Below are 61,680 nucleotides of genomic sequence, written 5' to 3'. Positions count from 1 at the left end.
AGACTTATGGCATACGCATGTGATGAGCTACATGGGCACTTTACCTAATAAGCGAGAGAGAGAGAGAGATTGGACGAGGGATAGTATGCATGCAGCAGCAGCAGCAGCTCTGCTTTAACCAACTTGAAGCACTAATATATATATGGAGTATTTGATGAGGACATCAGCGATGACCCTCTTGACCCTTCCTTCTCCTCAAAGAACACAAAACTAGAACAAGATGGCCTGCCGAAAACTTGTTAAGTGGACATCGATAGAAACCCCACTTAAAGTGTAATGTATTTGATGTGATTTCTCTATTAAATTGCCATGTTTGAATGTTCTGTATGCTTCGTGGGATTGTAATAAAGTTAATTTCCCTCCTTTTGTTGAAGAGCTGTAGGCTCTTCATCTTCCAATGAGTTTGGCTTGTCTGTTTTAGCTAAAGTCTTAGGCTCTTCGCCATTACTGGAAACTCTTATCCTGATTTCTCATTAACCAAACATTCATGCCGTTATTTAGACACTATATATATATATCCAAGTGGGCAAGTTAAGGAGACTTGAGGTAGCAGTTTAGAGGTCTCAACTCAAGGGATGGGATTTAGCTAGACGGAGGACTATCTTGTAAGACTCTTGAAGTCTCTGGATTAGAATAATAATAATAAATAAAATCGAAACCCAGCCCAAGTCCAAAACTCCTTTGGTGAAAGTAAGCACTACAGGGCACTTATAATTTTTCTTTCATTTCTTAATTTACATAAAGAAAATATGATTGTTTCTTAGATAAAATCCACATCAAGAAAATATGATTGTTTCTAAGATATTGTTACCAATTAAATCTTCTTTTCTTGGAAGAACTAAGAACAACATCTAGGATTTAAATTGTGAAAAAGATGGTAACTACCTTAGGATTAAACAAATACATGTTTTACACAGTGCTACGAGAGTCAACATGAGAATTCGTCCAGCACAATCATTGGATCTTAAATAAGATGGATTGAATTTTCAAGTTTTGATTTTTTTTAAAAAAAATTCTTTAAAATAATGTTATTTTAATTTTAAAAAATTAGGTTTTTTTATTGATCTAACTCAGGTTAGATTCCAAGTTGGCGGGTCACCGAATTGATCCACTAAATTAAGTCTTATAACCCTATTCTACAAACATATAATCCAAATAAGAATTGGATCAAAAGAAATTAAATAAAATATTAGGGTTTTAAGAAAATCCAAACAAACTAATAGGTTTAAATCGAGAAAGAAGATTAAGGTTTTAAGATAAAAATCTAAAAATCCTTAAGATTTTTTTTTTTGAAAATATAAGAAAACTAAGGAAGAATAAATGTAATGGTAAAGTATAAAACTTGAAAGGAAACATATGTGTATTTAATTAGATGAAAAGTTGAAATGAAGATTATACATATATTAAAAGCAAATGGTGTTTTCATGTAGAAATGACATAATTAGAAATTTTACCAATTTGTTTTACTACAGTGGTTGTAAAATTATAATTTTTTATTTTTTTGTTACGTTAAAAATTAGTTTGAGATCTCATATGTTTTTATTACGCATATGATTTTTATTATATTTTATTATATATAAGCATCATTTTTTTTATTCACAGTTATAATTTTTACTTGATGTTAAAAAAACACGTCAATAATTAACACCTACACATTAATTATTTTGCATTAAAAAAAATTATTCAACCTGCAGTGAACCGAGTTGAATAGACGTGTTAGCACTTTGTTTTTTGCACTTATTAGCATAAATGATTCTTAATATATTTAATTAAATGCACACATGGACCTTTTGATTTATAATTAGATTAAAAAAAAACACATTTGAAAAGCTTGTATATTTCTTCTTTTTTTGCGAGAAATAATTATTCGACTCCCGGCATAGCGCGAGTCAAATAACTAGTTCTTCTTCTCTATTATAAAAAAATATTAAAATCAATGATCAAATAAAATTTAAAGAATAAGCAAATAAAATTCCTATAATATACTCCATTGCTTTGAACCAAAAATATATTTCAAAACTTACCTTAAAGTTTGAACTTTAACTAAAAACACATTTCAAGACTTACATTAAAGTTTGAATGTATTTATCACCGATTGTTTTTTTTTTATCTAAAACATTTAATATAATGAATGGAAACTTGAATTTTTTAACTCACATAAACTGACAACTTATACTCCATTACTTGAACTAAAAACACATTTCAAAACTTTCGTTAAAATTTAAAATTTATAGCAGACCTTATTCATGAAATAAGAATTTTTCAGAGGGAGATCATAAAGTAAAAATGTCTTGTCTTGGAGATTAGGGTTTATACGTACATGAACCTATTGTAAATCCTAGAGTCCGTTCTTTCTTTCAAATTATCATGCACTACTTTCAAATTATCATGCACTACTTTAATCGTGGTTGTGGGTTGGTGAGTGTAGGGATTTTTATATTTACAAATTAATCGGCTATTATGCAGTATTAATTAATTAAGCTGATGAGTCATGCCTAGGTGCCCACTCTAACTTTAACCTGACTGACTGCAATTCAATTCTGTTAATCCAACACCGAGTATTTGCAGCACACCGAAGTCTCACATCAGCTCCTACATCCCCTCTTCTGACTGTCAACCTCTGTAGGACTATTGTATTATATAATCTCAGCTCTTATCGATCAATCCAAATCCCACACCTTCAAGCATTGCGCTTAGCAATATTATTTGTAGAGCCTAGACCAATCCCTGTAATTATGTCAGCCGCAACAGACCGAGCTCGAGCTGTGTGGCTCCGATGCCTAGCCTCGGCGTTCAGGACTGCCCTGGCATGTACTATAGTGGGTTGCACCACCCTCTATGGTCCAGCTTCTATCCGACACCATATAGCCTTCCCTGCATTCTCTTATGTGACTGTAATACTCATAGTCACTGATGCAACCTTAGGTGACGCTCTTCATGGTTGCTGGCTAGCACTCTATGCCACGGTCCAGAGCGTGGGGCCGGCTCTGCTGAGCCTTTGGCTGATTGGTCCAGCTATGCTTACTAGTGGCACCATATCTTTAGCAGTGGCTCTGGGTGCATTCGTGGTGGTTTTTCCTGAGGGGACTCATTTAGTTGCAAAGCGAATTGCATTGGGTCAGATTGTTATCGTGTACGTTATAGCTTTTATCAATGGTGTGCATACCGAGGCTATTATGCATACTTTGCATGTAGCCGCTAGTACTGCTATTGGAGTCTTAGCTTGTGTTCTTGCCTTGCTGTTACCGTATCCAAGACTGGCTTGTTGGGAGGTAACTGATAATTCTCCTTGCATAAACATGCATTATAATCATATTTTAAAAAAAAAAATTGTGATGAGTGGAAGATAAATATTATTAATCCTGTAAAAATCACTTTGCAGCTGAAACTGAATTGTGAAAGGCTAGCTGAAAATGTTTCTGCGAGGCTGAACCTCTATGTAAAAGCTTTCTGTGCGGAAGACAGCGCTTTGGCGTTGACATCTATCTCTCAAGCCAAGCCATTGGCTGTTGCTGGAGCCAAACTTCTTCAGAGTATTAAACGCTACCAAGTAAGCAACTTTGTAACATTACACAACACCATCGATTATGTATGGTGTCTACCAGTACTAGTGGCGGGCTAGCTTTCAATTACAGTATTGTTGAATTGCTTATAATTAACCTCCAATGCATGCACCATTTCTTTTGCGGATTGTGTACAGGAAAGCGTCAAATGGGAGAGACTTCCATTGAGATTTTTGAGAAACTTGTACTTGAATCCGGGAGAGAGATTGCAAGAGCTCGAGATACCATTAAGAGGGATGGAAATGGCTTTAACCAGCTGTACCACCTCATTACCTGTAAGAATTCTCGATGGAGAGACCAAACATGGTCTAGTTCAACTAGTGGAGAATGTTAGCCTTATCCAAAAACAGATCAAGAATTGTTTGCCTAGAGATTCTTTAACTGTTCCAGAATCAAATGCTGATAATATTGTCGAGTCCCACCAAACACCTCAGACAATCTCAACAAGGCACCAAGATTTGCCTTCTTTTTTCTTCTTATTTTGCATGAAACTCCTCCACTGCAAATCACTGGGGAAACCAATTACCCCCACGCAACAAAAAGGATCGAGCACTCCATCTAAGCAAACTGGGTTCTTCAAGAGCACGTGGATGAGCAACTGGTCTACAAGTGTAAGCAGCAAAAGGCTTATGCCAGCATTCAAATGCTCTCTCTCCTTGGGTCTCGCTGTCCTGTTTGGTTTGATATATAGCAAGAAAGATGGTTATTGGTCAGGCCTCCCTGTAGCGATTAGCTTAGCTGCTGCAAGGGAGGCAACATTCAAAGTTGCTAATGTTAAAGCACAGGGGACAGTATTAGGGACTGTATATGGAGTATTTGGCTGCTTTGTGTTCGAAAGGTACTTGTCAATAAGGTTCATCTCTCTCCTTCCTTGGTTCGTTATTACCAGTTTTCTGAGGCATAGCAAGACGTATGGCCAAGCAGGTGGAATTTCTGCGGTGATTGGAGCTGTGCTAGTACTGGGCAGGAAAAATTTTGGCCCACCAAGCGAATTTGCTATAGCAAGAATTGTGGAAACCTTTATTGGATTATCTTGCTCAATCATGGTAGACCTTCTCTTGCAACCCACCAGAGCTTCTTCTCTAGCCAAAGCACAACTTTCTAAATGTTTCGAGACATTGTCTGCTTGCATTGGCTCAATAAGCCTAGCAGCCAACAACAAAACCAGCTTGCTAGAGAACCAGAGGAGACTAAAATTGGATGTTAGTGAACTAGGGAAGTTCATTGGAGAAGCTGAGGTGGAGCCCAACTTCTGGTTTTTGCCTTTTCCTAGTCCTTGCTATTTTAAGCTCTTGGGGTCTTTGTCAAGGCTGGTGGATCTCTTGCTTTTTAGTGCTGATGCAGTGGGACTCCTTGAACATGAATCACAAAAATTTGGAGCTTCGTGGAAGGAGTACGTAACTAAGCTAGATGGTGACCTTGAAATTTTCAAGGAAATGTCTGGTTCCTTGGTTAAATGTTTTGAGGATGTCACGATGTTGTTATCCTTAGAATTTCTTGAAAAGGAACTTGAAAACAAAAACATCTCTCATGATCTTGAAATGGGAAAATCTTCAAACAGGAACATTTTTAAAGTTTCCGGTTCAAATGAAGACAAGATAGATAGCGTCACCAGTTCTTATCTCCAACATTCAAAGGAAATGGTAGACAAGTTTCACGCAGCTGATGAAGGGGAAAGAGAACTGAAGAGCCAGGTGGTCTTGTGCTTCAGTGCTCTAGGTTTTTGCATGAGCAATTTAATAAAAGAGACCAAAGAGATTGAGAAGGGAATCATTGAAATTCTTCAATGGGAAAACCCTTCAAAACACATAAATTTGTACGAAATCTCATGTAAAATCCGTGCTCTATACAATTGAACAACATTGTACCAATTTACAATTTTAATGCAAAAGCCCCATGTTTTTTTCGGGTATAATATTTTCAAAATTTAAATCTTTAATTTCGTTTTGGTTCGAGCATCAATTCATAAATTGAATAAGTTGTTAACCTAGCACTATTTAAATTCTGCGAACAAAAACTAACGTAGCTTAGCAGGACAGGAGTATTTAAAAAGGGAAAAAATAATTATTTTTTTAACAGGAATGTCCGAGTTACTTTGTATATATCTCGATTAATTCTATGAGTTTTAAAATTAATAATCATAGAACTCAAACTTGAACTGATTAGATCATTGAAAAAAAAAAAAAATTGTGCAGTGGTTTCAATGTTGTTATGGAGGAGCTATCATTTTTTTGGGTGGGAGGAAGGCGACGTGAATCTGGAGGCTCAAATTATTTTATTTATTTGGGATATTATCTTTGGAGGAAGAAGTTTTAAAGTTTCGGACTCTTATTATTGTAGTATTATTATAAAAACCAGTCTCTTGTTTCTCAGCATTTGTAAATCACAAGGCTAGCTGGGAGAAAAAGAGTAAAATATTGGGGCTTCTAGGTTATCTTTCTCTCATCTGACCTCTCGGTTAACAGTGAATTAAAAATATAGTTGTAATTATTTTTTTAAAAATAATATTTTTTATTTTTTATAAATTATTTAGATATTAGTATATCAAACTAATCTAAAAATCTCAAAAAATATTAATTTAAAACAAAAAAAATAAAAAAAATTTTAATTTTTTTCAAAAGTATTTTTAAAACGCAAAAACAAACAAAATAATAAAATATAAATTAGCTGATAAACCACCCTGACTTTATAAATAAAAAAACAAATTACAAAGTAAAATTCTTACTTATTCACATATTAAAAAATAAAATTAATAAGAAAAGCAAATTAATGTGTACTATTATAATATATAGTACAATGTACATTGGTGAACTGTGATTTTGATATTGCGTGAAGGTTAAAAATGATGTTGCGTGGAGGTCTACAAAACAAATTAGTTTTGATATTACTTTCTTTTAAAAATGATGTTGCGTGGAGGTCTACAAAGACGAGCTGGTGGAACCACGATGATTGGTGGAGGGTTACGGATCCCCAAAGTTTTGAAAAACATTTTCAGTCCTAGAACTTTAAGAGTTTGCGTTTATATCCTTCTACTTTACATGAAAATCAATTATTTTCTTATTCATCTATTTCTGGCTCCGCCCATGACAAAGACAATATAGATTCTATTAGGTCATTGAGATCTTGCAATAATGTATAGCTCTTATGGGTCCAAAAATCCCTTTCCCAGGTGATGATCTTTAAAGGGATAGAATCTCGGCATCATCCTAGCAGCTAGCCAGGTTGATTTTCAGACGAGATTTGAATATCTAGTCGTTCATCTTGTTTTAAAACAAAATACCAGGAAGATGGCTCCTTTGATCTGCAGAACTCTTGAAGTTGTCCTATTTTGATGTTTTTGCCTACGGTGGCTGTTCTTATATGCCAAAATTTTCCTCCACCATCCAACCCCCCCTGGATGAAGTCCGGTGGTGGGTCTTCTCCATCGGGTACCCCACCTGACTTGACCTAATTTATTTTTCATATTTTTTTAAAAAATTTCTCTTCCACGTTTTTTTTAATGCCTCAGAGTGATCATATCCCAAAAAAATTATACAAAGAATCTCACATGTTCAATAATTTTATATTTAAGTCATGTATATTTAAAATATTAATAGAAGATGTGATTTAAAAATATAAATCACATCATCAAACATCATTAGTGATATAATCTAATTAGTAAATTGTTAATGATTAGTTAGATATATCATTCAAGATCTCTTTTATATTTAAAAATCATGTATAAGATGTTAAATTATGTGCTTATTAATTATTTGTTAAATTTATTTATATTATGTACTTTAAAAAGAATACATCAACGTCTACCTAACTTATAGTACATGATAAATAGATATTATACGATGTTAAAGGACATTAGCATATTAATTAATTTTACACATTTTCGTTTAATAACAATTAATTATCATTATTATCACATGCTCGTAATAGTATATTAAACTTCAATTATAAAATAAAGATATAAACTTAAATTGATTTTTTATAGGATTTGAGTGATGTTAGATACTCAATAAATTGGTAAAATTGCCTAACCCAATCCACTTTAACCTTGATTTGAGTTGTTGAGTAGCTAGAAAATTAGTGAAATCTCCATATCCCCGTCGGTCTATAAACAAAAACAGTACAACATTTGCATGTATAAGATATGTTTTAATTTTTCTCAACATCTCTTTGTATTTAAAATCAAAATTATCATTGTTTAACTGGATAAAAGATTTAAAGTCTGATTAATATTATGGCAGCAATTATTTTTTATTTAAAAATTTATTGAAATAATGTTTTTTATTTTAAAAATTTTATTTTTAACATCAGTATATCAAAATAATATAAAAATATAAAAAATAATTAATTTAAAGCAAATAAAAAAAATTCAAATATTTTTAAAAATATTTTAAAATATAAAAAAAACAATACTTTTATTGGTAAAGTTTCAAAGTAAACAGGGCAACTGTGATTTATTAGATGGCCAACACGGAATAAAAGGAAATCATAAAACAACTTTTATCTCCCATCAGCAAAACATGTGGATGATAGGTAACAAGAGTTGAAACTAAAAGATTGATTTTTTTTTACTTTATTTATTGATTTTTTTGTATTTAATTTAATTCTTATATTATATAGTTATTAAGATTTATAGTTGATAATTTATTTTAATTTGTTTAAATTCATAAAACCTACATACTGAGTTCTGAAGCCAGGATGAAGATATTTCCATTCATGCTTTGTTCACCAACCAAGACTTCAATGAATAACTTCTCATGGCTAGTCAAATCATTTAATTAGATTTATTGGATCTCAGTTGGCAGACAAACTGAAGGGAAATTAGGAAAATGAGGTGACCCAGCATGCAGGTTCCCTTTTTCTAATTTCTGGCTCAGTATGAATTAGTTCTTGACAAATAATAATTGGTGTCCGATTTGATTTACATGTCTGGGACCTCGTACTCAGGCTATATAGTTGCTGATAACTACTTTACTGGATGTAAAGACAACCTCAGGAAACGGAATGGACATCCATGATTTGAGCTTATTCGTCATGGTATATTCTTGTCTTTCGGTTTTCAGTTCTTAATATTTGACACCAATCTTTTCCTTCCTTACTAATACATGATGCAACGCAGTTGTGTATAGCTCCTGTGGATTAAGTTATGGTTCCTCTTGGGTCCAAAATCCCTTTGCTAGGTAATTGCATTGCCTGCCCTAGTCTCTCGCTGTTTTAGTTCTTGTTTATTTTTGTTTTTTAAAGGTGTATTTGAAAAAATTTAATTTTTTTTATTTTTTTCTTTACTTCAAATTAATATCTCTTTAGTGTTTTCAGATCATTTTGATACACTCATATTTAAAAAAATTATTTTGATGTATTTCAGAGTGAAAAATACTTTAAAAAGTAACCACAAGTATACTCTCAAACATATTAATCTATAGGAAAATGAATTTCTTAGCAAGCCCTGATCCTATTGCCACTAGCTTGGTGCTTATTAGCGTCGTGAGGAGGAATAAGTAACATTATGAGCCATGATTTTTTATATTAAAAAATCATTTCAAACTAGTAAGCGATAACTTAAGCTGTTAAATGAAGTTTCAAGATATGATTTATATTTTTTTTAACATATTTTCTCAAGTGAAAGCCCTTTATGCTTGAAAGTTACATAAACTCACACTACCTTATGCTTAATTTTTATCAAATAAATAGGGATAATAAGATTTAAACTCATAACTACTTGATCATCAAGATTTTAATATCATGTCAAATAATTATCTCAACTCAATAACTTAAACTATTAAGTAAAATTTTAAAATATAATTTATTTTATTCTTTAATATTACAGCTTCATCAATTCAGATGTTATAAATGTGCTTGTACATATTCATACAGGGAAATGTGGGACATTTTAACTCGGAAAAATGTGATATCTTGCAGGCAATAAAAACAAGTGTGATGGGCTTATATCTTGGATTTGTACTATTATTTTTAGAACGGTCAGTGAATGGATTCACTCATTTATGATACCAGAGAGCAGGATTTTGCTTACATCTACTTCAGAGGTGTATATATATATATATATATATATATATATATATATGGCGATCCTCTTGTGCATCCTCAAACTGAGAGCTCCTGGGCCAATTTTAATCCAATTGGTATGTTCAGTCATTGTTCCAAACCAATTTACTTGCATTTTCACTGTTCTAATAAGCTAGTAGTTTCCTTAAACTTGCTCCAGCTTGTTCATGACGCTTGTTGGCTTGCTCTGCCGCAGTCCAATTCGTACGAGATCTCTAAAGTATTGTTTCACTGTAACATGATAAAGGGTTTCTCTATAAACAGCCAGATGTGAAAGATTGTTGGCCATTTCTAAAAATTAAATCAATTAGATTTTGTAATGAAGCAAGGAGATTTCTCGGTGCACCTTCCATTTGAATCCAATCCTAAAAATACCACCGACACTTAGTCCCTTGTTGTTTTAGATAAAATAAGTGCAAAAAAACAAAATATGGTAACGCCATCAAATTAAATCACTGCATAATCTACCACCAAATCTAAATAATTAATGATAAAGAGATATTCAAGTAAAGTTGACAACTGTCATTTCCATTGATCATCGACGACACTTTCTTTCATACTAGCTTTTATATATCTTATCCATGCTAATAAACAAACAACAGCTATTTCATTTTTATTCTACATTTTTATTTTATAAAATTAGATAATTGATTCAATTATCTAATGGAAACCTTCGAATACATGTTAACTGTAAGATTTTTTTATTATTATTAACGTGGGTATTCAGGTTAGCTTGCGTGTACCTTGACTAATCCCACGGGCCCTGAAATTAACAACCATATAAGTCTCTAGTGGTCCTGAAATTTGTGGGACTCGAACTAGTGATCTTTAACGAGTAAATTCAAGACCTGACTAGTTGAGTTACACCCCTCATAGTTTGTTTTTATTATTATTATTATTAGAAGGTATAAGTTCAAAATGAAAACTTTTTTTTATTTTTATTATTATTATTGTTAAAATTTTAAGTTTACTGTGCTAATTTAAAAAAAAAACAGATAATTGTGTTCCCTCCTGCCCTTCTCCGACCATTTTTCGCCTAGAGTAAAGTCTTGTTTTGATTTGCTTATGCAAAAATGGCAAGTGTAAAACACGCCCTCTCCAACCAACCACAAACAACGCCACTACTACAGCACATGCCTTTTCCTTTAAGAAATAAAATAAATCTAAAGTTCTGATCCACATTCGCCCCACTATATACCGTTAATTACAATTGTGTCCTTAAATAATAACTAGTCATTATCTTCTTACAAATTATATGTTAACCCTTATATTCTTAAATCAGTCCATAACTTACTACTTTAGTGCCAAATTTTGCTTATTCAGTAACATTATTGCCTTCTCGTAAACTATAGCAAGAGGAGAAAAAGTTGTGGATCTAAATGACTTAGCTAACAAACTAAGAGGACCAATTTTGATATGTAACTCTCTTTATCCTTCTAATATTATCATTATCGTAACTTAGTGACGGTCTCGGTAAGACCGAAACAATGACACAGCCAATATTTATATTTCTATTTTAAAAAAACACAAACAAAAAGAAAAAACTGCTCCGGTGTACATTATTGAATTGGATTCTCGACAACAGGAGGAAGAAGCTTCTTCTTTAATTTTAAACCATTAGAATTTGTTTGGTCGTTTGCTTGGATCGGAATTTATTCATCAGGCTTGGGAGGGAGGGAGGGACGGTCGGCGATTTTTGGATCAAATCAAATGAAATGGCTGAAGATTGTTAAAATAGTGTAATTATATAAAGAAATGGAAAAGACAAGTTCACCCACGCCCGGAACTGGTAGCTCAGCTTATCTGAACGCTCTCACTGTTGAAATCGAGAAAAAGCTGCAAAGGGTTCGTTCCTTTTCTCTTCCTTTCAATTTCCTTTCCTTTTTCTTGGGATTCTTTTGTTCACTGAAAGGATTAAGGAAATTGTATGTATTCTGATTTTCAAGTGTTCCAAAATCAAGAATTGATATATATATATATATATATATATATATATTTTTTGCTAAAAATTACGTGATGTTTTTAATGACAAGGGCAGGCACTAGCTTCTCCAACTCAGAGACGTAACTTGTTACAAGAGTTGTTTGCTGACAATGCTTTGGAAGTTGATGATCGCGCTCGAGGTCTGTTATAATTGCATGATGATATCAATCTGTGTTAATGGTCTATTGTTATTTCTCATTGTTGGCTTTTATACTGTTCACATCTTGATTTTTTCTTGCATTGAACATAGGTATAATTTTCAGCAGGGAAGAAGATGCAATTTCTCCTGTGGAAGATGATGCTGATGGCCAACTGTGCTTTTTCAACTTGCTCGCTGATTATTATGTTAGGGTACCTGAGAGTGGAAAACAAATCCTTCATCTGATTCTCCAACTCTGGAGCCAGTCATTTGCATCACATATTTTCTTTCTTTTGTTCCATAAATGGGTATGCAGCTTGGCTCTGTTCCAGTAATTTTTTTCTCTCTTTTCTATCCATGAAGAATCACATATGTTACTGATCTTTAATATAGCAATACAGTTCTCGCATTGGTCTTTTGAGAACTCGATATAAACCCGTATTTTCCTTGCCTGATTGCATGTTGTATGGCAGCAAGGGAGCCCTGTCAAGATTGCTTCTTTGCTGCTGTATTCGTTTCAGAATTAGAAAGTCGAATTGACCTGCTGTTTGCCATTCCTTTTGTAATGCAACTTATTTGAACTCTCCACTGATAAAACAGTATAGGCTGCAAGCGAGCTAGTAGCTCAGCTGGCAATAGTCAAGTGGTAAGGAGTCAACTAGAGGGAGAGGACATTCCTAGTTCGAACTCTACCACTTGCATTTCTCAACCCACATGTAAGTGTGTAATTGATTGGAGACCTCGAGTTGGCAGGCTCTCTCCCGTGATTTGGCTCTTGGGAGTGGCTGTCCACCCATGGGTCGCGTCCATGATATCGAAAAAAAACAAAAAGAAAAAACAGTTTAGGTTCTGGTGGGTTGTAAGATTGACTGTTCCAAACTGGTCAAAAATATATTATAGAATCGTTTGCATTGGCAAGGGTGGAAATGAAAATGGTTGAACTTGTTTTTTTAGCTCTATAGGAAAAAGAAAAAGAAAATGCTAGTTTCTCAATCTATGCTAGTTTTCTTTACATTTCCAAAAGTTTTGTTCTTAAGGTGCATGACTGCTATTATTAACCAGAATTCACATAAATTATGGATTTAAGAGATACCAATACAGTCTTGTATCCCAGAGTAGACCCTATTTTCACATTTGACCTGTCTTAAATCTCCAGCAGCGATTCCTAACATGTGCAAACTATGGTTTTGTGGCTTCTAAGGTTATATTAGGCCTTGTTTTCATCACTTTTTGTGTTGTAGTTCAAAATAGAAGTTATTAAATTCAAGTTTGGGCTTAAATGAAATACCACTTTATTTTCACTTGTTTTGGGAAGCTGTTGCTATTAAGAAAAAAATGAGTGGTTTTAAATTTGAGTCATAACTTAGTTATGTTTATTTCCTGATTCACAACTTTCGTTGCATTCGGTTTCCTGAATCTATGTGAATACTGGTTCTGGTTTATGTGCGCCAATATGATTCAGATGCAGGTGTAGTTAAAGGTTATCAAATGGGTTGCTTTGCATGAATACAATTTGAAAGTTTATTTTTTTGTTTTTTATGTTAACCATCCAAATTTATTTGAAACATTAAAATCTATTGGCAAAGTATAATGCTATATTCCATCAGTTGTGGCCATATAATGCTGTGTTGCACTTGTATGTTTTCTGCAGCTTTTTGAAGCCCAGCTGGATAATACTGAAGTACTTCTACGTTTCTCATCTGCTCTTGTTCAAGGTGCTACAAATGTTTTCTGGTATGAATATCAGTGAGCTCAGATTGGTAGTCATTTAGTGCTGCTAAATACTAATGAGTGTTGGAAAGTTTGTGGATCATGCTGATCAATACACAAAACTATTAAAGAAAATGAGTTTCATTCTTCATTGTGCTTTTTCTTTCTTAATATGGACTGGGAAATATTGTTAATTGTGATGGACACTCTCAAGATTCAAAATTCTATTTGCTCCATATGTTATTTCCTTTTTGTTTTCTTTCCAGATGGATTTGGGTTGATCTATGAAATCAATTCAATGCAGGGAAACAGTATTTTGACTAGTGGATCATAACTAGTTAAAATTCAAAGTGCTTAGAGCCTGTGGCTTGTACCATTCTGTGAAGGGGATTTTTTTTTCAATAAAGAAACGAGGATAAGGTTTGTCATTATTCATTGAGGAAAAGCTAAAGAAAAAAGAAATGAAGAAAAAAAAAGGAACTTTGATATTCATTTAACTTCTGGCGTTTCTATCAACCTCTGTAGCTGTTTCATTGTGCTATGATTGATTCCTGAGACCCTGCTGTTATTATAACCTTTGCTCCATGGGAGTTTAATCAATTTCAAAGTGTCTTATTGCTGCATTAACAGAGAGCATCCTTGCTTCTTCCTTTTTTACCTCTCCAACCAAATTTCTGGATCCCTTGCATCTGAAATTTGGTGCTGCCACTGAAAATCCATTTTTTCAAAGGGAGTCATAGCAAACCGAAGTATGGAAGTACTTTAATATCATTAGTTTCAATTGAACTTTTACATGTTAGAGTGCTGTCAATAAAAGTTGCACGTCCAGTTGATTACTGTACAAACATGCCATTCGGTAGAATCATAAACTAGGATTTAACAAACATTATATTTTCCCTTTCCATGTTTTTGGTTTGAAGATATATCACTGCTCTATTCTACCATTCCATCCATGCAACAATGACTTGAACCTTTGTGGTAAAACTTTGCAGGATTGACATCCAAACAAACACAAGGCGCTTCCAGTCCCTATTTCAGGCAAGTGTCCTTCCAACAATGTAATTTAACCCCTTCAACTGGATATACATGGGTAAAATCTTGGTCTCTGTATAATTATTCTATTCTTCCTCCTTACTTTACTTTTTCACTTGTTGATTTCAGTATCTCCTTGATGAAGTTGCCTTGGCGCCTATGCAGTTGAATAAAATTCCGGTGCAGGTCTGGCATTGATGCACCCTTTTTGATCTTACATGCCAATTGTTTTTATGTATGCTTGCCTTCAATTGTACTTCCAGAAAAATATGGTGTGGACTTCAAAATTTCCTTGAACGCATTTGCGTTTGAAAATAATGTCATCTTTCATTAAATCAGGCCCAGCGAGAACTGTTTCTTTTGCTCTCAAGGTTCACCCTCTTTTACAACTCAGGCAAGCTTTCTAACTTGTATAGATTCAATATTGAACAACAAACGGGTTATCATTTTATAATATGATCTATGCAGTTGACAAGCACGAGAGCTTCTTAAAACAGTTTCCTGTTTTTCTAAATGCTTTCTTGGTTGGTGGCCCAGCAGACTTCTTTGTTATTGAAGTTGCAGACCAGGTATATTCTGTGTATTCAATCTTAGGGCATTTATTTTCTGAAGAGTTGGTTATTTTTTACCTGTAGAGAATTCATTTGTGTATTCATACGGTTTCCAAATTCTTTTGCCTGCCAGCTTCAAAAGTTAAAGGTGGAACCAGTTCTATTGCATTACCTTTCACACATTAAAGTTCTCCAAGGTGATATTATCCGTCAGTTTCCAAAATCAAAGTGTCTAACATTGAATTGACCTGATATAAACAATTGCAGGTTATTCTGAATAGGGTAATGTAATTAATTTCTGCAGGCTTGGAATTGAGAATGACCACAAGTACAAGATTGAAGGCATGTTTGTATAGCTTCACTTCGCCTGGCGGTCCAATGTATCCCACAAGAGCTGTCCGTCATGCCGCCTGGGATTCTTTGGATTTGCTTTTCCCTGTGAGTGCTTTTATCCCTGGTTGTTAGTGTCATCGACACGGTTCCTAATCAAATTTCATCAAGTAAATGTCATGAAAGTGCATATTTTGGTATCAACTTTAGGATCAATAAGCCATACTCTTTAAGCAATGCTAGAGCTGTAGTAAATGATACACTGCTTAAGATGATTAGGTGCATTCTTTAACGATCATGCCTGGATAATATTTAGATTTAGAAAAGGAACTTGAGTTGATCCATGATTCCCCATTCCTAGGACATGCCTTTCATGTCGTTGGCAATAACATTAATTGCCTGCCACAGGTCGGGCAGTATCCTCGACATCTCATAAGCTTCTTTTTTCGACTCCTGTATCCATGGTGCTGGCCCTCTTCATGTTGGAGTTTCATAATATCTTGCATTAAGGCGGTATTCTATTCTCTGTTGGGGCTGTTGTTTTCTAGCTGGGATAAGCTGAGAGAGCCAAAGAACTACTGAACGGTGATGACAAAATATCCAGTATCTTGGCTCCCCTGAAGCCTGAACTTGCAATTTCAGCTTGAGATGTATAACATTCCATGTTATTTTGTGTTGTATAAGTGCTATTCTTTTGCCTTAGCTACCCTCTCATTGTAGCCTATGAGGGTATTGTCCATATCTTCTTACCCGTTTGAAAAAAAAACATTTATATTATAATTGGATGCATAAATAAATTGGATTCTTTGACATTATTCTTTTTGGTCATATTTATTTGAAGTGCACGTGTCAAATCTCTCCCTCGAACACCCAAATTTATTTTGAAAGCGCATTTACCTGCGGTAAGCACACGTGCAAAATGTTTTTTTTATATATATTAATTTAATATTTTTTTCATGTGAAATGGATTGTCAAGATAAATAAATAATAAAAAAAGTGATCAAACAACCTTTGCGAGGGTTATGGAAAGAACAGTGAAAAAAATCTTCATCGAAACGCAATGTTAAAAACCTTTGCGAGGGTTATGGGAAGAACAGTGAAAAAAATTTCTATCCTATCGAAAAATAAAGAAATAAGTCAAGATAATAACTATTTTATTTATATAAAAAAATTAACACCTAATATTCATATTTATGATTATCTAATTATAAAGTTTTTATTTTATTTAAATTAAAAATTATCGTGAAGAAATTATAATTATTAACTTAAGAAAATAAATATTTTTATATTATATTTCTAATAAAAAAAAAGTAAATTTATAACACTAATTAAATATGCTTGCATATAAAAGAAGAATATCATATTATTCATTGTTTTGATTTTTTTTTTTTAATTTGAGAAACAATGACAAGCATCTAAAAGAAAATCGTATCGAACTTCAAAAATATAGTTTTCATACTTAGTATGAATTTAGAAAATATGAGAAATATTGTCTTCAAATAAAGTTTTTTAAAAAAAAAATTGTTTTTCTTTCCAAAAAATTGGAATACTGCTATATTCTCAACAGCACCAAACTAACTCCACGAAATGACATACAATTTTTGGTTACGAATATAGTGAACTTAGCAAGAGCAGTGGTCTGGATGCAATTGCAGCTTTCAAATTGCAATTCAAGAGGTGTTAGATTTACCCTCTCGTGCCCAAGACGATTTGCGCAAGCATAATGACTATCAAGGGTTAACCAGCTGCATTCCGACGCAAAAGCAGGAGCTTCGAAGAATGCAGAAGGCAGTGCAAAGCTCTCACTCGTCAGTGTAGTTTAACCAGCACCCAGAGTCATTCCAGCTGCAAACCATATTCCAAGCTCTATATCCACCTGCGTTTTCAACATCATCGGGTTGAATGAAGCAGAGATGCAAGTTGCAGTCACTATTATGAGCTGCATCAGCAGTCATGAAACAATCAGGGAACTGATATTTCACCGGACAGAATAGATGCAGCTTATTCGAGAACCTAACCATTAAAAAACCAACATTAACAAGGGGGCAGCACGAACAGTTAAAAACAATCCATGGCGATGGAAGAAATAGGAAGAAATCTACCTCCATATCTCCCTGATTTTACGATGAAGAGGGAACCAACAGACATCACAGCACGGCGAAGCTCATGACAAAGTTTGATTCTCTGCCCTTTGTAGACAGTTTTCTGTCAAAGAAAATAGTTCTTCCCACCCCAACCTATAAAATCACGAAGCTAACCAAACAAAAAGCAAGAGTGCATTACATAGAGATAGCTCCCCATCAACCCACATCAAAGAACAATACACAATAAAAGCCCAAACCTCCACAATAAAGATTCTAATAGTTTTCTCTAACAAATATTTACAAAATCACTAATACAACTTGGCCGAGACATGGAAAATAGTTCCATTGCTGCATGAAAGATGTAGGGCCTACCACCAAGACACCAGAAATGACTTCAATTTATCTGCATTGATTCTGAATGATACTTCTCTAAATCTGCATCAAGATCTTCAGCGGATACCTTTTCACCACACCCCCTTCCACGTCCACGGCCCCTTCCAAGTCCACGGCCACCGCTGCCGCCGCCACGCAGTTGTACCAATGCACCACCCCTACTTCGTACACTGCAGAATAATCAAATGGAAACCCATGAATGCACAAGAACAATAACAATTCTAGTACAGTTCGCTGAGCGAGGACATATACCAGCATATCTTGGTACCCAATAATAGTTGCATTTATAATATGTTTAGGTCTTTTTTCCTTTGTTTAAAAGAAAAATATGTTCGGATGATAAATGAAATTGCATTCCACTCGCATACAGATGTAGATGTAAGAATCTTACAATTCATCATATGAATCTCAAAAATCAACTATGAACTCAATCACACACAAAACAGAATGAATTGCTGGGTGAACTGGATATGGATATGGATATGGACATTAATTGTGTGATTCAGGCACAATTTGTTTTGAAACTCTGAATTACATGACTCAACCAAATTGAAAAACAAATACTCACAAAGAGATGATTAAAAGAGGATCTGCATGATGCAGGACATATTTGGCTGTCCTACAAGTGTATAAGGTGGTTATGAGTGTGGAAAATTGGAGATTTTAGGGTTTCGATCAAAGCAAAGGATTTGAGGTTTGTAAATTGAAATATGGATGAATGTGCAAGGCTGCTAGAAGTTTTAAAAACAGGCAGTTATATAATGTAACTGTCTGCTATTTGATGAATTTGGACAACCTCCTTTCAATTTTCAGCCACTACAGAGGATGCAACAACGATTCATATAAAAATCAGCCCTAACATCATTATATAACAGTAACAGCTGTTATGGCTGTTATTTTGAAGATTCAACCCATTATTTTTTTTTTAAAAAAAAAGGTTCTTGATAGTTTTGGTTGACTTCCTTTTGTTCTTATTTCCAAGATTCCACACAAAAGAAGCAATTCCAACTTCTAGTAATGTAGTAGTAGTACACTGAGACTCATGCTCAGTTATCTTCTTTTTTTCCTTCTTTCTCTCTCTAGTTACTCAACTCTCTTTCAACCTTCTTCACACAGTTATTTTTTATTATCTCACCAAATCAAATACAAAGTTAATTATTTGCTGGGGAAGATACATCCTTACTTGTAACAAATTGAGGTCATTCTGATATTTTGACATAGTACAGCAGGCACCACCAAATCCAAGACCTCAAAGGCAGAAAAAGCATCTACCATACACGAATGTCAGTCAGACTAACTTTTAAGTTCTAACCAACCGATGTACAGCGAAGCCCACTACTACCAAAATCATGCACAACAACAGAAGATTTCAAGATCACATGCATAAGCAAAAATGAAAAGGCCCTTAGATGCTAAAACTTAATTGAGCAGCAGATAATCATCCTTATGAAATTCTGCATATAATGTACTGTGATTGGCCAACAAAGTTCAAGACTTTCCTATAACAAGAGAAATAAATGATGGAACAAAAATTCTGAAAACAATTTGGCAGCAACGAGACACAATGGCACAAAATTAGCAACCAATGACAGTATCAAAACACAACTTCTCAACATATTTTGCCAGAAGACGACAACCAAGATCATAGGAATAATGAACAACACAACTGACAACAGGCAAACAATAAAGAGAAATGTTACAGTAGCCAAGTAACACAGAGAAGAATAGGAGGGGAGGCTTACCGTCCAGAAAGTCCATTAGAATTTCCAAAAGCGGCATTAGCATGATGGGGTGCAAAATTTGTTCCCGCGATCTCTATCTTCATAGGTTTCTCATCAAGCTGAACCTTGTTGTACCTCTTAACAGCAACCACAGCTTCAGCTGGTCGTATAAAGACAACTTCTGCCGTTCCCTAAGAAAAAAAAGCCATTCTGAACTACAGCAGGACACAAAGAATCCATCAGAAGTACGTAGGGTATGCCAAGCATGAGTTAGATACCTTCGATCTGCCGCTCCGGTCGTAATGGATTGAATACCTTTTCAGTTCACCCACTTCGGAATAAAATCCCTGCACATAGTTTATTCATCTATCAATGGATGGGGAAGCGGCGAGCAGGACCGGTTCCGGAAGGGCGGTCTCGTCCACGGCCCCGGGAAATACAGAATCCGGATTTTTTTGCTATTTTTTATGATGTCATCAAGGGACATGTCCAAAGTGCTTGACATTTTATTTTTCTTTTAACTTAAAATCAGAAAAATAAGATGGAGAAAGCAAGAGAGGAAGAAATTGATTTACGAGGAGGAGGAGGAGTGTTCCCTCGAAGTAAGAGAGTGTGCTTCAGAGAATGCCCAAAATGTTTGAAGTGTTGGAGGAAATTGGCGCGTACTTCCACGCTCTCTTTTCATATCTCTATCCTGGCTGTTATTTTTTAAAACATTAGATAATTATGTATTCTGAAAAAGCCTTAGCATAAAGGTGTCGTGGTGTAGTTGGTTATCACGTCAGTCTAACACACTGAAGGTCTCCGGTTCGAGTCCGGGCGACGCCATTTTTATAACCTTTTTGCTGCTGTGGGATTCTCTTTAGCATCTTCTATGGAATTTTGTTTGCCTCACCTAAAAATTTGAATCTTACTTCTCTAGGTGTTTTTTTAAAACAATTTCTATTTTTTTTCTATTAATTCCTAAAATTTTTTAAAAATATATACATGATAATAATATTAAAAAAAATTATTAAAGATAAATTTGAAAACTAAAAGATAGATGCAAGTTAAAATATACCATATGGTATGACTAAGAGTTTTAATTTTTTTTATTTAATTATATAACAATAAAAATATTATATGAATAGTAATAATTTAAATTTAACTGAAACAAAATAACTTGCTAGTAAATTCCTCATTTTCTTATTAATCTTTTTTTATTTTATGTTTTTTATTTAATAAAATTCATAAGCAATCAAAACAAATATAAAAAATAAAACTGAATGATTTGAAATAATAATAAAAAAAGTATCTTTATGGTGAATAAGAGTAATTTTTTTCGGTTCGGTTCGGTTTTTATCAAAAAAAATAACCAAACCGAAATTTTTTTTAAAAAAAAACCGAAACCAGTTCAAACCGACCGGTTTCGGTTCGGTTCAGTTTTTAGGACAAAAACCGGTTTTTCCGGTTTGGTTCGGTTTTGGCTCGGTTTTTTCGGTTTGGTTTTTTCAGTTTTAGGCTTATAAAACCAAACCGGTTGGTTTTTTTAAAATTTTAATCAGTTTTTTTTCACGGTTCGGTTTTTTCGGTTATTTTTTTTTTCCAGTTTTCTCGGTTTTTCGGTTTTTTTGTTCACCCCTAAATGAAAACACATCTATCTTACTAACGGGCTTTATTTTTTTTGGCAATTTTTTATTAAAATATTTATTATTTATACAACATATCATATATAAGAAAAGGTCAACAGAGATATCACAACCAAACCAGAAATTCTGCATTCCTGTCCAGAGCCTGCTAATATTAGCTAGATAATTGTCATCAATGCCATTTCCTTCTCTAAGAAAATGAACAAAGGAGACTGATCTAAAACCTTTACACGTAGAAAAGATAGCATTGAACTCATGGTGCCGTTCATGCATGGTGATCATAGATAGTGGTAAAATATAATTAATCACATATAACTCTGTGGTGTGTGTGTATATATATATATTTATAATTAAGTTCTATGAAAATACATAGAGAAATACAACTTTTATGAAGATTGCAATACACGCATGGAGATTGGATCCTGGCTCCTTACTCCATTTTATTCTTTTATTCTAGGTACAGTCCACAGTTCCACAGCATTCCTTAACAATATCACAAGAATATATCGCAGTTTTTTGGATCTTAACCAATTGCAGGGACTAGATAAACAATGCCATCTTTATCAACCCAAACCCAAACCCTATCGCACCGAAAATCCTCGATGATTGATGATCCTTCTGGCACAATTATAGCTTCAACCAGAGAGTTTTCTCTCTCGATCGTTTCGACAGCGCACTTCCCGTCTACTCCAAGAAGCTCCGGCCATGAACTCTTACCTGCATGTACACAGGTTATATGTAAGTTAAAACAAACTATGGACATGACGTTTTCAATTACTGCTTAATTTCAAAGAGAAAGAATATCCATTACCTTGACAGATAGATGCCATTTCTTCTCCTTTTCACCTTATAGGATTGTTTCCAGCTAGCTTGTTCTGATTTAGTTTTTTTGAGATTGAGGTGGGCATATTTATGGCGTAGCATTCATAATTGGTGGCCACTGGTTGGTGATCATTGACTTTTACTCTAGCAGCCAGCCAATAAACTAATAATTAAGTTCGCAAGTTGATTGCTTTAGCAGAGATAAGGATAAAAAGGATGCATGCATGTTTTCGTATGAACATCTAGCTGTTGCCCACCCTTACACTAATATATTTTATGTTTGAAAGATTTTGTGCTCCGTGTATATCCAAAACCTTACGCGTAAATTCTCGATAAGGAATTATACGGTTACCTTGTATCCAGTAGCGGAGGTAGGACTATTTGTGAGGGGCGGCTAAATGCTATGAAGTTAATTTTATTTTATAATATAGTTATTATTTTAATTTTGTTGGTATTTGTACTTATCAAATATAAATATATAAAGTATATAAAAATATTAGCTAAAGCGAAGCATTATTTATGTTTGATAAATTTTGAAATAAAGTAAAAAATAATAAAGAATGATTCTTACATATTTATTTTAATTATGCTCGTCGTTCTTTCATAAAATAGAAATCATTGATTATCTTATCAATTGTAAATCTTTCACCAGTTTTTTTTCTATATAAACAATGAAATAATTTGCAAGAAAATCATCCTCCATCCGATTGTGAAGTCTTGTTTTAACAATTTTCATCGCTAAAAAAGCTCATTTAGTAGTTGTTATCGAAACATGAAGAGTCAAAATAAACCGAATCAGCCTATCAATGAGTGGATCAATTATTGATTTTTTTTTGTTTCAACCAATCCTTGACATAAATCAGCAATCGATGACATATTCTTTAACTTTGAATGATTGGGTACATCAAACTCATAATGCTGCCATTGAAATCTCAAATGATTTTTTTCTTTGTCAGAAAAATTTTCAGGATAAAACTTGTCAACAAGTAAGCATATATCTTCAACATTGAATAATTTATAGCTATTTTTAGGATCTAAAGTTGTGCTCAACTTAAGAAGCTCGATCGCCTGCTCATTGAATATATTATTTAGCTCTTGCAATTGTTAATCAATGATAGTTGTAAATATATCAACTCGGTAGTGATGTTCAACTGTTACTGATTTTTTTTACAACGAGATCGTCCCATACTAGAATAACAAGCATCCATATCAGAAAATTCAATGTATTGATGCTTACAAAATGATGTCACTTCTTCTAAAAGAGTTTTCCAACCATCATCTCTTAACTTATAAATTAAAGTCTTTATGGTAGTCACCAAATGCATAGCATTTAAAATGTGTTGAAATTTTGTTGCAGGGCTTGGAAAATCAAATGACATGAGAAACTTAAATGAAGAGGCCGCATCACCACGTTGAGAATAAGTAGTTCCATTTAAAGCAATGTTTTCAAGAACCAAGCAAGTTGCCTCATACATTTTTATCAAACTGCAAATTGCTTTAAAGTGCAAACTCCATCTGCTATCTCCAGTTTTGCTCGTTGCAAACCTCCTACTTGATTAACTCCTTTACCCATTTCAATCTCACCAATATTAACTAAATGTTCAATTGTAGCTACTTGAAAAACCCGTAATTCATCATTACGCTTGCAAGAAGCACTAACAATGTTAATAATAAAAATCAAATTCTGAAAGAAAGTGTGAACATCAGATATTTCTCTAGCTGCAGCAATAAGAGCCAATTATAATTGATGAGCTAAGCAATGTATATAATATGCATAAGGGCAATCATTAATGAATAAAGCTTGCAAACCATTCCATTCTCCACGCATATTACTAGCACCATCATACCTTTGGCCCCTAATATTTTGAACATCAAGATTGTGATGATATAAAACAAAGAAAATCTCTTACTTAAAAGTTAAAGCAGTTGTATCTTTGACATGAACTATATCCAAAAATCATTCTCATATAAATCCACTTCTATCAACAAACCTAATAACAAGAATCATTTGCTCTCTTCTAGATTCATCTCAAGCTTCATTAACAATTAAACAAAATCTTGCATCACCAATCTCATGACGAATTGAAGACTGAACATTTCTAGCAAAGACATGCAAAATTTCTTTTTGAATTTGATGTGAGGGGTATTTAGCATTTTGTGGAGCATTACCCAAAACAAGAGCACCTACTTGTTTATTGTATGATGCTAAAAGTTCCACCATTTCAAGAAATTTCTTCAATTTTTTTATTTTGGATGTTTATCATGCCCTCTAAAAGCACATGCTTCAAATGTCGAACAATATCTATTAAAGCTTTAATACGCAATCGATTATTTAGAATTTTTTGAGTAGTTTGCCTCTTAACTACCTTCTCAAAATTACATGACTGATCTTTTAAATTTTTCAAGCACCTGATAACAAATTTATGAGCTGAATTTAGACATTTTCTCATATAAGTCAAAAAAACACATTGTTCCTCATCATTAACTTTCTTCCAACAAATGAATCCTTTAACAATAAATGTGTTTGATCTTGGTTTTCCAGATGGCTTACTTAGAAATAGATAAAAATGGAAACCAAATATAGTATTTTTCTCTAAATATTCAAGCCATGGATAACTTTTGAACCAATGAGACTAAAATCGACGAGGATGTTTTTCATCAATCAGCGAATATTCAGACATCAAAGGTTGATATGGCCTCAAATTAATGTATGCCCTTCGAATTTCATTTTATTGATTAATCAGGTATTTCTAAATTTGAGGACGATTGCTTGGATCTCTAATTAAATGAGCAATATCGATTCTAGTAGGAGGTTGCTCACTAATCAATACAGGATCTACGTAAACTGAAGTACATTGGGGCTGCCCAACCATAACTTCAACATTAAACATTAGAGTTAGTTCACTAGGTTGTGAGTTATCAATATTTTTCTTATGTTTCTCAAAAAAAGAATCAATTCTTTTTATTTTGTTCATGGTTCAACCTAAAATCAAAACATCATAGTTTCCTGTTTTAAAAATGAAGACAAATGACGATGTGTTAAAGCAAAAATTAGAACCAAAAATAAATTTTTACATGTAAACCACACTGACATATAAAAGCAAAATTAACATATTAAAAAAAATTGATATATAAAAGCAAATCTGACATAAAAAAATAGGATTATTGGTTCCTAAAGAAGAAAACTTACACAAAATCAAAGCGGGGTATATGCTTTTCAAAGAACTCAATCTAGCTAGAAAGATTGTGTCTAATTATCTATTGGACCTGGTGATAATGAGGTACAAGTGAGAAAAAAAATTGGTAATTTTGGTGGCTTTGTTAAAAAACAAAACATAAAAAAAAAAATCCAAGCATAATCGAAATAAACCCATAAAATATATCCAATTAATTAGAAAAAAAAACATTCACTATAACAAAAATTCAAAAAAAATTGGTAAAACTAGAAGATTTTGGGGAAAAAAGCAAAAAAAGCAGAATTATGAAAAAACCTCATCAAATTCTTAATAAACATCCCAAAACAAACAAAAATAGATTTTAAGTTTGGGTTATCAATTACCTTGTTTTGATGAAAGATGAATTAATTGGTGGCTCTGCTTCAGCCTTTCAGCTTCACCATTTGTATTCTTATTTTTATTTTTTACCTTTTGTGTTAGGGCTCCAAAGAGAGAGAAGACGACAAAGGTAATTGAATTGAAAAGGTTGTTGATGTTTTCTCTTTCCATGCGGAGAGCATAAAATAAAAATTTTTAAAGTAAAAGGAAAGCAAATGTATGTTAATTCTTGTATATAAGAAAATAGTAATTTATTATTAGAATGACCTATCTATTTAAAATAAAAAATATTCCACCTTCCCACACTTAAGCACTAAGTATTAAAAAATTTTGAAATATTTTGCAGGCGCCCAGCCCTTGCTTGCCACCCCTGCTTATATGTACATATACTTACCTTGTATAAAATTATAATCCTGTGTATTGTATATTATGCTTGCTATTATATTCAACTTTACATATATAAATACAAGAGGAGGGTTGCTATCTATTGTTACAGCCTCCTATTATATTCAAAAACCTTAACTTGGTATCAATGATCCATTGTAACAATATCTTTTATGGACCCAAATCAATCTATGTTCTTTCCTTCTTCTATCATGCCTGATACACGTTTTTCTATTGCTCATATTTCAAATAAAGAAATCATAGTTAAACTATCATTAAAAAAATAAAATTATTAAGCCAATAAATATATTTAATCATTATGGATAAAAAAAATGGTAAATTTAACAGCTATTTTAAATTTCTAACATTATGATAAAATAAAATATATGTTTAAGTAATTGATTTTTTATGGTAGTGTTTAGTTACTGTCTTGAGATAAAAAAAAAAAAGGATGGAAATAATAAAAAGAATAAATATATTTGGTTGAAGAAACAGAGACTTCAAAATAAATAAGTTTTTGATATAATTTTGAAGTGAATCTTAATACTTTCAAAATGGGAGATACATAGAGGACATTTCTTTAGACACAATATTTATTATTTTTTATTCTAAAAATATACTTGTAAAAAACTCTCAATTCCAAAATTATTCAACTAATACATGTAAGAATAAAAATAATTATTATCACAGTTTAAAAACCCAACTTGGGGGTCGATCCGAGGCAAATCCCGGGTCACTGGTCGAGCCTCGGGTCACTGGTCGGGTTGACTAGAGTCGGTGTAAGAATCAAAGTGGTTATTCTCATAATTTTAAAATCGAATTAGATGTTGACTTGGGGCAAGGCTTGGGTCAAGAGTGAGGTTGATAGTTGACTCAAGTCAATGTAAGGACAAAAATAGTTATTATCATAGTCTTAAAACCCGACTCAGAGGTCAACCTAGGTTAAGGTCTTGGTCACGTGTCTGAATGGTCAACTCGGGTTAACATAAAATAAAAGTGGTTATTATCGTAGTTTTAAAACTTGATTCGGAGGTCAAATCGGGGCAAGGCTCGAGTCAATGATCAATAAGGTCAGCCCTGGTTTATCGGGGTCAATGTAAGGATAAAAATTATAATTATCATAATTTTAAAACCTAACTTGGAGGTCGACTAGGGCAATACCCAAGTCACGGGTCAGGAGGGTCAACACGAGTTAACCTGAGTCAACCTAAGAATAAATATGATTATTATTGTAGTTTTAAAACCCGACCAAGAAATCGACCTGAGATAACGTTCAAGTCATAAAACAAGATGGTCAACCTGGTTGCCCTCAATGTTTTTTCAAAAAATATCAAAGCAACCTTATCATGACCAGTTTTGTTTTTCAAACAAATCAACGGGTTTTTAATTTATGTTTTATCTCGGGTTGATCTGTGTTTTTTTATCGGGTCAGGTCGAGTCAATCTTTTATCTATTGTTTCTTAAACTCGGATCAGTTCAGGTCCTAAGTCAACCTGTCAAGTGACTCCTAGTTTTTATAACTAGAGTTATTATAATATTATTAATTTCAACACTCAATATTAACTAAAATAAAAAAATAAATTAATTATTTTTAAAATTATATAAGTTTGACAACAACAATACATATTAAAATTAAAATATTTTATTTTATTTTATTATGTCTTATTTACCATAACCAAATATAATTCAAAAACAATCATTTTATTTTATACATCATTACCACAAAATACAATTCCATCTTCATCGCATTTTCCTATCTTACCTTCCAAAATAGTAATCAAACATTCTACTATATCAACTTATGCTGAAACAATTCTGAGCGATGAGGTAAAATTACTTTCTGTTTACATTAACTATATTTAAAAAATTCAGTGCATAGTAAGGGATGAGATATTATACTGTTTTCAAGAAAAGGTGTCATAATAATTTATAATAAAATAAATACATAAAAAGGGCCCAACCGGGTTCGAACCGGTGACCTATTGATCTGCAGTCAATTGCTCTACCACTGAGCTATGGACCCCTGTGCTTATCATTTAAGATAAATACAAATATATATATGTTATTACGACGTCAACAGTCATAGACTCATGCGAGTGTGACGTCGTTTACGCTAAAGGAAAATGGAAGACAGCATAAAGAAGCGCGTGTTTTTTTAAATTTTAAAAATAATATATATTTTTTAAAATTATTTTAATATGATGATATAAAAAATAATTTTTAAAAAATAAAAAAAAAAATTATTTTAAAATATTTCTATATAAAAAACACTTTAAATTATTACTGTTATTACAATCTCAAACACACCTATAATTTTAATTTTAATTATAGGGTCACCAACATCAAGCTGAAATAAGCCTAGCCATTAAAACAAAAGCTAAAAGAATTTTGTCTTTCAGTGTGCACACACTCAAATTTCACTTTGAATTTTCACAATGAAATTATCATTTTATCTTAACAATTTAAGCCTTGATTTCAAGGGTAATATAGTATTTTTCACAGGACATATTTGTTATTACAAGATTGAATGGGGGTAGAGAAGTCTTTTAACCTTTTATTTGTACAGTGTAATGTCTAGCATACCCTTAAAAGTTGAATTTCCTTAATTGTTAGGGTAAGGGCGTATTCGATTTTTTCTTCCTTAACTGTTAGGCCGACCATCGTCTCTTCTGAAGGATAACATTGAGGTGCATTTACTAGGACAGCACGTGTAATCCATATCAAGGTCGTTAGGTGATAGTTATATTTTTCTCTCCCTCTTCCCTTTGTAAAACATGTCAATCCAGCCATAATTAAGAGTAATCTTTTATTTTTTTTATTTTAATTATGATCTTCATTTTTTTAATTATTTTTTATTTGTTTTGAATTTTTTTTTTCAATTTCATCCTTTAAAATTTTATTCTATTTGGTATTTCCATTAAATTTAGTTTTTATTATTTTAATTGTTATTTAAAATATATATATATATATATATATATATATATATATATATATATAAATGTTTTTAACTTCATCCCTGATCATTTGATTTTTATATGAGATTTGACTTTTATTTTTTTAGTTGCTGTATTTTTTGTTCTTTTCTTGAAATTGATTTTATTTTTGTAATTTTATTCTTGAATATTTGATTTATTTAGAATTAAGCGTCATTTTTTTTTCAGTGATCCAGGTCTTATGACCCAGGTCACATATATGAAATTTTAACCCAGATTAATATCGAACTTTTTTTATATATTTTATTTTTTGATTTTATCATTCAACATTGAGTTTATTAAAAATTAAATTTTTTCTTTCTTTCTATGACGATATCTTGTCCTTGTGTTCCGGGCACACATTTGTCATGCTAGCTCGGACTGAATTAGTTTTTACATCATTTTATTATTTTCTTGTTTTTTTAGTCAAATTTGCTTTTCATGCTTTTTTTTTATTTTTTTTATTACAAGTTTGTCATGCCAGCTTTCATTAAACCAAGCTTTTTTTTTTTCAACTTCTCTTTTTCCTTTAACATTGAGGTCTTTAACTTAATCATTTTTATTTTTTTTTGCTATAAAATACATTAATAATATTTTATATTAATTTTTAAATTACAAAAAAAAATCAACTCGGCCGCAGCAAAGACAGGACACCCATCTAGTGTTATTCACTAAAATTGGTTAATAAGTTCTAGCAGCCCACTACTCAGGCCTGCTGTAACTAGCAATGATTCTCGGTGCAAGCTTTTATTTTCTTGAAATTATTTAGTACCAATCATTTCCATGTTTTTGCGATCATTTAATGTGCCACTTTGATTTGTTTTTTGTTAGAATTTTTCACAGCAATCATGTTGCAGAGAATCGATATTCAGATATGAGAAATGGGCTAGCAACATTCTCTGCTTGAAAGATTTTTATAAGCGTTTTTTTCCATTTTTAATCTACTGTTTCTCATGACCTTGAATCACAACACTGGTCTGAAAAATTGATAATTAAATTGATTTCCAAATGGCGTTTTTTCATTTGTTGTTGGTGTATGAAACCAAGGGATAGAAATTTGAAATTTGAAATTTGAAATTTCTCACCTGGGAAGCCGTCAACAAGTGGAATAGATAGAGGTAGCTGATAATTTTTCATGGAAGTATATTTTCTCAGAATCTTCCTCTTTGGAAGGTAAGAAAGAGGATGCTGATATGATTCAGCCGTCAACAAGTGCATTTTATGATCAGGGAACCAGTGTTTTCAGTAAAAACAACAACTGCGATGCCAGAATACTTAAAACTTATCAGGATGCTGATGCCGCCACCAGGAGAAAAGAACCACCGCTCCAGCAATTATTCTTGTATAAAATAATTTAGAAACAATCAGATGCACGTATATGGGAAAAGAAATTATTATAGAAGAAAGGCAGACTGGCTTTTCGTTAGCACGTCCATGTATAAAATGAACTATCCACACCAACACTTCAATAACAATGCCAAGACTGGAAATAGAACAGGGTTGTAAGAACAAATCTAAGAAAGAGTCAAACATCCATTTGCAGAGTTGTAGAAACAAATCCTGGTTTCTCTACCATCATATGATGATACACCATAGATTGCAAACATAGCTATAAGGAAACACACATCCCATAAGTTCATTACATGACGGATCATAGAAATAGAACCAGAATCACCAGATCGGTTCTAGAAGAGGACTGAAGGGTAAAACTCAAACAAACAAACCAATCTCATAATTCAGTCGGGTTCATTGCCACAAGCCATAAGCATTTCGCTCAGATGTAGAGTGCATCAAACTCCACCGCGAAATTGGGGGACTTGTATTTAGCTGGCACGGCTTCTAATGACATCGAGACCCATTTCAGTTGGATCGGTTGCCTGCAACTCTACCTGAATACCATCTAGTTCTCTCTTGAACCTGTCCTTAGAACTAGCATAAATCATCTTGCTTCTCACCCTTGATGTGTCGGGACACCTTTGTAAACCACAAAGAAAATTATGAGCGTCAGTTAAAAGTGAGAGCCCAAAAATAATAAAAGCACGAGCACACACAAATATAAACAATGTTAGATTTCATTACCATGCAATGAAGAAAATTCTGCTCTTCTGGACATTCTCTGCAGTCACAAAATCAAAATCATAAACAGCAAAGCGACACTCATCAGCAGGGAGGCTTGCAGTAAAATCTTCATAGCTTTGGGCAGGCTCACCAAGCTTCTCCACAATAACCTGCTTTTGCTTTTCCTCAATCTTATAAACTATGAAGCGGTAAGTTCTTTTAGCCTTCAGCTCCAAAAATTTCAGCTTGCAGTCATCATGCACTGCCATACCAGATGCTGCGTTGGCCTGTACACAGAGAGAGATACACAACACACGGTGAGATGAGGAAACAAAGAATGAAAGCGCTCACTCAGGCGAGCGATTCCTGAACATTCCTAAAAAGCAAAGACCCTCTATTATCATCTCTTTGATTCTTTCTTTATTAACACAGTAGGCGAGATCGATACCACACAAGCTTCTAAATTTACAGAACTAATTAATTAATTAATGTACCAAGACTTAATAATATTCAAAGTTATGACATTAGTCTATCAAATCTTGCAAATACTGATAAAGGGACCACATTGATTGCAAAAAGATTTCAAATTTTGGAGTTTTAGTACATTAGTAATGAACCGAACCATACCCTAATCCTCACATCTCACAGCCAAAAAAAAATAATTTACAAATCAAGATGAGACAAAAATCAGCAACTATTTATTTATGAATTCAACATCACGTTTACTTACAGAAAATACACGAGACACGATGGGTCAAAATTAAGAGCATCAACTAGTACGAAGTAGCATAAGATCTATCATTTTTAACCATGTAGTAGTAGTGGAAGCTCAACGACAAAAGAAATTAGAGATAAAATCTCAGATCTAAAGCATCATCGGTCGTCAGTCGCCACTTAAAAACAGACAAAGAATGATAGAGATCAAAACATGTAAGGTACTAAAAAATACACTCACCATGATTTTCCTTCTTATAGGGATCGGAGGCAAAAATAACAAGGCAGGGAAAACACCAGATTCACAGAGACAGAGACACAGTTTTTAGGGTTTTGCTTTCTTCGATTCAACACAGGCTTTTACTTTTTGAGAGATAATGGAGGTCCTCCCCTATGTCTCTCTCCCTCTTGCTGGTTTCTTTTTCTTTATTTCTCAGTTAATGGAATTCAGAATTTAAAAGTTTATTAAATTATAATTTGGTCCTTATATTTTTAATACATAAACAATGTAGTTCCTATATTCTTACAAATAATTAACTACTCCCTATACCTTTTTTCTTATAACTTGGTGCCGTTGTTTATTTTCATCGGTGAAATGTAGAGGGGGCACTGATCTTTCTGTTATTTTTTCTTCATGGTTATTAATTAATTATTTTTTAAACTAGACAAATTAAATTATTTGTTTTAGAAACATATAGGGACTAAATTATAATTTACTCATTTTACGTCTTACTAATAACTTTAGGAGTTAATATAACTTAGTCCCCATACTAGAACGAATTAATTTATATAGCATCAGAATTCAGAAATAATACAATAGTTATTTGATCGGTATATAATTAGATTGAGAATATAAGGATGAAATCTAAAATCTATGAAAATATGAGGATCAATCAATCATTGTTGACAATATTAAGGGACTAAGCTATAATTAAGTAATAACTTTGGGATATTTCTGGTGGCTCCATTAATTTATATTCTTCTGATGCAAGTAAATCAATAACATGATGATGCTCCAGCGCCACAACAAGGATAAAGTATGCATAACCAATGATAATCAGACACTTGTTATTTTTTTTTTAAATTTCATTCATATTTGATTTTACCATAATAGTTGTTTTTTAAAAATATTTTTTATTTAAAAATATATTAAAATAATATTTTTTAATTTTTTTAAAATTTATTTATAATATCAACCTATTAAAATAATTTAAAAATACAAAAAAAATTTAAAATTATTTTTTTAATAAATAGCCAACCGCATTATCAAACGGTATCTATCTTTTTAACTATAATCTCGTTTTCTTGTGTTTTAAAAATATTTTAAAAAAAAATAAAAAAATTATTTTTTCTTCACTTCTAATTAAATTATTTTTTTGTGTGTTTTTAAATTGTTTTAATATATTGATATTAAAAATAAATTTTAAAAAAATAAAAAATATATTATTTTAATATATTTTTAAATAAAAAATAACCGTTACCACAATACCAATCAATTTCAATTATTTTTCTGGCCTGGTCTGACGGGAAGGTCTTTTAAGAAAGCTCTGATTAGGGTTGGGCATCAAACTTTCTTCCATACCTTTTCTTTTTCATGTGAACTTTGGATATTGCAAAAAAATATTTTAAAAAATTGCTTTTTTAGATGTTAAGAGTATTTTCAAATGAGTTTATATATAATTAAGTATTTTTAAAAAAATTATCTGAAATGTAATCCTATATTGATTTTGATTTGATGTATTTAAAAAAGTTTAATAATTTTTTTAAATGTTGACCCAAGTCTTAATGTGGAAAATTAAAGAATAAACAAACTTCCTTAATCATTAATTAAATTTCATGAATCTATAACCCATATGTTTAACACAAAAAATTTCAGAGACTGCATAAAAACAGGCCTAGGTCGAGGTAATGCTAGGGAAAGAGCTGCTAGTTCATTGCAGAGCTACTTTGATTAATAAATTAATTTCCAGTTAATATTATATTTTGGATGTTAATTTTTAAAAAACTCTCGTTTACTCTTCATTTTATAAAAGTTTTCAGAAATAATTACTCCCTCCATTTCATCATCATTGTTAACTATTTTTGCAGAAAAACCACAATTTAAAAAAACACAAATTATTCATTAATTGATGTTGACTTTGAACCAGTATCTAGAAACACTTATTAAATTTCTTGTAATGCACAAGATTGATATGGGGGGTGCATTTTTAAGATCAGCTATAGAGGGATCAAGGTTTTTTTTTTTAAAAAAAAAAAGTTCTAATTCTAGTAGGTTATTCCTTTTCTACCTCTATATTGCTAATTCTTGTATTATATATTTAAAAAGGACAGAAATTTGGTATATATAAAACTTAAAACTTTCAAAATGACTAAATAAAATAGAACTAAAATTGGGAAAGGCCAATTGGCTAGGATTAAAGAAAAGCAGGACTTCTGATGCAAACATGAGAAAGTGTCAAAGCATCCATTTTCGAAATGTATAAAACAAATCCAGGTTTTATCTACCATCAGATGATGATACACCAGAGATTGTAAGCACAGCTATAAAGATACACATCGCAGAGGTTCATTACAAGATCGATCATAAAAGCATAATAAAAAAAAATTGGTTTGGTTCCAGAAGAGGACTATAAGATAAAACTCAAACAAACAAACCAGTATCATAATCCAGTCAGGTTCACCGCCACAAGCTATGAACATCCCGCTTATACGTAGAGTGCATAGAACCCTCCACCGCGAAAATGGGAGACTTGTATTTAGCTGGCACGGCTTTTAATGACATCGAGACCCATTTCAGTTGGATCGGTTGCCTGCAACTCTACCTGAATACCATCTAGTTCTCTCTTGAACCTGTCCTTAGAACTAGCATAAATCATCTTGCTTCTCACCCTTGATGTGTCGGGACACCTTCGTAAACCACACAGAAAATTATGAGCGTCAGTTAAAAGTGAGAGCCCAAAAACAATAAACGCACATGTGTGTGTGTGCGCATATAAACAATGTTAGATTTCACTACCATGCAATGAAGAAGATTCTGCTCTTTTGGACATTCTCTTCAGTCACAAAATCAAAATCATAAACAGCATAGCGGCACTCATCAGCAGGGAGGCTTGCAGTAAAATCTTCATAGCTTTGGGCAGGCTCGCCAAGCTTTTCCACAATAACCTGCTTTTGCTCTTCTTCGATCTTGTAAACTATGAAGCGGTAAGTTCTTTTAGCCTTGAGCTCCAAAAACTTCAGCTTGCAGTCATCATGCACTGCCATACCAGATGCTGCATTGGCCTGTACATTGAAACAGATATAATATATGGTAAGACGGAGAAGCAATGAAACCACTCATGACAAGTTTTAACAAGAACCTCTCTTATTATATGATTGATCCATACTTTATTAACATGATAAGCCTTAGGGGTGGAGAAACAACATAAACAGCAGAGCTTCAACATTTATGGTATTAATTAATGCACAATGGATCACAAATTGCTACACATAATATCCAAAGTTGTGACATCGGTCATCAAAGTTTTTAAGAGAATAGAAAGAAAGAAGTTGCAGACTGGAAGTCTTGAACATTCAAGAAGATTGAAAGATAACAGCACCACATTGACCAGGATTTTTAAAATTTATGAACACCCTGGATCGACCTTTATTGAAAAGCCCACATTTTCTCCCTACCAACACATTACGGATTCAGTAATGGACCATGCATCTTCTCACAGCCATTCCACTCACATAATTGACTGGAACAAACATCCTATCCTATAAGGCAAAGTAGAAGGCATTCAGACGATAAGGATAAAATCACTGAAGGCATTAGGCTTCTAAGAAAGCTGAACACTTGAACTCTGTTTGTTATTAAGTAATAGAGAATAGAAAAAAGAAGCGAAGTTGCAGCACACAGGATTTTGTGGCAATTCGTAACCTACTAGTTGATGTTTGACAAGACTAAGTAAAAAAACAAAGCCACTTTGTAAAAAACAAACACAACCGAGGCGTTTGCCAAAGGGAAAAATAGATTTTTTTTATTTTTATTTTACATAAAAATGAGACAGATGTATATAGCTAAGTGAAGCTCTAGCAATATTAGCAAAATGTTAATAATAAATTAAGATTAAAAAAAATAAGGGATCAAAATCAGCCATTTTAGACTACAATTGTACAGACAAGGATTCCATTAAGAGAAAAAAAAAAAAGAGTCCCAGATAAAAGATGGTATCATGTCTGAATCGTCATCTTGCAACCAACCTAAGATATAAAGCAGAATAAGCCCAATACCCTAATCCAACTTGTTTTCGCCATGTTAATGGTTTTTCCAGTTTCCAATCCATGTACGTACTATTTTCCACTCGATTGCACGCTAACAAGAATTTTGCAGAATCGCGGGCTAAATTCCTCATTCCTTGTTGGTAATCAAACACAAGATGGAATTTGATGCAAATAGCACCCGACATATATAGATCAAATTAAAAAAACAAATCAAGATCAATGGATCAGACATTAAAAAAAAATATCAAGTCTCCAAACCAGAAGATATTAAGTCGAAAGATCTGAGAATCAAAATAAAGTAAGGCAAAATCAGATCTATAAAATTTAACTTGATCGCCTGTAGGTGCAAATCATAGATCAAAACCAAGAATTTGTTCGATGCAATAAAGTAAAGAGTGAGAAAGAAGAGACTGACCATGGTTATAGGAGGAATGGAGGTGGTCTACGAATGAGTTGGATAAATATCAGACCCGGTAATATAGAGAGATATTTATAGAGGGAGAGAGAAAGAGAGGGGACGGAGTTGGGGTCTGCTCAAATTGTGAGCTAAATAGAAAACAGGGTGGCGTGCTACTATTTTTTTTTCCCCGATAAGAATTCAAAATAGGTAAGCGGTGGCGTTGTTTTTCAAATATATTTATTTAAATAATATTTTTTAAAACTTATTTTTAATATTAATATATTCTAAAGATAAAAATAAAAAATAAAATTTTAAAAAACTCCTATTAAAACACCCCGTAATTTATCATCATGATTGTGCTCAAGCATGACAACAGGACATCGTACCGACATCCAATTATTATTATTATACACATGATGTCTTCGTAAAAATGCTATTTTACGAAAAGAAAGCTATTATGTAAATTAATCCAATAAATACATTAAAAATTAATAGATAGATAATTAAAAAATATATATATATAAAATTTTCTTTTTCCGTCTTCATCTCTGCGTGCATTTTCCTATGCTACCAATATCTATCAAATTATTCCGTGTTGATGCATGCAGGGCTTTCTTATATGACACCAACGAAGCTCTTTAAAACCACATTGGTTTAGTTTTGAATTTATTTTTAAAAAAATATTAATTTCAGTTTTATAAATTTTAAAATTATTGAAAGTTTACATGGTTGTTAACTTCAAGATTAATAAAATTAGTCGAGGTGTGCCCAAGCTAACCTGAACATCCATGTTAATCTAAAAAAAAATACTTGTAATTTTCTATATCTTTATAGAAATTTTATAGCCTTGCTAATGCTATATATGTTTTTAGCAGGAGAAATTATATTCGATCGAGTCTATGGTGAATCCAAGGGCTACGGCTTTGTACGGTCCTCTTATGAAGCTGCAGCCAGGATGGGTTTGAAAGAAATGGATGGTCTGGACTCTGGCATGATCCCTTTAATTATCATTTTTAATAACTATTATCCTGCTTGTTTAATGTTTTGTTCCACAGTCTATTCCGGTAGCTGGATGACAGAAATATCTGTGTACATTATGCACATAAGGGGTGACGAGGAGGGGCGTGTGTTGCGTCTGATCCATTACAGAGTGCGAATTTAATATGTTTGGTTCGTAGTCTTGGAGCAGTGCTGGTGTTTGTTTAGAATCAGTGGGCTTGTTCAAGTAACATTTCTGCCATGAAAACCCAATCATCATGTGTTCTTTTACTTTTTAACTACTTTACTGCATGTCAAGATAACAAACACTTGTTCTTGATCATCTTCCAGAACTAAAAACAAAATGATTTCGCGACAGCATTTAACTATTACAGGTTAGATGCGGACTGTCGACCAAGGTTTTCCTCCCTTGAAATGGTTCCTCAAACATGTCATTAAGAAAGAAAGAAACGTTTTTGTTACTTCTATATGTCTCTCATTCTTTCTTTCTTACCCAGTTTTGTATTGTTTGAAGTTCTGGTCAGATGGGACTCGGTTTCTTTGAGTGGAAAACCAGCACGCTACTAAGAGCAGTGCTGGTGGTGGTTCCCTCTCCTATTTGAACGCTGTTCGCCTGAAGAAAGCAGGCTGACAAGTACTCTAAACACTGCAAGCCTTGCCCTAAGTCATCAGTTCTGGTATACTGCATGTTAAAAAAATAACAGGTAAAAGAATGGATGAGAATTGGAACAGTATGTATTGGTGACACTATCCATTTCCCTTTACCAGAAACCTGATGTGGCGGGTCTTAACAAATGGATGGATTCAGACTTGAAATCACCAGCAGCTTCTCCTTCTAGGATTAGCAGAATCCTAAATGATTTGGCTTGATTCATGAACTGGATTAATTGCCTTCCGCTTCTCTGCAGTCTCTCACGCAATCTAACTCTTCTTTCTTTAACATCTTCTACCTTTCCCGTAATCTGTTCTCAAAATTTCCATTATATTGGTAAAGCCATTAGACCCCTCGGTACTTCAATTGCTGGCTACTTCATAACCTAAAAGCTCCAAAATGCAAACACTCAGAATCGGCCTTCTTTACACTTGAGATTCCAAAACCTCCCACTAATTGCACAGTACCCAAACATCAACATGGCTCTCAACTATCTGAGGGATTTCCCTTGAATGTACCCGCAATGACAATGACAACGCTGGTAATCATACTCGTGACAGAAACCGGAAGAGACGGCTGCAGGCACTGTAATAATTATGAGTTTAAATGTGTAGCAAGCTTTGCTATCATCTTGTTGGGATGAAAAAATTATTTGGGTACCAAAGAAAGACAAGAAAACAAAGTTTAAAAAAAAATGATGCATAAGGAGAAAGATCTTGAGGCAAAACATAGAGTGTAAAATGGATACACAGTCGACTAAACAAGGCATCTTGGCTGGGGCAAAGGAAACACTTGAAATGCAAGAAACGCAGGGTGTGACAGTAACCGTTTCTCAAGCCAAGAAAGGGTTCGAATCTTGTAATCTGTGGTGAAAGTTAAAATCTATCAAATTGGTCCTCTAATAATGCAATCCATTAGACAGCCTATGAGGTAGCATATTATCACAGTTCTCAGCCTCTGCCCACTGAAATAAACAGTTCTCTTCATTTGGTAACATTTCATTGTTGATAAATGCAGAATTGGCTTGCACCAGATGAAGATGAAGAGCGGTGCCATCTCCGAGGGCCCTCACCTTTTGAGATTCTGTTAACTGGAATCCACTCAATTTCGTTTTATTGGTAATACTGAGCAAACTTTACAACAATGTAACTTCTCCTTTTACAATCATGAAGTCAAGTTGCTCGTTCAGGCAAAAGCATGAATACAATCAAGTGCTTAGGCAAAGTATAAAATCAAATGCATTAACTTTCTCCTTTTACAAATTCTCCTCTCTGCAAGATTCCTAATTTGTCTTACCAATACGCTTGTAGCAACATTTGGTCATGCTCACCCTTTTGGTTTCCTAATCACCCAACAAAATTGGGGAAATAAAATAGAATCGTACTCGATCATCACTCGGTATTTTTTGCCTCTTCAACAAAGATCAGCCTTCCATTAACAATCTGTATGCCAAAACAGAAAAAAAAGGAATAACAGATGACAAACTACCAAAATGGCAGGAATGAAAAATCAGGTAAACAAGTGTTGTCAATGCTTTAAGTCACATATTTCACAAGAGCAATGACCATTTCAACTTAATCATGCATAAAAAGCAGTAATATAATGAGTTTGACAGAATAAGGTTGGTGCTGATGTTTCAATTTTTTGTATGCAACCTGAGGAAAATTAAAGTGGACTTAAATCCAAGAACTGAAAGAAGTCTGAGAGAGACAGAGGGAACACTTCAGCTTCCATCATTTCAGTTTCCAGAAATCAAACAATAAGTTCAAACAAGAAATCAGAGGCTGAAACACCACACTGTGAAAAAGATAACAAAAATATATAAACGCATGAAAGATGAAAAGGGCAACAAGTTAATTTGATAACCATTAGGAAACAAAACTTTCCTAATAACTAAGCAGGAATAAGATAGATGTCAAAATGAGAAGAATTGACAAGGTAAAAAGAAGCTGTACGGATAACAATCACAATAAAAAATATTCGATTATTCTGTGGAAAATGGGCATGATTTGAGAATTTGCAATCACACCAAACATTGAAAGTATAAGCACACTGTAAATAACAATTACTCCTGATCCATTCAGTGGCGCATGATAAGAAACAGTAACCCCCCAAGCAGATTATTGTTATTGTAAAACCTTTCCAGATTTTGTGTTTTTTGCTTCATTTTTTTTTCTGTGACAATTTAAAAATAGTTTTTTAGTGCAGGTGAAAGATCCCGGTTTGGACCAATCTATTAACTAATCTAACCGGCAAAAACTACAAAGCACATTCTTGTTACAGGTAAATTTAATTTGGCAAAGAAAGAAATGAGCCTACATTAGAAAAATTGCCATAAACAAGAGAGTAATATGCCAGAGCTAGACCAAATATTGACTATTGCCCAGAAAATGGAAGAAGGTCCTTACATTACAGTGGTCAAGATTGAAACCATTAATGGATCTTGATGTATCTTTTGCTGCTAAATTATCTACAGTAATAGCGGCCTACTTAATCAGTTTCCCAAACATAATAGTCTCTTCTTCTATATGTATGCATGTGTATCCATATTACAGGCTTCACAAGAATTATCATCTAAGATGCTTAAACAATGCAATATTTGCTTTATAGAAAAGACCTAAAGCGTCTAAAATAAAGGCTTTCTTAGAGGACCAAGACCCATCTCCATTTTAGCGGGCCTGCAACCTCACCACCATAAATGACCAGAGGAGGAGGAAAATTAACATCCTAGAACCAAATAGTTCTGAAAAAATCTACAGTCTTTTCTCCGTTGCCTAATTTCCAATAACTGATATGCAACCACTTCAACCTAGCAAGTAGACTGCAGGTAGGTAATATATTTCAATGAAGACTTTCATTACATAACATTCACTAATGTTAAGGCGTCAACTGAAGAAAACGAGGGAAACACCTTGAAAACAGAGAACTGAGGAAGCATAGGCTTATTCCACTATGAAAAGCTTAAAACAAGAGTGGAAGTTCTTGCATCCAACTTGGATACAAAAGTAAAGTGAAAAACCGGAGAGCCTATCCATTGCTGGAGAAACCCAATTTCCTTTATCCAATATCGAATAAACTACTACCAGTTAAACATTAAAAAAAAATGGAGAAGAATTTCCTTTATCCAATATCTAATAAAATACTATTAGTTAAACATAAAAAAAATGGAGAAGAAAGAAAGAAATACCCTGCCATTCATGGCCTCCAATGCCTTGTGCGCATCAGTCTCTGACTCGAACCGTAACAAAACCAAACCCTTTTGGCTTTTGAGTTGTTGGGTATACAACTAGCCTAGCTGCACAAACAATCAAATTTGTTTTAGAACAAGAAAAAACATGAAGAATGAGTAAACGATTTCAGGTGCTGTCTTAGCAAGGAAAATCTCTTACCTTCTTTAACAACACCAAAGGGTGAAAACAAACTTTTGAACTCATGATTTGTTGTGTACGATGATAATCAACTGACAAAAAGCTGGAAGCCCATTCATTTTGCAATCTTCTTCTTCAGAGTCCAGACAAAGTGAAACTGCTGCGGCGCCAGCGGGGAACCAGCAAACGGCGTTCCTTCAGTACAGGCCAGTAATTGAACAGTAGACGACATGTAGCTTAAAAAAGAAGTGGATTATTATTTGATTCGTGATTTTAATAAATAAATAAAATTAGGTAACCATTTGTATTTGTAATCAAATTTTTCCAAGCTTACCTACTATAAATAAATAAATAAAAATAGATTTAAAAAAATAAAAAATAAAAACAGCTTTACTTGAGGAATTTGCTCATGCTTTTCAAATAAAGATTACTTACGGAAGTAATTTAAGATGTAAAACATTCTTATACTTGATAAGTTTGAATTCTCATAAATCTCGATTGTCTTAGGACATTATCACAAAGACAAACCTAGAATTGTGATTTTCCTTTAAAATTAAAGGAATTTGAGATGTCAATGTATTTAATATTTTTTTTATTTGAATACCTTTATTTTTCATATTAAATTAATTAGCATGCCTTATTTTTACTAATAATAATACAAATACTTTGGGCAACAAGTAATTGATGTGTTTGCTAGAAGATGAGCGGTGATTTTAATATAATATTAAAAAATTAATTTAAAACAAAAAAAAATTCTTATTTGAGTTCTTTTTGTTTTTTTTTATTTATTTCAACTTGGCAAATTTAGTGATCAGATTTGTTTATTGGCAGATATCTCTTTTGATGTCCTCTGAAAATCGCATAAACAATCTCCATCCAGTCAACCCTGCTTTCTTCATAATTTAGTAACCTATCCTTGCACGCATAGAATTCATTTTAGAATTGGCATTGCTCTTAATACTATCAACAGACCTGTACAGTGGACACCATATTTACCATAAATGAGGTGCGTGTCCATGGAAATCACTGCCAAGCTTTGGAATTTCGAGTTAAATCTACCAGATCGTAAAAGGCATAACCATTTTCCCAGTTATTATTATTCTTTTTGGGTAAAAAATCTCTCCTGTGTTAATTCATGGTTGCTATTCCTTGGGGAGTCTGAGAAGTTACTGCTGTTGATGGTCATAATCAGATTGAAAAGCACGTTGTACCTGAAATCCAATATGGTGAGGAGATGGCATGATTGAAATTTGTGACAAAGGTGCATTTCAATTTTCTTTCTGGCTTTTCATCTATAGAATTGGTAAAAGGAAGGAATTTCTTTGGCTATGCTTTGTTTTGTTCTTGCAGATACATGAAGAAACAGAGGAAGTTGTTGCTATGCCTCCAAGCAATGAATAAGGATTTGAGTAAATAAGCAGATCCAAACTCCCCCACTTACAATTTATAAACCCTAACACTAACACGCATGGTTAGGGAAAACCCAACTTTACCACAACAACAATTCAAGAGCTTGTAAACTTAGTAACAGCCTTGGTACCCTCGGAAACAGCATGCTTGGCCAACTCTCCAGGCAACACCAACCTCACAGCCGTCTGGATCTCCCTTGAGGTAATTGTGGGCTTTTTGTTGTACCTGGCTAACCTGGAGGATTCCTGTGCTAGCTTCTCGAAAATATCATTAATGAAGGAATTCATGATACCCATAGCCTTGCTGGAAATCCCTATGTCTGGATGAACTTGTTTTAGGACCTTGAAGATGTAAATCTTGTATGTCTCCGTGCTCTTCTTCACCCGCTTCTTCTTCTTGTCTCCGGCAGCAGCGCCGCCTCCTTCTTTGGGAAGCTTCTTCCCTGCCTTCGGCTTCTTCTCTGCCGGGGCTTTCTCTGCCACTGTCTTCTTCTCCTCAGCAGGCTTCTTCTCGGCGGGCTTCTTCTCGGCTTTTGGTGCCATTTCGAGAGAGCTTGATTGCGAGGAGTCTAGAGGAAGAGGAGGATATTTTTTTTTGGAAGGTTGCGTTCTGTGGAAAGAGTTGGGTGGGGATGGTTTATAGAAACAGGATGTGGTTGTGTGATTGGTTACTGAGATTTTACACGGATCGACGACGTGGAGTTTTTGGAGCGTTGGATTGGGTTCGAAAAAGTTAGTTAATCGATGGTAGAGAGCGTCGAGGTGAGGATGGCATTTGCCGCGGAACGGTAGAAAATGGGAATTCTTTTTTGAGAATGTAGAAAATGGGAGTTTACTTTTTCGAAGGATGCCATTTTTTATTCTAAATTCTAAAAATAATGCTTTTTTTTCAATTTGTTTTTTTGAGCAAGAATTCTTAGAGATACTAAGTATAAAACTAAAAGGAATGGGGAAATAGTAATCCGTGTTTTTATTTTTTACATTTTGATTTTTTTTTTATTGATTTTTTTAATTTATTTTTTATATAATGTGTTTATAGGGATTTAAAGTTAATAATTTATTTTAATTTAAATTTTATATGATTTTCGCAGTATCTTAGCATTGAGTTGGTATTAAAAAAATATTTCAACCTTGCGGTATGGTTTATTTTTTAAAAAAAATTAGTTAAATAAAAAATAATTTTTAAAAAAACTAGGTTATTAAACTTTTTGGAGTCAATAACCTGATCTACGAGTTTGGCGAGGTAATCTTAGTTGTCCCGGTTTGTTGATTATCTTCTTCTTCTTTTTTTAATTGAACTCGATTATGTTATTATTTAATTTTTAATCATATAGTTAAAAGAAAAATAGTTTCGGAAAAAAAAATATTATTAAATTTTAGAAAGTCCATGAGCTTGTTGATGGTATGACGAGTTTAAATTTTCTTTTTTTTAATTTATTTTTTTATTTCATCATTTGATATTGTATTGATTGAGAGTTGAGTTTTACAATTTGTTTTGTTTTGTTTTTTGAGAGGTTATCGTAGTTTTAAAAAAAAATCTTGGTACTGGTTTGATGCTCGATTTTACGATCGTCTATTTTTTTATTATATAGTTAAATAAATAATAGTTTAGAAGGAAAAAAAATCAAGTTATTAATCCCAATGGGGTTTATTATCCAGTTTGCGGTTTTAATATGTTGACTCGAGATACCCAATTCACTAGTTTAGCGGGTTACCCATCAAATCTGATTTATTTTTTTAGTTTCTATTACTTTAATTTTTCTAATTGTTTTTTTTATTTCACTCTTCTTTAATATTAGATTGGTTGAGAAATAAAATTCATGGTTTTTTTTTTACTTTCGATAAGGTTATCACGATCTTAAATAAATGTTTTTTTTAGGGTCAGTGACCAATTTTAAAAGAATCTAATGTTATCATAAAATTAAATAAAAATAATTTATAAAAACAACAAAGTTATTCAATTTAATGGATTAAAAAACAACATAAATGTCCGGTAAAAACATGACATAACTTTTTTTAAAAAATTAAAACAATAATTTTTTATATCGAGATGATGCTAGATTGGATCGACCTTGATCAACCGGTGACTTGGGCCATGGATTATAACAGTAAATGAATCAATACATTAATTATGTGATGAAAATAAATATTATTATGAATAATTTATGAATCATGAATATTTATGAACTATGAATCTTCATCATAATTGATAAACATTCATAAATTATGTGTTTTAATTTCCAAGTCCTATAAATAAATGTCTAGGTTGGGTGGGAAAAAAATGCAAGAAATTTCCTAGTGTTTTTCTCTCTTTGTCATTGGTTTTTTTCAAAACTTGTTTTTCCACTATTTCTTTCCACTCCAGATCTCATGTTTGGTATTTATAGAAAAATATATAAATATATGCATTGATTTAAATTACATTATTACTATATTTTATATTTACATGATTATAAACTAAATATATTTTTTTAACTTGTAATATTTTGGACAACACCTCTCTCCACATAAAATGAAATCATAGCACAACCCCCCTCCCTCTCTTTCCCATGGCGTAGCCAGCAGCCGCCCTTCATGCGCCGGCAGGCAAAGATATATCATCAGTCTCCTTACCTTTGCTGTCAAGAAATACAAGGATCTTGTATCTAGTATGCGTCAAATATTATACATAATCTTCTAGATCGGAATATGTAGAATTTGTAACAATTTTTTCCATTGCTTGCAAACATGGCAACGATGATGATGATTGTGATGTACCTTTCCTATCTTGATTGATTTGATAGAAAAGAATATTAAATCTGGCATGGACCTTCAAGATTTTGGCCAGATCTAAAATTTCTTGTCTAGTAATTTTCCAGGAATTGTTTTTTTAATGAAAAACATAATCTTTGAGTGTTGTTTATTTTTGTGTTTTAAAAATGTTTTTGAAAAAATTTAAATTTTATTTTATTTTATTTAAATTAATATTTTTTTAATATTTTGAAATTATTTTGATGCATTGATATCAAAAATAATTTTTTAAAAATAAAAAAATATTATTTTGATATATTTCTAAGTGAAAAACACTTTGAAAAGCAACCGCAACAACACTCTCAAACAGGCTCAAGCAGTGGAATATGGTCGAGTCTGTTTGGTGACATGGACCGTAACCTGTTTCACAGTGTGGTTGCGGTTGTGGTTCAAAGTGTTTTTCGCTTAGAAATGCATCAAAATAATATTTTTTTCATTTTTAAAAAATCATTTTTGAGATCAACACATCAAAATGATCTGAGAACATAAAAATATTTTAATTTTTACCAAAAAAATTGATAAAACGCGGGTTAACACGCGTTTCCAAACGGGGCTGAAGATTTGACGTATCACTAGCTATTTCATCTATGCTCCATCAAATGTCTGATATATTTTTTAAATGCAAAAATTAAACATATAGGTATGTGTAACACAATTTTTTAAATTAATAATATAAGCATATATAAAAAACTTTATGTATGTATTTAATTAAATAAATTAAAAATTATATATATCAATAAATAGAAAAAAAATCATTAATGATAACTAAATACGTATGTGGAAAAGTCGAGAAGCAAATCTAGATCAAGATATTTGATTTTAAAACATGGATTATTCACCTGATTATATTAAATAAATTAAAAAAAATACTTAATACAAAAATAAAAAATAACAAAGAAGGGGAATTACTTTCGATATAAATTAAAAAATTATACATGAAAAAGCATGTTTTTTTAAGAAGAAAGAAATAAAAAATGGTTAGGCGCTTAGAAAAGGCATGTGCAAGGGCTTTATTTTTTTTTTAAAAAAAATCAATTGGTTGTCTGTCCCAATATTTTTTGAAAAAAAATCCAAACAACGTATCGCCTGATATTTCCTAGATTTCAGCCACTACGATGCCCTAAAAAACAGGATATATGTTTTTTTTTACATAAAAACTCATTTTACAACTTAATTTTGACCCAAAAACACCTTGAAAACCCCATAAAGAACCTTGTAAAAAAATAACTCAAAATCAACCCAAAAAAAAACCTCTTTTAAAGTTCAGATCTGATTTTTTAAGAAATTTTAAGATGAAAAAAACATTTAAGTTGAACTTTCCAAACTAAATAGAACATTTGAGACTTGTTTTAGCAGCTTTCGGTTGGCAAAGAACTTAAGTTCCTTTTCTTCGGATAGCAGCAGCACCTGGAATCTTTTTTTTATTGAAGCAGCGACAAAACGGGTGCTCCTCAGCCACACCTTTCCTCAGCTGCAGTGGCAGAACCAGCAACAACCTCTTCTTTCCAGCAGCGGCAGTGTTGTTTTCATCAACTTGATTTTAAGTCACACCATCAGCAACCAACGACAGCAGCTCCTCTCAACAAGCTGCCACTGCGAGCAGCAGAAATCCTCTTCTTAGCAAGTTGTCATCGTGAGCAGCACAAGCAGCGTCCAACGTCCTATCTTCAACCAAGAGTAACGTCCAGTAGAGGTTCCCTTTGCCAGCAGAAGGTAGACACGGGGAGGGAACGAACAACACAAGGCAAGACAAACAAAACAGGGAACCAGAGAAAGAACGGAGAGGAGGTAGCATCAATCAATTCTTCTCCAGCGAACCAAAAAAATCAGAGAAAGAACAGAGGAAAAGAAGTAGCATCGGTTAGCCATTACCCCATCATCCGGCTTCTTCTCTAGTGAACCTGGTAAGCTCTTCTTACTGTGCATGCAAATTATAATTCACTTGCTATTGCAACTTCTGAATTATAATTCATTATGTAGCAGGCGTGCGCTGTCACGCACACCTGCTACACAGTCGGGTCACTGGTTTAAGCAAATAATCAGGTTGGGTCCAACCCAGCCGTACGGGCAGGTGTGCGCTGTCACGCACACCTGCTACACAGCCGGGTCACTAGCTTAAGCAAGTGACCAGGTTGGGTCCAAATCAGCCGTACGGGCTGGGTCGGACCCAGCCCGAGAGAAAAAAATTATATATATATATATATATATATGCATTGATTTAAATTTATTTTACTGGTTTATTCACTGATACCAGAGTTAGAAATACCATATATTTTTTTGTTACGTAATATTTACCAACATCAGAGTTGGAAATTTTCGTAGTTGAATATTCACTGACGCTAGAGTTGGAAATATTACAAGCATATCATCATAGCTTAAACCAACAAACTCTTAGCAATTTAAGACAAAACCAATAATGTAGTCTGCCTCAGATACGACGCTTAAGGGGTGATAATATCTTTCTTTTTCCGTAACCAGTTTCGTACCATAGAATCTTTATTGACTAGTTAGGGTTCCTAGTGACCATAATATTAGGTGGCGGCTCCTTAAACTAGATCTTTTTTCCCAAAAGAACAAGATGTTAGATACTTGTTCTTTTTCAAAGAAATTTTTTTAATTGGTCGTCGTGATGTCCGGGCGTGACATCATGTTTGACTGAGTTGCATACTTTTAAGGCCATGTTGGGGCAGTTTTGACATCATCGTCTCCTAAGACAACCTGGAGTTGGTAGAGAGGGTACATATCTTTCGTTTGGATCAAACTTTGCTTAATTTGATTGTCTGTAACTTCATATTTATTCGTTTTAAGTTGCTAACTCGATCAACCAAAATTGTCAAAATAGGGATGCTTGGGTGATGAACGACGTGTCACTCACCTTCTCTTCATTAAATATGAATGCCATATCATTTGGGATTGAAAATTTTCAATTAAGTCCCTGTTGTTTCAATTTCTTTTAATTGCAATTATAATTGCCTCCCAACTTTTAATTTCATGCAAAATGATCCTTTTCAAACTCAATTGTCAGCCCTAAAGTTGATCGCTATTTTCATTTTATTTCTTGGTTCTGAATTTGTGCATTTTGACCCTCAATTGACTAACAAACTTTTAATTTTTTCAATTTGGCTCCTTATTTGGTCAATTTCAACCCTTAAATTCATCTGCCTTTTCTAGTTAGATCATTGATTTTGGATTTCTTCAACCAAGTCCGTAATTACCAATCAAACTTCAATATTTATGCAATTAAGCCCCTGATTTGACTAAATTAACTCTTAAAAATTGCAATTCGACCCCTATACTTTAATTTCTTATAATTGAAGCCTAAATTCAATTGAGTCCTTAAACATCCAATTAAAAATTTTTCTCCTTATATTGAATTTTCTTGCCAATAGGGCCTTCATCAGTCGAAAACACACTGTTAAATTTTTCAATCTTGTAAATTTTGATCTTCCTCAACCAGTATTCGATAATTTCCTAGGCGTTCTGGTACATTCTTCTCACTGATATATATATTTTTATTATGTTCCAACATTTTTTCATTTTTTATATTTTTTATTTATATGGGGGCCCAAAAATGATGTTTCAATGTAGCAATTGCAACATTGTCCCGTTTTTCCACGATGTTAAAAATAAATTTGAGATCTTACATGTCTTTATTAATGCATATAATTTTTATTATATTTTATTATATATAAGTATTGATTTTTTTTATTCACAATTATATATTTTACTCACTGTCAAAAAACACGTTAATAACATCTATATATTAATTCATCTCCGTTTTAAAAAAATTATTCAACATGCAGCTAGATTTGTCGAATAGACACATCAATATTTGTTTTTGTATTTATTGATATATATAGTCCTTAATTTATTTAATTAAATTCATGTATAAACTTTTTGATTTATAATTAGAATTTTTATTGTAAAAAGACCTATGCTTGCATATTTATTTATTTTTGTCAAAAAAAAAAAAAACTAACCAATAGCAAATCACGTGTTAAATAACTATGAGTTTCAATGTCAAACATGTTAAACTTTCCAAGGCTTAGGGAGGGCCTAGATGCTATTCGCACAATGATGGCATGTTGGTGTTTATTTGACTTTAGTCCGCAGCAAGATAAATAATGTCCCTTATTTGCGGCAATCAATATACACTGAACACCAATAGCATTTTAGACTCTACTATGTAGCGCCGTAGTTCAGATTAATCATCCTGATTATTTTTATATTTTAAAAATATTTTTTTTATTTTAAATTAATATTTTTTTTATTTTAAATTAATATTTTTTTTAATATTTTCAAATCATTTCGATGTGCTAATATAAAAAATAATTATTTAAAAGATAAAAAAACATCATTTTAATACATTTCCGAATAAAAAATAATTTAAAAAACAACTGCAATCATATTACTAAGCAGACATAATATATCAACTAAAAGCATGTTTATAATATTTTTTTTATTTTTAATATTAGCATATTAAATGATCTGAGCAAAAAATTAATTTGAAATAAAAAATAAATAAATTTAATTTATTTAAAAATATTTTTGAAACACCAAAATAGACTCTAAGCAAGCAAATCTAATTATTTAATGCAAAGTTCCCAGTGTATAACATAAATAAATGATTTGGAGATTAATACAAAAAAGAAAAAGGAAAAAAAAAAAGATAACAAAAGAAGAAGAAACAAAGAAGAAATAAACTAACAAGCTGTATACTTCTAAAATGTGATTATTATAGCCTGGTATTCAGGCATTAAATAATAAAAAAAATGAAACTGCAAAAACTGAGGATCCTCTTTTACATAACCAGACTATGATTGAGCCATAAGCATCTCATTCCAGATGCACTGCCCAAGGATCCTCAGTTGCCTAATTTGATAAAAATAAAAATAAAAATTGTGCTACAACTTCAACCGTACGTTTGCATCATCATCATCATCATCATCATCATCTGATCTTCATCAGCTGATCTCGCTAATGTTTGCCATCATCAGATATATGTCTCGCAGTTGACATTTTAATGGAGGACACGAATGTTTTCTCAAGGAGAATGAGTGAAGGAGAGATTGCTGAGTTTTGAAGGGAAAATAAAAGTTAGTGGGGAACTTCTAAGCATGTGCTTTGCTACCCCATCTTTTTTGTTCGACTTTAGTTATTTTTACGATTAATAATGTGGAGGAGAAGCATGGGGTGTTCCTGAAGTGGAAATTTGTGTATTTCACACTTCTGGCAGTTTTCCGTCACACCGTGCCGTCTCATTTTAATTTGTACTACATGGCCTTTCATTATATATATAGTTTTGAAAATACAATTTTAAAAAATTAAAATGATATTATTTTAAATATTTTTTTGAAAAAACATATCTTTAATTTAATTACATTGAATTAATCAAGTTGATTTAATATATTAGTCGTTAAAACACCGCTATATCCCTGTAAAAATAAAAACACAATTTCGATATTTAAAAAGCGTACTTATTGGAAAAGGCAGTCATAAACACCGAATAAGATTATTATTACCTTTTAAAAGAATGGAAGGATATTCGAGAAAAAGAAAAATATTAGTCGTGCTCGATAACTATCATCGATGCCTTTTTTGCATGTAAAAAATAAGTTCCCACTTGAAAAGTAAAATTGCATAACATTGGCACGAACTTAGCTGCAACCCCGAACGAATTTCGATCTCCAAGAAGTGTACTTGTTGGGAAAGACAGCTATAAACCTCGAACGAGACTAGCTTTATTTTTTAAAAAAATATAAAAATACCCGAGTAAATAAAAAAATATAATAATCATGCTCGATAACATTGCATAACATTGGCACGAACTTGGTTGCGACCCCTTCCCACCAGCCATTTGATAAGTCAAAAGGGTCAATAAAACCGAGATGGAGGAAGTGATGTTTATATATAAATAAAAAAACCGGAAGAAACATTGCAGTTTTTTCACTCTTCGCCATATCTATATTGCGCTCTCCTAACTAACTATATTAATAAGACGCAGATATATATAATCTCATTAAAAAGGTTAATGGCAATACACTACCATAAAACCCAATGCTAAACACATCCTTTTCTTGCCGTTTAATCAAACCAATCATTTGACGGCAGAAGAAGAAGAAGAAGAAGAAAAAAACTTGAAATGGAAGTTTCAGATTCCACCACGGACTAAACAAAACAAGACAACCTTGTAATGCAAAGCAGAGACAGGTTGTTAATTACTAGTTTGTCTTAAAAAGCAAGCGAAAATGAGGAGGTCTCACTGACCGGAATGTCATGTTCTGATTCTTGGAATTTACTGGTCAGCCTACAAACTACAAAGCACAGCCATCACATGTCAAAGCCTTATAGGATGATGTACCCGGAGTTGTTTTTAAAAATTATTTTTGATATTAATATATTAAAATATTTAAAAATATAAAAAAATTAATTTAAAATAAAAAATCAAATAATTTTTTTAATTTACAAAATATAAAAATAGAAAAGCTCAAAAAAAAAACTACCGTAACAAATAAAAGTTAAAATAAGAAACTCATTAATCATGAGGGGTAGCTCAACTAATCAGACTCTAAGTTTATTCTCTTATGATTACGAGTTTAAATTCTACGGGGTGACAGAGAGTACAGTAACGCTGTTTCTTATAATATCTTTTATTTAATATATTAAAATAATATTTTATTATTTTTTAAAATTATTTTTAATTTCAATATATCAAAAAAATTCAAAAATATAAAAACATATCAATCTACTGTACTCTAAAAAAAAACGTAGCACAACTCTTGGAGATTTGTGTTTTGTTAAATATATAAAATATATTAATATAATTTATTCAAAATTATAAAAAATACTAAAAGAACATATTAATTTAATATTTTTTAAATTAAAAATATTTTTTAAAAACTAGAAAACGGAAACAAAAGTTGTCCCTCCAAATATTCGCTAAAAAAAAATTAAAAACCCCTCTCTCCTGGTCGCAAAAAGCTATGCGTGTAGAAATCCCCCTTGCCTCCCACATCTGACCTCTCGGAGACCTGCCCGCCTATCTCCCCCATTCTCTCTCTCTCTCCACATATTTTCGAAGAATCCTGATCTTCAAAGGTTCCTCTTCCTCCTTCTCTCTGTCTTTTCTTTCTTTCTTTCAAACGCACAGATCTACTCTTATGTCCTTCTCGTTTTGGTTATTGATTTTGTAGTTGCTGCTTCTCTTTTTTTTTTTTTTTTTAATTGTCTTCGTTGTGCAGAGAGGGTTTATATATTATTATTGTTATTGTTATTTCTTTTTTGGATTTCTCCGTTCGATGGCTGCTCCCCCTGCTAGAGCCCGAGCCGATTATGACTATCTCATTAAGCTTCTCTTGATCGGCGATAGCGGTATGGATCTTTTATGCTCGTTGTTTACTGTTTTTCATCTTTTGTTTTTTGTTTTTTTAAGGATCCCATGATTTCAATTCAGGTAACATATCTACTAATGTATGCTCCCACTTGATTTATAGTATAGGAAATGTTTTAGTTTTTCATGTAAAATTGGAATATCTGATAGCGGTGAGACAGCAACATGCAATCTGACATGAATTGCATAGCTGATGGTTGTTCTTGTTGGGATCTTGTGTCTATCAGGATTCGGTACTATGTAGGAGGAGGGAGAGAACGTGCTTGCTACCTAATTAGATTGTCGGTAGTTTAGCTCTTTGTCTAGCTCCCCTTCCCCCTCTGTATCTCTCCATTTATTGATATGATATCTGCTAATAGCTTATAAAAAAGGATATAGATCCAAATATGTTGGCTACTTGATGCCATGTTTTTTTCTCCTTGTGTTTGATGTTATTATGCTTTCTTTTTTTTGGAAATGTTGTCTGCTTCACTGGTTTTGCATAATTGCTAAAGTTCAAGTTTATTCTGCAACATAATATTGTGCTTGAGATTTCAATCTTTCCTGTTGTTTGCCGTTGCAGGTGTGGGCAAGAGTTGCCTTCTTTTGCGTTTCTCTGATGGTTCCTTCACAACTAGTTTTATCACTACCATTGGGTGTGTATTCCTTGCATTCTGGGCTTAAAATGCATTAACTGGTTTTTCTATCTTGAAGAACTTCTCTGACCTTCCCAAGCTCATTCTTTATCATGCAGTATTGACTTTAAGATAAGAACCATTGAGCTTGATGGCAAAAGGATTAAGCTTCAAATTTGGGATACAGCTGGGCAGGAGCGGTTCCGAACAATCACAACTGGTATGTTTCTCTTTTGTAGATACTGTTTTCTCAGTGATAGAAAGGGAAAGGATATTTGTGAAGTCTGCTCTACTTAGGTTTCTCACATTTCATATTGCTCATAAAGAATATCAAACTGGTGGGTTCATGTATGAGACATAAGTTATCCACTTGAAGATTTTCCATGCAGAACCCGCCAATTTGATAAGCTCCATTACTCTCTGGGGAAGTGTTTTCTGTGATGGGGGGAGAGATATTCTTACAGTTTTCATTTTTTTGGGTGGGTCTGGGGGTGTGGCTGAACAAACTTTTGAATGCCCTACTATGCAACCAAATATGAGCGTTCACTTTTTGAAGCAGGGGCAATGTGAGAGAAAATTTGTGGTTGGCTGTGGCTGGATGAAGATTAATCCTAAATAGTTTGGGATTAAGGCTTGTTTTGTTGATTACCAGGATTGCATAAAGGCTCTAGTCCACCTCGAGGAATATCCTCTCAAATTAGTATTGATGTGAATGGCTGACATTGGCATCAGGGAAGCCTGGATTTCTGATGCATGAATTGCAGCTTGGTATTGCCTAAGTTTTATGCCTACTAGTTCATGACACTTGGACCACTGCATCGTGTATGTGAAGATCTTTACATGGTTAGAATTGTACCATCAGACTAACCTTTTACTCTGGGTATTTCTAGGACAAGACCATTAGATCTTAGATCATAATCGTCAATGCCTGGCATTTGGAGTTTTGTAGTTCATAGAACTGTGTTTCTGGATTGTTATCTGTGTTGTCTGTCATGCAATTGTTATAAGTTGATTTGTGCTTCATTTCTAATTCATGTCCCTGGAAATTCATTCCATGTCAGCTTGCAATTGTTATAAGTTGATTTGTGCTTCACTTCTAATTCATGTCCCTGGAAATTCATTCCATGTCAGCTTATTATCGTGGAGCTATGGGTATTTTGCTGGTCTATGATGTTACTGATGAATCATCTTTCAACAGTAAGTTTCTGTGTTCTCAATTGATCAAAACTTAAGATTGCTGTGCAGATTTTAAGTGGAAGAAATTTTGCTTATCTGAATGTGCTGTTTGATTTCCCTACATCACTACTGGCACCTTCTCATCCACATTTATTTTTATGTGGTGACAAGTATTTGGGAAGTTGTATTGCCTTTTACTAAACTATTTCCTTTCATTTCCGCACCTTTCTTTTCTTGATAGTTTTCTTATAAACCTGGCTTATCACCATTATCAGACATTAGGAATTGGATTCGCAACATTGAGCAACATGCTTCTGATAATGTTAACAAGATATTGGTAGGGAACAAGGCTGACATGGATGAAAGCAAACGGGTATGTTAGTCAGTTCTGCAATCAATTAATACTAGCTGTTAAATTGCTTTTGATTGCCATTTTGGAAGTCTTGCTTATATGATTATATCTTAGTTGCATTACCAAGGTCGTTTATTGATCCCAGTTTTCAGCACATAGAATTTTTTTTTCACTCGGGTATTCATAACAGGAAAAAACTACAGTTCTGTGATTTAATTTATGGTTTTAGCAATTCATCTCTCTGTTTCCTTCACTCGGGGGCTGATGCTCATATCAATGTGAAATCACTGTATGATTGATAACCCTTATTTTTCTTGTAGGCTGTACCAACATCGAAGGGCCAAGCACTCGCTGATGAGTACGGGATCAAATTCTTTGAAACTGTAAGTAACACTTGCAGAATTTGAAGCCAATTGAAATAGTGTTGGTATTTATTGAAAAATATGTGCATTACAGAGTGCAAAGACGAATCAAAATGTGGAGCAAGTTTTCTTTTCAATAGCAAGGGATATAAAGCAAAGGCTTTCTGACACTGACACCAAGGCTGAGGTATTTGAATTTCATGAGCTCCTGTTTTGGATTTGACAAGAGTGAGGGGCTTTTCAATCTCTGTTACTGTTTGTTTGAACATTTTGCTTGGGTTGTGTACTGCAGCCTGCAACATCAAAGATTCATCTAGACCAGGCGTCTGGAGCTGGTCCAGCTGCCCAGAAATCAGCTTGTTGCGGTTCTTAAAAGCAAACGGGTTGCACTTTTGTTGAAAAAACAGAAGAGATGGACAAGAACCAGTGCTGATAACGGAAAAAAAGGGGGGCTTGTAATTTATCTCATTTGTCATTCTATTCAATCTTGTTTTAGTGTGTTAAATTGCAGTTTATCATTATAGAATATTATTCGTGTCACCAGTTGGGTTGCTTGTGGAAAATATTCTTCCTCTTTTTTTTCTCCATTGCCTTTCTTCATCGCATGAGATTTGTACTGGCATTACTGTTAGGTTGTTTACGATGTAAAAAGACAATTACGAATGGTTTCCTGTAGCGTGTACTAGAATTGCACCGAAGAAGACAGCACCATGAGCGTTCAAGATGTATTTTATGAATTTTTTTAAAGTTGTTTTTAATGTTTTTTTATTTAAAAATATTTTAAAATGATATTTTTTATTTTTTAAAATTTGTTTTTAATACCAAGATATCAAAATAATCTAAAAATACTAGAAACAAAAATGAAAACCAGTTCATCTGCAGCTCCAAACAAGGTTTTCTTATCCTGTCTTTCATCTGGGCGAAGGCTTCAAAAACCTAGTTCCGGACGTATACTTCGACAAAAATGACCGGGAGTAAAGTAAGCCTCGATTGTTTGAAAAATAGAAAACTGAGGAGAATATACTCATACGAGCTCTGGGATTTTGTGAGATTGGAAATACATGCCTCTGATGAAATTGTGAAAGCTAGCTTCTGGGAAGTGAAGAAATTAGAGCACAGCACACGATTGGAAATTTTGATCGGAAATTGGACAGCAGTAAGGAAAAGAAGCATCCAGCTGCTCAGCGCCCCCCTTGTTCACTGAAAATATAATGTGAATCTGTCTGCTTTTAGTACAAGCCAGATGACCCAACATACCATATAAATCTGATCTTAAACTCGTGACCATTAGAATTAACCCATCGGTCCAACGTATGGTGCCCCCATTCGTGTCCAAATTCCTCCAAGTATTCCAGGATGTTATGTACAATAATACAGCACAATGAAGAACAAGTTTCCCGCATCGTGGCACAAGGGTGAAGCATAAGAATGATCAACTCTTACCAGAAATTTCCAGTAAGAAAGCCAGTTCAATTGTCATGGTCACCAAGTGATTTACACAGAAGTTTCCCTTTGGTTTCTTACATTGTACTTAGGCACCCAATCTCACTGATTCAATATCAAAATACAGTTTTACATGAACTAGCTGTTCATCATATAACAGAAAGCATCATTTGACCTGTCTCTGAACGGCATTCCCTGCAGTGCATGCATGCTTCTCTAGCCAGTCAAGCTAGTTTCTATGCACGCTGCAAGCAAAATAATGCTTTACAGCATTAGTTCTTCCTTCCCATAGATACGCTGGAGCTCACGAGTTGCAGCTTTGAACGATTCTGAGAAAAAGCGAAGAGGGGCAAATATAAGGGAGTAAGAACGCAACTACTAGCAAAATTATCAAATGCAAAATGGTCTAAATTTTTAACTCTCCCCCTTTTCTTTCTAAGAAAACAAGGGCAGCTAAAATTGCACAAGCAAAAGTGTGGTTGCACTTCCACCAAGGGTATTCAACCAAGGCAAAGCTAAATGCCTTGCATTTGCAATCAAGAGATGGCAAGTTCAAAACTCAAGGAAGTTACTTCATGCAAAATATCTAGTAGCGGATGGCTGTCTCAAGATTTCCTTTACTTGGTAATGCCTTAAATAAATGGATAATTGTATTTTACAAGTGTGCTTGTACGCACAATGAATAAGGGACAAATAATTCTAATTGTATACAAGGTAAAAAGTCAAAACAAATATTTCCATTACCTTTCCAGATGCGAAAGGATTTCTGATTAATAGGCGCACCAAAAACAGTTTGAATTGCGTCAAATAACATGCTTTCAGGAGTGTTCCTTAATTCTTGTACTATCTGATAGATAGTTTTTCCATTTTCGAAGCATATATGATTGTTTGGATGTTTTGTCTTGCAACCAGCATGGCGTTCAAACTCATATGCATTGAGCACCTTACACCCAAATTATAAAGCGGATCAGTAGTGTTTGAAGAATCCATCCAGACAAAGACTAAAGCCAATAAAACGCTCACCTTGGAATAATTACATGATTGGCACCCACAAAGATAGCCAGAACCTTTTATAATGCCACGAAGCTCCTTGTTACATGCAGAGTACAAGCCACAAGGTCACTAGATTGAAAATACAAAAGAAAGAAACGGAGAGATTTTTTATCAGAAAAAAATAGACTAAAATTTTAAAGAGATTTACCTTGCGTGACAAGGAAATATACTTTACAGGGACTCCATCAAGCATACCAGTTGAGATCAAACTTCTGACATTCGAAGGAAAGCTATTTGGAGCTTCTTTTCTGGTAGTTTTCAACTCTTGTCTGTTCTTAGAAACAGGTTCGGATTTGGATTTAGTTGCCCGAGTATTACTTGCAACTGCCTTGGCACCCAGCTCTTTTTGATCAACTGCTTCTCGTGTTTTAACTGAAGATTGATCGTAAGGGTGGTCATAATTGTTGATTGGCCTACAAACAGGTATAATATCATGGGCATCGTCAAATCCTCCAAAGGATAATAGATTGGTGTCCTCCTTTCTATATGTGTCACTTATTGGAATGGCACTGTCATCAACTTTGATGTAAGTGGAGCTCATTGACCCAATGTGTGCATCTTCTTTATTGTAGGTATGACCCATCACTGTGACATTATTATCCTCATCAAATGCTTGCCCCATTGATATAAAGCTACTTTCACTTTCCCTGTTGAAGCCCTGAACAGTGGAATTGTTACTGTCACTTTCAATTGCGAAACCATGTCCCTTTGGGACATGCATACCACTGTCAGAGTCCTTAACCTGATTTACTTTGACTTTTCTAAAACCACCATAGTTAACACAGGCTTCAGGATCTCCCATAGCATGAGATATAGACAGGCTAACAGATGCATTTGAGTCACCAGTTCCAGAAGGATATAAATTCCTTTCAGCAAAATTGACAGACCTTGCAGTTTCAGCCCCAAATAACCGGTGAATAAATTGGTTTGGGACAGACTGAAAACCAGGGGTGTTATCCCAGGAAGGAGCATTTGCACTGGAAATTCCAGAAGTCATGGTGCTGTTTGGAGTTTGCACTGCTTGCTTCTTGCTAGGGAACAACTCAGGCTCAGCATCATCTATAAACCACTGATGAGATCGTTTAGATTCAAGCCTGGATGGATTCCCAAATGCTGGATCTCCATCTGTACCCTTTGACATCCAAAATCCCTTGTTCTGCTAAACCCACAATGGAACAATTATTCCAAGAAGAAAAGTAATTCATATTCAGCACCAAAGTATTATTCCAGCATATCTTTACAACTCTCAAAAGTATCCATACCATTATCTTCGACTAACAGCCATAAACCCCATGCACAATTTGGGAATTTTGTCATCTTAAAACAATTATCATACAACAAAAAACTCACAGTCCACCCTTTCAAATTTTACTCCTGAGAAAGATGATATTATCAACAATTTCATTTACATAAAGTGGCAGGCAACTAGGCTCGAACTACAAACTCCAATGAGATTACAACAAATGCCTCCGGGTAGCAGCAGATTTAGGAACTTATTTGTTTCTATTCGGATCATCAAGCAACCAATTGGGCTTATTAAACAACAAATGTACGCAATTTCCTCACTAATATGTCTAGCAATCCCTCTATACTCCAAACTTGCTAATTACAGTTCATAAAAACACAACCACTTTTCACAAAATATTGACTTTGCCGAGCACAACTACTAGCGTTGCATGAGAAATTATCGGGTACCCTCCTTCACTTGCATGAAAGTAAGAACCATTAAGATAAACTACCTATGAGTCCCATTTTTATGCGAGCGAGCGAGTTAGTAACAGGATTACCATATTCCATACATACCATTTTGCTTTGGTTCTCCAAGGTCTCGCCCTTCTTTCTTCAACAGATCATTTCCAACCTTTAACATAAATTTTCAAAAACAAAAAAAAGGTTGTTTCAAGCTCGAAGTCACAGATATGAAAACCCCAATTAGATAATATAAAACCTAACCCTAAAAAAAAGAGAGCTTGGAGTTTTTGACAAACCTCAAAATCTTTAAGATGGTTGGGAAACTGATCGGAATGTTGACTACCGGTCTGCTGAATTTCTTAATGAACAGTAATCAGCGATGAAAATCGAATATAAATAACAGTAGTAAATTAGATGTGAGCACTCGATTTTTTCTCGTGACAGGGAATTGAAAATGGGAAACATCTGCATTCGCCGTTACATTTATATCATCCGTACACGTGTGCCAGAGAGCATCGAGCATGCACCGTTAGTGTTGTAAAATATTTTTGCAAACGGGGTTTTTGTTTCTGTTTTTTTCGAGGAAAAAGGGCACGGGCAGACTTCTGAGTGTATGGGGGCAGCCGCCATTTCGTGAGATTTTATTTTATTTTATTTTAAATTATTTTATTTTATTTTTAAGTTGTTTAGAGTTTAGACATATTATATAAAAAATAAATTTTTTTAAAATAAAAATAAGTTAATGTATTTATTAATAAAAAATAATATTTATCATATTCTTAAATACCCCCAGTAGATATTAAATCATCCAATATTACCTTCTATAAAGTTTTAATTTTACCAATAATGGTTTAGTATTAACCAATATTGGTGATACAAATTTAATCAAAATTTGATAGTAATCAATCTGAAATGACATTGATGAGTATATTTTTTTAATAGTTATTTTATTTATTGATAAAAAAATAAAATATAGATATTATCAATTTCCATTTAAATCTCAATATAATATAATATAATATATATGAATTAATATCGTCTACATATATGTAAAACATTTATATAATTTTTAAATTCAACATAATGTTTTTATACCTTGATATTTTGACAAAAAACACATATGTATAATATTTTATAATTTCACTATTCAACCCACTCTTTTATTTTTATAGTGACTAGTATATATTATATTATGACTAGTAAATATTAATCAAGCAATATATAATATAATATATACTCAAAACTTAATAAATAGAGTGAATATATAAATTTTTTATATAATGGTAATAGGTAAGGCGTGTTTTTTATATAATATATACTCAAAACTTAAAAAATTGGATCGAATTAATTTTCACCTTGAGATTTTACAATTAATGTTCTGTAGTGGATCGACATGCTATAACCATTCAAGGTCAGAAAATCATTTAAATTAGATCCAAAAAGATGCTGTTTTTTTTTTTCTATTTAATTTCGAGTTTTGGCTTTTGAAACTCCTAATAGTCAGAAAATTATTTTTTATCATTTTGATATTTTAATATTGAAAATAAATAAATAAATAAATAAATAAATAAAATTATTTATATATATTTTTCACTAAAAATATTTTAAAAAATTATCACCATTACACTACTAAATAACAAGAGATGGTTTTTCTTGAATTTTATATTTTTATAATCCTGAATTTCTAGTATAGATAGTTTAGGTCATATCACGGTGGCTAGTATTACTATTCTTTATATTTTTGTATATAATTTTTTTTTTTGTGTTTTAAAAATGTTTTTAAAAAAATTTAAATTTTATTTTATTATTTTTCTTCAAAATAATAGTTTTTTGATGTTTTTATATCATTTTAATACATTGATGTTAAAAATAATTTTTTAAAAATAAAAAAATATAATTTTAATATATTTTTAAATAAAAAAACATTTTAAAAAACATCCTAACCTTATTTCTAAACTTTTTTTTTTTATCCTATAAAATTCCTAGAAATAAGATAATGTCCTGTAAAAAGAAGGA

At 32.9% G+C, this 61,680-nt stretch overlaps 7 protein-coding genes, 2 long non-coding RNA genes and 3 other non-coding genes across 14 annotated transcripts; 4 read left to right on the top strand and 8 right to left on the bottom strand.

Moving 5' to 3' along the window:
• The first annotated feature begins 2,493 nt into the window (after positions 1-2,493).
• LOC7489272 (uncharacterized) lies at positions 2,494-5,467 on the top strand. The gene is made up of 3 exons (XM_002313412.4): positions 2,494-3,272; positions 3,383-3,550; positions 3,701-5,467. The coding sequence occupies exons 1-3, from the start codon at positions 2,736-2,738 to the stop codon at positions 5,417-5,419; spliced, it is 2,424 nt and encodes an 807-aa protein (XP_002313448.4). The 5' UTR covers positions 2,494-2,735; the 3' UTR covers positions 5,420-5,467.
• Positions 5,468-11,095: 5,628 nt separating this feature from the next.
• Positions 11,096-16,183, top strand: LOC7489273 (uncharacterized). The gene is made up of 11 exons (XM_052456012.1): positions 11,096-11,468; positions 11,662-11,746; positions 11,857-12,053; positions 13,397-13,479; positions 14,448-14,493; positions 14,617-14,673; positions 14,827-14,881; positions 14,956-15,056; positions 15,172-15,235; positions 15,343-15,476; positions 15,777-16,183. Exons 1-11 carry the CDS (start codon positions 11,379-11,381, stop codon positions 15,948-15,950), a joined length of 1,086 nt encoding a protein of 361 aa, XP_052311972.1. The 5' UTR covers positions 11,096-11,378; the 3' UTR covers positions 15,951-16,183.
• Positions 16,184-16,833: 650 nt separating this feature from the next.
• On the bottom strand, positions 16,834-20,489 carry LOC7489274 (uncharacterized). The gene is made up of 4 exons (XR_008060134.1): positions 19,845-20,489; positions 19,588-19,757; positions 17,471-18,015; positions 16,834-17,381 (listed from the first exon to the last, which is right to left on the bottom strand). It is a non-coding gene; the product is annotated as an uncharacterized LOC7489274 (transcript).
• TRNAV-AAC (transfer RNA valine (anticodon AAC)) lies at positions 20,321-20,394 on the top strand. The gene has a single exon. It is a non-coding gene; the product is annotated as a tRNA-Val (tRNA).
• A 1,030-nt stretch (positions 20,490-21,519) lies between the features above and the next one.
• LOC7488130 (uncharacterized) lies at positions 21,520-22,263 on the bottom strand. The gene is made up of 2 exons (XR_002983730.2): positions 22,006-22,263; positions 21,520-21,911 (listed from the first exon to the last, which is right to left on the bottom strand). It is a non-coding gene; the product is annotated as an uncharacterized LOC7488130 (long non-coding RNA).
• Positions 22,264-27,905: 5,642 nt separating this feature from the next.
• Positions 27,906-27,977, bottom strand: TRNAC-GCA (transfer RNA cysteine (anticodon GCA)). Its single transcript has one exon. It is a non-coding gene; the product is annotated as a tRNA-Cys (tRNA).
• Positions 27,978-30,441: 2,464 nt separating this feature from the next.
• On the bottom strand, positions 30,442-32,140 carry LOC7488132 (actin-depolymerizing factor 2). The gene is made up of 3 exons (XM_002314158.4): positions 31,940-32,140; positions 31,006-31,271; positions 30,442-30,900 (listed from the first exon to the last, which is right to left on the bottom strand). Exons 1-3 carry the CDS (start codon positions 31,940-31,942, stop codon positions 30,750-30,752), a joined length of 420 nt encoding a protein of 139 aa, XP_002314194.1. The 5' UTR covers positions 31,943-32,140; the 3' UTR covers positions 30,442-30,749.
• Positions 32,141-34,143: 2,003 nt separating this feature from the next.
• Positions 34,144-36,555, bottom strand: LOC7488133 (actin-depolymerizing factor 2). Its single transcript, XM_002314159.4, has 3 exons — positions 36,380-36,555; positions 34,715-34,980; positions 34,144-34,605 (listed from the first exon to the last, which is right to left on the bottom strand). The coding sequence occupies exons 1-3, from the start codon at positions 36,380-36,382 to the stop codon at positions 34,455-34,457; spliced, it is 420 nt and encodes a 139-aa protein (XP_002314195.1). The 5' UTR covers positions 36,383-36,555; the 3' UTR covers positions 34,144-34,454.
• A 2,541-nt stretch (positions 36,556-39,096) lies between these two features.
• Positions 39,097-41,710, bottom strand: LOC112328636 (uncharacterized). The gene is made up of 3 exons (XR_002983703.2): positions 41,405-41,710; positions 41,203-41,310; positions 39,097-39,457 (listed from the first exon to the last, which is right to left on the bottom strand). It is a non-coding gene; the product is annotated as an uncharacterized LOC112328636 (long non-coding RNA).
• A 977-nt stretch (positions 41,711-42,687) lies between these two features.
• LOC18101997 (histone H2B) lies at positions 42,688-43,416 on the bottom strand. The gene has a single exon (XM_006378947.3). It carries the CDS (start codon positions 43,333-43,335, stop codon positions 42,889-42,891), a length of 447 nt encoding a protein of 148 aa, XP_006379009.1. The 5' UTR covers positions 43,336-43,416; the 3' UTR covers positions 42,688-42,888.
• A 9,098-nt stretch (positions 43,417-52,514) lies between these two features.
• Positions 52,515-56,204, top strand: LOC7488135 (ras-related protein RABE1c). The gene is made up of 9 exons (XM_002313414.4): positions 52,515-52,680; positions 52,824-52,953; positions 53,535-53,607; positions 53,706-53,806; positions 54,718-54,783; positions 55,038-55,135; positions 55,435-55,497; positions 55,571-55,663; positions 55,769-56,204. The coding sequence occupies exons 2-9, from the start codon at positions 52,881-52,883 to the stop codon at positions 55,847-55,849; spliced, it is 648 nt and encodes a 215-aa protein (XP_002313450.1). The 5' UTR covers positions 52,515-52,680; positions 52,824-52,880; the 3' UTR covers positions 55,850-56,204.
• Positions 56,205-56,892: 688 nt separating this feature from the next.
• Positions 56,893-60,225, bottom strand: LOC7489275 (uncharacterized). Of its 3 annotated transcripts, none has more exons than XM_024608993.2 (6): positions 59,961-60,225; positions 59,776-59,833; positions 58,121-59,131; positions 57,943-58,005; positions 57,664-57,862; positions 56,893-57,248 (listed from the first exon to the last, which is right to left on the bottom strand). In XM_024608993.2, the coding sequence occupies exons 2-6, from the start codon at positions 59,776-59,778 to the stop codon at positions 57,184-57,186; spliced, it is 1,341 nt and encodes a 446-aa protein (XP_024464761.1). In that variant the 5' UTR covers positions 59,779-59,833; positions 59,961-60,225; the 3' UTR covers positions 56,893-57,183. The 3 variants fall into 3 exon arrangements, with proteins under 3 accessions (XP_024464761.1, XP_024464758.1, XP_024464760.1); XM_024608990.2 differs by having other exon boundaries at positions 57,943-58,008; positions 59,961-60,221; XM_024608992.2 differs by having other exon boundaries at positions 57,943-58,008; positions 58,121-59,128; positions 59,961-60,221.
• Between the last annotated feature and the right edge of the window lie 1,455 nt (positions 60,226-61,680).

This window comes from Populus trichocarpa, chromosome 9 (genome assembly GCF_000002775.5).
Source record: "Populus trichocarpa isolate Nisqually-1 chromosome 9, P.trichocarpa_v4.1, whole genome shotgun sequence".
Taxonomy (NCBI): Eukaryota; Viridiplantae; Streptophyta; class Magnoliopsida; order Malpighiales; family Salicaceae; genus Populus; species Populus trichocarpa.
This window is presented reverse-complemented; position numbering and strand designations above follow the sequence as displayed.

Excerpts from the sequence above, each read along its gene's own strand:
- LOC7489272 (XM_002313412.4), top strand. The coding sequence starts at position 2,736 with ATGTCAGCCGCAACAGACCGAGCTCGAGCTGTGTGGCTCCGATGCCTA. Across the intron at positions 3,273-3,382 it reads CAAGACTGGCTTGTTGGGAG|CTGAAACTGAATTGTGAAAG; the intron begins GTAACTGATAAT and ends ATCACTTTGCAG. Across the intron at positions 3,551-3,700 it reads AGAGTATTAAACGCTACCAA|GAAAGCGTCAAATGGGAGAG; the intron begins GTAAGCAACTTT and ends GATTGTGTACAG.
- LOC7489273 (XM_052456012.1), top strand. The coding sequence starts at position 11,379 with ATGGAAAAGACAAGTTCACCCACGCCCGGAACTGGTAGCTCAGCTTAT. Across the intron at positions 11,747-11,856 it reads AGTTGATGATCGCGCTCGAG|GTATAATTTTCAGCAGGGAA; the intron begins GTCTGTTATAAT and ends CATTGAACATAG. Across the intron at positions 15,057-15,171 it reads TTATTGAAGTTGCAGACCAG|CTTCAAAAGTTAAAGGTGGA; the intron begins GTATATTCTGTG and ends TTTGCCTGCCAG.
- LOC7488132 (XM_002314158.4), bottom strand. Across the intron at positions 30,901-31,005 it reads AGAATTTTCTTCATTGCATG|GTGTCCCGACACATCAAGGG; the intron begins GTAATGAAATCT and ends TGGTTTACAAAG.
- LOC7488133 (XM_002314159.4), bottom strand. Across the intron at positions 34,606-34,714 it reads AGAATCTTCTTCATTGCATG|GTGTCCCGACACATCAAGGG; the intron begins GTAGTGAAATCT and ends TGGTTTACGAAG.
- LOC18101997 (XM_006378947.3), bottom strand. The coding sequence starts at position 43,335 with ATGGCACCAAAAGCCGAGAAGAAGCCCGCCGAGAAGAAGCCTGCTGAG.
- LOC7488135 (XM_002313414.4), top strand. The coding sequence starts at position 52,881 with ATGGCTGCTCCCCCTGCTAGAGCCCGAGCCGATTATGACTATCTCATT. Across the intron at positions 52,954-53,534 it reads TCTCTTGATCGGCGATAGCG|GTGTGGGCAAGAGTTGCCTT; the intron begins GTATGGATCTTT and ends TTGCCGTTGCAG. Across the intron at positions 53,807-54,717 it reads GTTCCGAACAATCACAACTG|CTTATTATCGTGGAGCTATG; the intron begins GTATGTTTCTCT and ends ATTCCATGTCAG.
- LOC7489275 (XM_024608990.2), bottom strand. Across the intron at positions 57,863-57,942 it reads AATCATGTAATTATTCCAAG|GTGCTCAATGCATATGAGTT; the intron begins GTGAGCGTTTTA and ends TTTGGGTGTAAG. Across the intron at positions 57,249-57,663 it reads ATCCTTTCGCATCTGGAAAG|AATCGTTCAAAGCTGCAACT; the intron begins GTAATGGAAATA and ends GCTTTTTCTCAG.